Below are 72,089 nucleotides of genomic sequence, written 5' to 3'. Positions count from 1 at the left end.
CCTCACTGTTGAATTATTCTTATCTAATTATGTGGAATCGAAAATTCAATTATGGAATTTCTCCGATTTTCGAAATTAGCCTCCGAAATCGAGATATGGGCCTTCGAAGTTCGAAATATGACCTTTGGTAAAAAATTATTTTTTTTTGTTATATGTAAATAACTAAAAATATAGATGTAGTCTGCCTTTTTCTCTTATTTAAACGGTACATAACTTTTTACTTATATTACAGGGGCTATAAGGGGTCAAAGGTAGTATCTTCGAAAAATTAAAAACCTTATATTTCAAACAATTTTGAACTGATTTTTAAAAAGTTGGTATCGTTGTAAACGTTATTTAACCCCTTTTCTTCTGATATGCATATTTGTATTATTTGTATACTTCATATGTAAAAATTTGAGAAAAAACATTAAACAAAATGTCTTTGTTTCATAAAAAAAAAATATTTTAAACAAAATAATTATTAACAGATTTTTAAAAATTTGGTATCGTTGTAAACGTGCTTAAACCCCCTTTGTTCTGATATGCATATTTGTATATTTCGTATGTAAAAATTTGAGAAAAACATTAAACAAAATATCTTAAAAAAAAAATTTTTTAACGAAATAATTACAAACCGATTTTTAAAAAATTGGTATCGTTGTAAACGCGATTAAACCCCCTTCCTTCGGGTATACATATTTGTATACTTCGTTTATAAAAATTTGAGAAAAAACACTTAAAAGCAAAAAATACCTTTTTTATAAAAAAAAATTTCAACAAAAAAAACCAAATTTTTAAAAAATGTGTGTCATTGTAAAGGATACCAGAAAACTTATACTTTCTTAAACTCAAAAATTTCTATTTATATACACAAAAAAAAATATTTAAATTGAAAACATTTGTCCCTCTATATAAACTCATGCCCCCTAGGTGAAAGGCTGGCTACGCCCTTGTATACAAAACAATTAAAGTATTTAAGCCGTACATCATACAGTCAGTTTGTTCTTTTAGAGCGCATACATGGTTTCATAATAATGATTCCAGTATCTTCATTTATGTATATTATAACTATCAATATCGTATAAAGAGAAGTGTAATTTTTTTTTATCTAAAACTACTAAAGCTAGAAGCACGAAATGTGGTAGTTAACATATTAGTCCTTCACATATATTTTTTTCAAAAATCAATTTTGGAAATTTCCAAAGATATTCAAGCATAAAGTTTTAAAAGGACATTTTCAATACTTATTCATCCTGGTGAACCCAAAAGTTAAATTTTTTTTTTCTATTCTACAGAATTTTTTCACTTAATTGATACCAATATTGTTATTCGACAATGCACCGAATCTTTTGAATAATTTTTGTATTCAATCAGATTCTAAAAATTTCAAAGTCCTTTTAAAAAAAATCATGACGCCAGAGAGAGAAACTAAAGACGCAGTTTTACAAGACCGCGTTGCTATATTGGCATTAGTGAGTTCTTTCTCCACGCATGTTTCCCTCGGGACGAGTGGACGGGAAGTATAAGTTGGACGGAGGCATCAGCGAACATCTATGTGGATAAGTCGAAGCTGGTCGGAAGGGTTGGTTGAAGGGTGTTATTTTTTTGCAGTAATCTCTATATTAGCTTATAATTTCGGCTCCTAAATCATTTCATATTTTCCGTACAGTGGTAACTACCGTAGGTGAGTTGTTAGAGGTATGTACTTCTCTAAGTAGAACATAAATACATACAGCAACGTCGCAAAACAATTGTTTTTTTTTTTTTAACAGTGTTCGCTCCTCGCCAGGCAATGGCAAACATCAGACTGCACTTCTGCCATGAAAAAAAAAACTTCACATAAACTCCATTTGCTATTCGGGATCGGCGTAAAACTGAAGGGCACTCCATTTATCTTTCAATTATTTTATGTTTATTATTTTTTTTATGAAAGTATAACTCGTTATCTAACAGAAACCATGTAAGTCAAATTTCAAACTTTTTACAAAAAAAAATAGCAAAATTCGACAAATCGTCAGTAAAATGTTGAGCTTTTTAATTCGATTTTCTAGAAACATTCTGAGTATGCTGTTTTGTAGCCCATTCACTTGGAGTCCGACAAATTGCAAAATTTACCGTTGATTTTTGGCATTTTTTTTTTTTTGTGGAAGGTGTTGCTAATTTTCTCCTTTTCCAACATACTTTGCATGGAAAAAATGGGCGAACAAAAGGTTGCCAAAAATCAACGGTAAGTCCTAGCTACTTCAAACTGCAACTTTACTAAGATTTAATGTTCTATAAAGCTGCATAATTAAAAATATTCTAAGAAACCTGATTTAAAATTTCAGATTTTGATCAGCATTCGCTAAAATTCGTCGAATTTTTATAATGTTCTACAAAATTTCTGAGTTGTAAAATATTTGTGCAAGCCAATTTCAAAAAAAAAAAAAGTTTTTGCTCCAAAGTTCATTGAACCCAACCCTATAAACACGCGCACTCATTTTAGAGTCAGGAAAGTCTCAAAATTCTGAGTTGTAACCCTCATTATGAGCACAAAAAAGGTCAGCATATTTACGGCGAAGGAAATACTCATTTTAGACTCATAAATTCGGAGCATTCAGACATTTTTTTAAAGGGAAGTACCCTAACGTACCACCCTAATGTGAGTAAATTAAAGCTCAAAAAAAATCATTTAATTTTTGTTACGAAAATATTTTGATTATTCCAGTAGATATATTTAATTTTTGTTTGCCGAATGTAGATACTTGTACATACCTATGTAGGTGTCTACGAAAAATGTATAAATATTTGGCCAAGAAAAAATTTAAAATGTGCTTGCAAAAATACTTTTTTTTTGTATGTAAGGTCAATATACATAATAGCACCTCAATATTTTTACAAGTTTTGACTATTTTTCTCTGTTTGTTTAATGTTCATTAATTTATTAGGGAAGAATAGCTCATTATAAAATACAAATAATTTTTAACCAAAAAAAAACGACTTCAATTCTCATATATATATATATTTCATGATCCAAAATTTTAATGTAACATACTATGCTTCTGAAGTACCTGCGCCATATGTTTGTATGCCCACCTAAAAAGTTATGATGGGCACTTATTTTCAGCTACCGCAAATTATTCAATTTCAGTACAACATTTTTCGTGGATGGTTGCTTTTCAATTTAAATTTGTTTGCATTTTGAAAGTAGTTGCCTTTTTTTCTTTTTGCAATACTTTTATTAACCATTCCATTTTTTACTGCTCTTGCCATTCGAATTGCCCGCGATATGCTATTCCGAGTATTTTCTGTTGTATTGTTGTGGTTTTTAGACACACTAATAAGCGCATTTACGGTGGTCATAAACTAGTACATAATACCGAATGAGCAACAACAAATAAACATTTATTCATACATATGTTCATTTACAAGTATATTCTCATCTATGAAGAACCATCGGTTTGCTATAAAAAAACTGGCTGAACAGCTGACTATGTGCGGGAGGCGCGTCGCTGGTGGTGAGCTTTGAGCCTCACATATATACACCCACATATGCCAGCACATATTATGTTGAAATGTCAGTCTGTCTATTGATTACCGCTTCGTTGCCTTTGCGGCTTCGTTGCCTCATTGAATGGTGACCTAAATTTCTGGAAGCCACACTCCGACAGGCAGGCACGCAGCTAAATTTATATAGAAACAGCTATTGACGAGATGAATTGGGTGCTGCCATTTTTTGTGGGCTGCCTTTGCTAGGCACAATCAGCTGCTCTGGCTGCTTTGGTGCAGCAAACTGATCTCAAAGCTTTACATACAATAGAGAGCGATAGAGAGAGAGAGCAATGCGTGCCTGTGGGGATGTAGGACAAACACAGGTACTTTTAGGGTACTTAAAAATTAGATGAAAATATGTTTTGAATTCTCCCAAAAAAATTTTTTTCAGATAATATTTCTTTGCAAAAATTGTATGCAATTTCGCTAAAAACTTTGCAAGTTATTAGCGTTCACTTTCTTACCACCGCCCTCATTCCAACTCGCCGGCGCCCATCCTACAATTATTATTTTTTGTTGCATTTGCCTCCCCGCAGTTAAATTATTTTTCGCTAACTTGTCTAATTTGTCGAATTTTGCCAACTTTCTATTTTATTTTACGTATTCCCCACAAGCTTAAACCAATTAATTCGATTCCGCTTACAGCTCAGAATTTATTAACAAATCGCATGTTTACAAGCTTAAGCAGACTACCCACTGCTATTTAAATCGCTTTTGGTTTGTTTATTATCACTTTTTAACTCTTTAAATTTTTTTATTTTTGTTTTTGATTTTTTCTTTAAAGAAATCGAAAGCTTGTGCGCTCATTCGCTTTGACAGCTCATCAATAATAATTTTTTTGTAATGATTTCGCCTTCTCCACCGGCGCATTTGTATTTTTTATTTTTTTTTAATTTCCTCCATTTTCTTCATACCTTTGTGACTCAGCTTATTTCTTTCCTTAAATTAGCATATTTTTGTTTAAGATTATTTCGAACTCTATTTTGGTTTTGTGGTATGTCTTGTGAACTAATTTTCAAAGATGATTTTTTTTTATTGTATAATATTGATGTTAATAACCTCAAAAAGGTATTAAAAAAACTGTTTAAAAATGCAAAAAGCAAAAAGTAGGAGTGGCACCTAAGTAACAATTTGAAGTTATTAAAAAATAGTTGAAAAATAGTTAGGCAGGAACGTTGAAGAGCTTTCCGACAAGCAAATATTTTTCATCAGGGTTGCCGCCAAACCAAAAAATAAAAAATACTCCTTCAAATAACTCAAAAAAGCGGCACAAAAATTTAAAGAAAATAAAAAAAAAGTAAATTATTGTATATTTGATAATTTTGAAACAAAAAAAAATTTGTACTCTTCTGACAAAACTATTTTTTTAAAAATATTTTATCTAAAATATTACCACTAACTTTAAATTATAAATTATTGGAGAAGTGAGATACCAGATAAGACGATAAGAGCTTCGAGCTTAATGAAAAATTTCAAAAATATATATACTTTAATTTAAAAACTGTAAAAAATTTCGAAAACCGTCTCTAATAGTAGGTGCATGAGAAAACTTATGTTCCAAAATATTTTTGAATAGAATTGACACTATTTTAAATTTTAAATATTTTTATAAGTACAGTTTTTTACTAGATAGTCAAATAAGCACATCAAGCAGTATGAAAAATTTCCAACAAATAATTTTTTTTTAGAAGAGTTACCATGTTTTGAAAATATAGGTTTTGGTAGGTTTGCCTTGTTTAAATACATATTTGCTAAATATATGAGTAATATCTATTAATATGTGTTGTATTAAGCATTAGAGAGACGAAAATACTACAATTTCGGCATTGTTTTGTGTGGGGTTGCCACTACTACAAAATTTTTGTGAAATATTTATTTAAGACATTGACTGAAACCTATTTACAAAATTTTAACACAAAATGACTTTAGTTAACAATTTTAGTCGAGAGATCTACTAAGGGCTAATATCTATGCATGTACATTCATGTTTCTTCTACCTACACAAAAAAGCAGTCGAAAATCGAAACTAAATGGTTTCACATTTCTTTTCAGCAATGTAATAATTGCCACATGCCCAAAAACTTACTTTCACTTATTATGCGTACGAAAAAAAAAGTGAAGCATGCAACCCATTGACCTAATTCAAAAAATAAAAGCAGCCGAAATTTTCCTTCACGCCAAGCTCTGCTTATTTTCTTAAGATAATTACATTTTTATAGCGCTTTTGAAAATAAATCTCTTTTCCTACACTCACTTGCTGAAAAATAGGAAGGTGCTGTATATTTTTCTGGGTCACATTTACGTACGTAAGTAGATAATTGTGGGTATCATCTACACAGGCTAGCTGCGCTTAGCAAGAAAAAAAAAACACAAAAACCAAAAAAAAAGGGAAAGAGCAATAACAAACCGCCACACTTTAGTTGCGTTTCAGTGCGCAAGCGCATGCGCCACCCCACTTTGGTCACGTGCTGGCATTTCCTCAGCCTATGCAGGAGGGAACGAGTGCATGTCGGTGTGCATATGTCAGTGTGCGGCATCTATGTTCTGTGAGGCCCTGGTGCGCTTGACGTTTCAAGTGTCATAGAAGTACGTCTGCGCGCGAACATACATACATACAGAGTACATAGAGTCATTTGTGGCACTTTTTAAGTAATTAGCGCCCTTTTTATATAGAAAAATATTACATATAATTTTAAGCTGTTAAATTACATAACTAAATTTTTTATTGGTAACAGCTCTACTCAACATATTTCTATGTTTTTTTTACTGAGACTTTCAAACGAACTATAAAACTCATTATACATTATTTTATTGATCTAAATTGCTTTGAACAGGCGGCCATCTGAAAGATGTATTATTGCATTCAAATGTTTAAAAAGATTCTTAATTTGTTGTACCATTTTAATATTTTGTAAAAACAACGCTATTTAATTATTTTGAATATTTATGTATAAATAATTGAATAGTTTGCACAAAAACATACCCAAAAAAATTTATATTTCAGTCAGGTGGCAGCCTTAAGCAAAGAAATAGCGCAGTTTGATTTTTTTTTCAAAAGTTGCAAACATGTTTTTAGATCAAAACATTTCATTAAGACTTTATTTGTATTTTTCCCAGATACTAATTTTTTGCAAGTGGCCAAAATATTCTTAAATATTATTAGCATAAAATATTGTTTTTGTGTTTTTTAGAGTTTGAATTTTTTGAATTAATGTATTATAATTATATATATTTTTTATTTAAATACTTTGAACTATGCATCTGTCGTTTGGTACTATAGTCGAATATTTTTCACAAAAACGTATCCAAATAATTTTATATTTCAGTCAGATGGCATCCGTAAGCAAACAACTAGAAGATTTTTTTTATTTTTTCACGAGTGGAAAATATTTTATTAGAACAAAAAAGGATCTTCCGTTTAATATCCATGTTTTTATTTATTTGATTCAATAAAACCTGGTGGCAACCCCAACAATTTTTTTCATTACAACGACTTATGACAGATAGATAAGGTATATTCATACACAGGAATAAACACACTTTTTTGTATTTTTGTTAGTTTTTTATTTGAGCACAGAAACTTATCAAATTCCTTTTTTAGTTAGTTGGCAACCTAATGAAAAAATATGTCGGAACTCTTTCATAGGTGTTGCTATTGTAATTGTGATTAGTTAAGTAATTTTATTGACTTATTTTAGTTTTTTTTCTACGTGGCAACTCAGATTTTTTATTTATTTTTTTATTTTTAGGAATACACATGCGATTTTTACGCATAAAACTATTTAATTTATTTTACATTTTTTCAGGTGGCAGCCCCATTGAAAAAAATATATCAAAATTCCGGCTTGCTCGAAAGGTTTTTTCTTATTATTGTAAAATTTAATTTACACATTTTTGTTTTTATTAAATTTTTTCAATTTAGTGGCAACGCTATTTAAAATATTTCATTCTAAAACGACTGAAACATTTATCTTGCGCTGTCCATAATACACAATTTTTATTAGTTATTATTTTGATATTTGTTGTTTTTTTCCTGCTTGACCTGCAGCGTAACTCTAATCACCTTCTGCCAACAAATTATTGTTATTAATTTTTAATTGATGATATTTTTCCACCGCATGTAAAAATTATTTCACTACATTCATGTTTCGCCTAATTAATTAATCATACAGTTTTTTATGTTTTATTACCATTTATTTTCACTTATTTGGTCGCCACCTTCCACCTTTCCATTGCGTCGCTCTACCATTTTCGTTGCATTTCTTACACACTCACACAGATGCCGCCATATATTTGGTGAGTGAAAGAGCATAACCACACAAGTATTAGTATTAACCACAAAACGATGACCCACAATGCCCCAAAGTATACAATGATTAATGGATTTCTAACAATGCATTTTCCCAAAGCAATTTCGTTGTACCTAAAATTATTTTTTCTACTTAGTTATTGGCCGTTTTTTTATTTTTCTCTTCACTATGTTGATGTTAGTATATACGCCAAACTTCTTTTCTAAGCTCGAAACTTTTTTCTTGTAAATTCATGTTGTTCTTCGTTCGATTTTTGTTTTCCTCCAAACTTGCAAGTTGCAGCTTTAACCAGCAATTACTTATTTGTTCTTCCTCCCCATTTTATTTTTTGTTTACTGCTGCTTAGCTGCATTGCTATGCGAATGAAAGCCAACACGCCTCCAAAAACATCAAAGCAACGAAATTGCCCATGACCCTTGGGGGGGGTCTGCGCAAGAATAAACGCGTTGAAGAGGCTACTTTGTGGGTAACAAGTGCTATTGGCCCGACTGCTTAGAGACATTCACTCTATCTGGTTCCCTTCGGTGTTACGTTATTGTTTTTTTTTTTGTATTATTTTTTTATTAATATAAGAAGAATTCGTTCTAAATGCCAAATTTTGTTTCCATTTTACCCGAAAATGCCCTTCTTCGCTATACCGGCGTACAACTACTTAGAGCACTCAGGTGATTAGGGCCATAAATTGTGCGAATTAGCGGTCAAAGCTCAGCAAAGGAATATTGAAATGGAAGCCTAACTATAATATTTGAATGCTCCGTCAGTGTTGCCGTTGAGAATTTTCAGAAAGTCGCAAAAAAGGGGTAATTGACAAAAAAAAGGGTCACCATCGCAAGGGTTACACAGAAATCGAGTTGTTGCAAAGAGAAAAGTTGTGTTTCTTTTAAAAGTTTTAAGTGATTCAATTTTCGTCCTTGCAGGAGGAAATATTTTCTAGTAGCATGGTCCTTTTAACACTTCCTAAGATATCCCTGAAAAATTCCTTTAAAATGGCTAAAGTCGCACATAATTTTGGGAAAGGATCAAAAAATCAAAATTTTCAAAAAGTCGTAAAAGGGCAAATTGCCCCTTTAGTCGCACAACGGCAACACTGTGCTCCGTTGTCTGAACTTTTGGAAATTGGGACGTCTGCTAAATGAAAAATTCTTATAAGAAAGTGGGATTGTAAACAGACAGACAGACCCACAGAGGCCAAATTATAGGCATGTTTCCAGGATATTATAAAATATGCTAGTGAAATCAGTCAACAGCAGTGCTCTTTACCTACTCCTAGAGCTACAGCTAAACTTGGAGTCCTTAGGGTATCAGATGAACGATGTGCTTCTTTGGAAATGAAAACTTGAGAAATTTAGGCTGCAGTGCGTTGAAATTTAGATTCCAAAAGTTTACAGATTATGTGGTTCCTTGTAAGCCGAAACTACTGAAACTATGTATGTTCATGAGTGGAATGCTCCTTTTTCCCGATTCGTATATCTCGACTTGGTATTTTGAGAAATATGGCTTGAACTATCACTAACTTCGTAATTAAGATAGTTCTATTACCTCCTAAGCTGACGAGTTCCTTAATTCTGGGGTAGAAGCTCATTTCATATACATAGCAGGGAGGCTATAGCTTCGATTAGTAGAGCTGAACCCAACTTATGGAAAAGGATGGTCGCGGGCGCAGGAGTAAGGTTTACTATATCTACCTATTTATCATTCAAACCACCGGGCCTGTTTGGCGCCTATATGAAAGTCATAAAATGGAATATTATTGTGGCACTACCGAAACTCGTGGGCTCTTGTAAAGCACATGCATTTATGTACAGAGGTAGCACTAGTGGAATCCTAAAGAACTACATATATGGCCTTTCGATAGCAAGTAAAGGAAAGGCAAGACCTCCTGGCAATAGAAATTTGGCAAACCCATAATAAAGGAAGCCCCTGCAGACAACCGCCGTGGGTGTGTGAGCAGCCAAGTGAGTTCTTTGTGCTACATAGAGTAGTTTTCATCAGTTTTATTCAATTTATAAATCTAAAGCACTTATTCTAAACCTTCTTCAGCCGGAATAACTAAAAGAAGCGCAAGTCCACGATGTCAGCGCTGACGGAGCTTATTTAATCAGGCCAATTGGCTTCACACCGTAGGATAATTTCGCTCGGTTTTCTTGGGCCTTTTGCAGCCTTTCCTATAGCTTTAGTTTCGGCGGAATCTTGCGCCAAAGTATTTGGCTCATACGAGTCGTGCCGATCTGGTTGATCCTTGCAGACAGAATACCCACACTTGCCGTAAGCAATATCATAATCGATGTCTGATCGCGCATGAGGGTTAAAGCAGAGAAAGTAGTCCACAATTTGCTTTTATAGCTCTGAATAACTCATGCTTTAACGATGCTCTTTAGGGCAAAAATCTGATTTCAATAAACCACAGCTAATAACTGATGATGAGCCAATAACTGAGAAGAACATCGGAAACTACTATATTTTTAATACATCAAATCATTTTGTTTTATTTTCTGCTAGTTATTGATAACTAGTTAAAGTTATAATTCCAAATTTATTTTGGGTAATCGATAGGTTACAAGGAGCCCAAAATTCTTTACGAATTGGTCTACGAGGGAGCTTCTTCGAAGCACCAAGCATAAGCTTTAAAAAATACCAGTATCTGTATTGCAAAATACGTCCACTTCATCCGAACAATAAATGCAACCGCGGAATTTGACAAGAGGTGACAGAAATTGAGTAGTTGCATAATCTTCTCACCTCGTCGAATGAATGAAATAACACCAAGAAATCGACATAAGGACCGAAAATGAAAGAACCCTTATTGCAACACTCCAAGAATCAATCTTTAAGGATAAAACTCATTCGAGACTCATCTGAGCTCATTGAAAGGCTTAAATTTTCCCTAGTTTTGAAGTACTACACAGAGTAACGTACCTCTCTAGTGAAGAAAAATTATGCTCAGTTTTGGATGGCGAGACTCAAGAGCATAAAGACGGAGGAGACAGATGATTTTTCCGAAGTGGCAACGAAAACGATAAGGACTAAACCACACTATCCTATAAGACAACTAGTTTAAATGAAGATCTCAGAAAAGGGTAAAAGAACCTATGTGATGGCCGATGGGACAACTCTTCATAAAAGAATAAGTCCGTAAATAATGAAAGAGAACTTCTTTCTTTCTCACATATCTCGTACTCCCTTCAAACGGAAGCCTATAAGAGGAAATGGTAAAAAATAAACTATTGGTCCGAACCAATTAAACTGTGGTTAGAAAAAAAGTTGTACCTAACTAATGCGACCCTCCACAAACTCACTGCAAATGTGAAGTCATTGTAACTAATTGTTCAGATTGCTTGCCAGAAACGGCGCAAACAAATAAGAGTTTGAGAGACTTGAACTCAAACGTCTAAAGAAACTGGTGGTCAATTTGTTGCATAAGGGACCAGAATGCTTGCAGCGGAAAGGCAGCCACACAGAACGACAAATCGACAATTCAAAAGCAAACGAATCAAACGCCGCTGCCAGCGCCTAATCACAAACTAAGCAAGCAATATTCAATGCTCTTATGATGCCATTTGATTTAATTCAATCTGGCACACGAAGCGAGCTGTTGGGCACGTCCCACAGGACGCATCTAACACGCTGGCTTAAGGTCTTTTATGGGCACAAAAAAAAAACAAAAAAAAAAAATTAAATCATAAACAATGGTAATAGCGGACGATGCCACATAGAGAGAATAGGCAAATTAAAATAATTACTACTTACGTAATGAGCGAGTACACCGATGACGGAGACGCTGACGCTAACGCTGACGACGATGATCATGATGATGGGGATGGTGATGGGGTTCCCAGTACATTGATTTTGATAGGCTGCGCGCATACATATGTAATTAGAAGTAAAAATTCCAGAACTTCAAGTGCTAATTAAATCGCGAGTGCCACTCACTTCGAGGGAGCGTAAGACATTCTAGTACAACATAGTTGGAACTGTGTGTGCACGATCAGCGCACGACGGCCGGGCGAGCGACCCACTCATTAGCGTACCAGAGGAGGCAGGCAGCTAAGCGAGCAAGTACCGCAGCGTGTACACCTTTACAAACAAATGTGAATAAATACATATGCAAATAGCGCGCAAGTGTAAATACACACAGGCTGTAGGGTTTGCGGCATGTAAGCACTGTTGCTTTTATTTATTTTATATATTTTTTTGCTTTGAAAGTGTTTGTTATGCCACTAATTGTACGAAGTAGCTCTCCAGCAGCAGCTAAAGTCGATGGATTTAATGATTTGTTTGTGGTAATAATCTAATCAGGCATGGCAGTGCCTACAGGATCGCTGTGGCAATGTACGAACTCTGTCATAGAATAGAATGGCTCGTAAATAATATCAGCATCGTCAGCGGCACGATTTAAATTTGCATAAACGCAGCAAATGGTGTGGAAAAAAATCTTCTTACTTAGGGCACTAAGTATGAAAAAGTGGGGAAAAAGTTTTCAGTTAATGTCGTGGCTTAGAACGTGCAGCGCAATGCAAGATGTTACAGCACAAAGTTTATAGAAATGCAGCGAAATTTGTGTGGCTTTGTGAGTGTAGAGGCGTTGCTGCGCAGTTGGTCACGATGGACGGTGTGTCGGTAGGGAAATGAAATGAAATTAATACCTGTTCCAGAGGACCTCTCTCACCATCCCATGGACTATCTTATTGGAGATTGATGACTGGAAATATTATCTACTTGTGCCTTCAAAATAAATCTATTGCCGCTTGGAATTCTGAACATACAAGACCACAGTCCTTCTTAGGAATGTACGCCAGATGATAAAAAAAAATCTTCTCATTTGAAGGAATGCTCCGGAAGAAGGGCGCCATCTCGCCTGGCATTGGCTTGGTAGACCTTAAGAACCATCTTCTCAAAACCCATAAGGTAGGACTCCCTCAGACTCAGCAAAAAGTCCAAGAGATTATCCATAGAACAGGTAAGGATTAGGCGATATGGTTTCTTAAATTACTTCAGCCAGACAACCTGTTAGGTTTGTGTTTTGCTTTAATCAAGGATTCCTCTACCATTGTCGGCGCGTAGGATTCCGTATGCGAGCCAATTATGTTCCCGCGACCATAAAAGAAGGTCCTTGGCTCCCCTCTTCAATCTGATGCGCTAGTATCCCACAACTGAGAGCCACTGCAGCTGATGTACATCAGAGAATTAGCGCTTGTCTGCACACATCACTCCCTTTTAAAATCTATAGTGCCATCTCGCATTTCCAACATAGACGTGGAACTGACCAACCACCGCCAAGATAGCGGAAGCTACGCCACATTCAAGTTTTGTTTAGAGATGTAACTTCGATAATCGACCATACCCAACATTATGGAGCCTGGCTGCCCCTCCATTTCGCTAAACTTCTTCTAGAGATACCTTTCTCTTGCGGTCAGGACGAGATGTGAACGATTGCGCTCGAACATTTCCTAGCATTACCGTTTCGCTAAACGATTTTGGGCGGCTCCTAATCTGGTCTATTAAATCCATAGAAGTCTCTTTTTATAGGCTCGTATCTCTTAGGTGCCTACTTAAAAGCAGACGCGCTTAGCCCATTAGTTCTCTCGAGACTCCGGCTTTGCCTATCATATAGGTGGGAATATTCTATCCAGTATTACGATGAAGGTTTCTTCACAGCGGTCGTCCCTCGGCAGGCAATGGCAAACCTCCGCGTGTATTTCTGCCATGAAAAACGGCTTCTCATAAAAATACAATCGCCGTTCGGAGTCGGCGTAAAACTGTAGGTCCCTCCGCTTTGTGTGACAACATCAAGGCGCACTCCACAAATCGGAGGAGAAGCTCGGCCAAACACTAACATATGTGTAAGCGCCAATCTATTATATTATTATTATTATTTAAGATGTCATCGTCAATTCAAATAGCTTACGAGCTAGTGCTGGCCACCCGATTGGGCACCCGCCTAAGTCGATAAATAGACGATCTCGCGATATACTACGCTTCTATCCCAGTATTAGGCGGCAGTACTTCACTACTCGGGTCCAGACGTTAGTTTGAGCACCGATTTTGTCCCCTCAAACGTGTTTGTGTGGCACCAATCCGGGAGTTTTTGATCAGGGAGGCTTCATCTTCCCGAGACCTTTGTCTCTTTGGTATAACGAAATTACTTACATAACTTTACGAAATTTCGATTTCGGAAACATTTAATAAAATCGCTTGTTGATTTAGGCTTCGATCGCTAGTCATCAATGTGGAATCACACCCGATCCAGATGACAATGCCTACTAAAGTAAATTTTAAACAAATGATCCACTGTGCGTCGGCGACTCCAAACGAATCGAACGTGCAACATTTTCTACTTTAGACCGACAGTCGCTGAAGGGCGCACGTTCTGCAACTGATGAAATGCACTAGATGGGGGGAAATGCTAAGCAACCAACCAACCAGCTAACGAATGGATGGACAAACGAACGGACATTAGCTTTTAAATAAGTTAAGTAATCGCGCTGAGAAGCAAATATGTATACCAGCACAGCGTCTGAAAATTATACACTTCGTTTATCATTAGTTTGAAAATTCATCAGAGTTGAACTTTGAAAAGTATGGAAGCTTGTGTGCGTGAGCGAATGCCTAGTACGAGTACGCAATGAACTATATAGGCGTAGCACGTAATTATGACGCCTGTAAAGCTTTCAAATTCAAAGCTGCCGGCAGTTTAGGCAGTCAGCCAAAGAAGATGAGCCTCAGTACGGTTTCAACTCTTCAAACTAAACTTTTGATTGATTTACTAAGCAGTTAGCGGAGCACGCGACTGGCAAACTTGATGCTGTAGCCATTCTACATACGGGAATTTATTGCACTCTTTCAATAGTCCTGAACGTCAAGCGCGTTGCACGTGCAACATACTCGTAGGTACTTAGTTGTAATAAAATTGTTAGCCTTGATTGAAGTTGCCAGATACCCATTTCGTACAATTCGCATCCTCAGCTTCTTGCTCGTCTAGCGCCGCCAGCTCGCCATTCGGCGCACTGCCCAGCTTAGTTAAATTTTACTAAAAATTTAAGTGCTCCAATTTATTGAGCCTCACTAGAAGACCACGCTCGCTGCATGAAGATGTTGCTTAGATGGCGCACATCCGCCTGTTGAGTGTTGCTGAAACGGATGCTTTCAATTTAACAATCAAGTGCGAAAATCTGGCCACTTCATTAGTGTTGCCGCTAATGTGCCAACGGCGCTCAATTGTTGGGCTAGCAGTTCCTCTTAACTACGAAGTGTGTTGACTGACAGTTTAAGTATAGTGAGGGCGAGTATCGCATGAGAATTGGCGCTAGCAAATACCAACTGACTTTAACTGCATCGTTTTTGGCTTTATCGCTTGACAACCGGCAATTTTGAAAAGCTTCTTATTTTCGTTAAGGATGTGAAAGCGGACGCTGGTGCAGCTGAGGTTGAGGGGCTGGCGCTGGGGTTAATAGGTTCGTAGTGAGACGGTAGAGCAGAGTATTTAGGTTGAACGTATTTTACTTAAATTACTAAATAGTTAGTGAAATTTCATGAATTTTATGCACAATTAGATGAGATTGGAATGTAATTGAGTCAACTTTGTTGGGCGAAATAGCCCACTAGCGAGTCAAACGACTTGGAAAAGAATGGTATGGAACGGAACAACATGGAATGGCGTGAAACAGATTTATAAAAGTTGAAAAACAACACGCAATTCTATGCGAAACGAAATGAAACTCAAAGGAAAGGAACTCGCTCAAAGGGAAATTATTATGAGAAATTTAATTCACAGAAGTAAATCAGCATATTTCTCAGCCCATATAAAGTGGAGTAAAATGGAATTGAATAAAAATGGTTTTAAGCGTTTGATTAAAATTAAAAAAATAAGTTATAGAAGGAGTATATCTAAAAATAAAGCGGACATTATCAAGTTGCATGAAAACAGAAACGAATGGAACGAATGAAACGAAACAGATTAAAATAAAACATTTCAAAAGAGAAAAGCCAGGTTATAAAAAGGGAAAATACTAGATATTAAGCAAAATACTTCGTAATTATGTGTAGCGAGGCTGCAAGGAACAAAATAAAATGAAACGAAATGGAATGAAACATTTCATACAAAAAAAATAAAAATAGTAAAAAATTAAAATACTAGAAATGAACTAAAATATTCGCAGTTATGTATAGCGAGGCTGCAAGGAACGAAATAAAATGAAACAAAACGGAATGGAACACTTCATAAAATTAAAAGAGTAAAAAGTGTAAATAATAGAAATAATAGACTGTAATAGACTGTAAATGGGGAACGAAACATACGCCATAGAGATATGCACGGACTTTAATATCAAGCGAACCTACCGGAATAAGAACATCTCTATATTGATTGACAGCCAGTCGGCTATCAAGGCCCTCAGATCTCACCAGGTAGCATCTAAACTGGTCATGGAGTGCCTCGACAAGTGACACAAGACTCTTGGTCTGACCAATCGATTTTGTGTTCTCTGGATTCCGGGACATATTGGTATTCAAGGAAACGAACCCTATTAGGAAAAGGGACGCTCTCTACCCTTGTCCGGTTAGAGGAAGACGCTCAAAGATATCGCTACTGGGATAATCTATTAGGTCTAGTGCAGTCCAAAGCACTTTTAGGAACATATACCCTAAAATTCTTTAAGGAATGTATGAGCTTATCCCAGAATAACTTAATAATTGTTACAGGAATCCTGACAGGACATTACAAGCTGAACTATCACCTGACTAAACTGGGAATTTATTCGCATAGGCGATGCAGATTTTGCAGGACGAAAATACCGAGACTGCACCGCACATATTAGAAGAGCGTCTTGCACTGATACCCAAACGCAAAAGACACCTGGGTGAACGTCTAATAACCAAGGGCAAAGTGAAATCTATAGATTTAGGTTCCTTACTAAAATTTCTCTCGAACACTGGATTAATAGACACACTATAAATCCATCAAGGGGGCACAATAGATCTTAAGGTCGCAGTGCTTTATCCCCAACAATAATAATAATAAGTGCAGTGGAATGGTACGGAATGGAATGAAACAAATGTATTGGAGTAATTCTGGTAAAATTCATAAAATAAGCGAGAGAAATACTGCGAAAAAGAACGTTCTGGAAGAAGTGAGATCAAGTAAAAGGTATTGAAATAATTCTGTTAAAATTTCCCTAAAAATTTTAATAACCATAATATGAAATAAAAAGTGCATGGAGGGGAACAAAATCGAGAGAAGCGAAAGTTAATAGGACGACTTGTATAGGAATAATTCTAACAAGGGTTTGCAAAAAAGGGAAATATGTGTTTGCAAAAAACTTGGAAAAGGCATCTTCCGGAATGGAACATGTTGAAGGGGAACCAAATGAAATGAGCCGAAGTAGAATGAACGGAACTGGAATGCTATAAAGTGCACTAGAACATGTTTATGTGTCTGATAAATATCAAAAAAAATGCGATGCGTGAAGGTTACTATGAAATTAAAATTATTGAAAGGAAACAAAACGGAATGGAATAGAAAGGAAAGAATAGCTTAAAACTAAAAACCTATATGAAGAGTTGTTTCGTATGAAATGTGATGAATTGCAGCTTAGTGGAACGAAAAAAAAATGGAATGGAACAAAATGAAATGGAATGAAACATAACATATATTATATTATATGTGTAGCTTAATAATTTATCCACAACCACCGGATGTTCAATAAATATTGTATGATGCAACAAAATTTAAACAGATACATGCATACATGCATACATATTTAGATACCCTGCAAACCATTTTCTCAGATTATTCTGAATTGTAGAGAAGTTATAAAAAATTCGTAATGCTGCTTTGTGAAGAATCTCGTGCAGATTTTTTTCGGAATTTTCTTCATTTTTCGTACAGAAAAATTTCTCTACGAGTTCATGTCAACCACGTCATATAATTTTCTTTGAAGATTCGTAAAAAAAATCATTACAGAAATGAGATACTCCTAAAGATTTCGGGAACTTTGGTTTGCAGGGTATGTAAATGGAGACATTTCTATGTAAATATGTAGATTCCTTAGTTGCAGATTTGGTAGCAGATCGTTTGCGCTCACATAAAAATCCATCTACATTCATACAAACAAAATTGTATGTTGCAAGTGTAGCCAATTAGAAATGATGGTGACAACAGCAATTATCCACTAGCACTTGTCACGCTGCGGCTACCAAGGTTGCCACTGAATGGGGCAAGCAGATACAAGTTAATATACCATAACACCATTTCTGTTGGCAAAACTGGCTCAAAAGCCAAATAAACTTTAGCTTTTAACATTTCAAAGACCTACAGTGACGAACAAAAGTATTGGCACAGTGAATTTTTCGCCATATATGCAAAGTTTTTTACTGTAATTTATTTTCGATAATTTTTTATAAAAATATAGTTCATTTTACACCAGAAAACGTAATAATAAAATCTCTAAACTTTGTGCAAAACTCAGGAAAATTCTTTAAATTTGCACACTAATTTGCAACTTTTTATTCAGATTTAAAAAAAAATTCAAGGTACGCAGTTTTATAGCCCATTCAAATTTAGTATAACAAAGTGCAAGTTTAAAGTTGCTAGAAAATCGCGTTGATTTTTGGCAATTTTTTTAGTGGAAGGTGTTGCTCATTTTCTCCATACAAAAAATAATTATTTAATTATTTAATTATAATATTTAATTATTATAATTGTCGAATTACTTTGTATGGAAGAACTTGCGTGAAAAAAAATTACCAAAAATCAATGCGATTTTCTAGCGACTTCAAACTTGCACTTTGTTATTCTAAATTTGAATGGGCTATAAAACTGCATGCTTAGAATTTTTCTAAACAATCTGAATAAAAAGTTGCAAATAAGTGTGCAAATTTAATGAATTTTCCTGAGTTTTGCACAAAGTTTAGAGATTTTATTATTATGTTTTCTGGTGTAGAATGAAAAATATTTTTACAAAAAATTATCGAAAATAAATTAGAATAAAGAACTTTGCATATGTTGCGAAAAATTCACTGTGCCAATACTTCTGTTCGGCACTGTATATGCCTCACTCCACCAATCCCTTGTGTACAAATTTATACACATCGGTACTTCACAGCTGACTTGCGCCGCGAACCAAAAGTAGCAGTCGAGCGTAAAAGTGGCAAGAACTTCTACCCTTTTAAAACTACAAACAACAAATAAAAAATAAACTTTTGAGCAAGTGGTAAAAAAGTCAATAAATTGACGTCGCCAGCAAAAAAAGCGAAATCCAAGCGAATGAAAAAAGTGCTTATAAAAAGCCAATGACACTAAGCGTTTGTAAGAACATACGCTTACACATACATACATATGTATTTAAGTTAGTACAAGTACACTTGTTCATCGTACATAGTAGTAGTAGCATGACATGTAGCATGTTGCAACATCCTGCAACAACAAGTGTGTTTTATGTACTTATATTTATAGCTGGTAGTAGCCGCTACTAGTTTACGACTCATTATCTTTCACGATTAGGAAGAGTGCGATTTTCTTTTGCATTTGGAGCGAGGAGTTGGACAGCAGTTAAATACATATAAGAAAAGAAAAAAATCGTCACTTGGGTGGATAGAGGCCTGGGTAGAAGAGTGCGAGGCTAATTCAGAGACATCAAATATGCCGCCAATACCAAATGAATGCGGCTATTATTATTTATGTACGTATATTCTGTGTAGAATTGTGGCGCTTCACAGCAATGAAAATAAGCCATTTCGAAAAGCAATTAAGCCAAATGGAGAGTGTTTTTGATGATGAAAAGCCAATATCCATGCTGGGTATGCATTTCTCTTTTCCTGTATTTTATTCTTTTGCTTTATCGCCATCGTAAAAAATGCAATCAATAAATAATAATCCTCATTACTTCACTCCAAGAAATTTCTTTTCTCATCATTCAAAGAGTGACGCCAATTTCTGCTATATAGTAGATATAAACTATAAATAAAATAATTTATGGCAGGCTATTTCAGTCGTGTGGCTACAATGCTGTCAACGTCTTGCTGGCGTCTACTGTTTCAAACCCATTTTTGACACCGGTCATTTTTCGTTTTCAGAAGAAGCCTCAATAACTATGGGGAAATTGTGGACTTAAAACCCGTTACTTCTTATTTGGGAAGGTAACAGTCCTGCTGAAAGTACAGATGTGTAAAGCCGATAAAAAAGTGAGGCTTTCATTGCCGTCGTATAGATAGATAGCGACTCCATGAAACAACTTTATAAGTGACTTGAGAAGTACATAAATGCGAAAAAACTGGGAATCATAAAAAACAGAAATCAAGCAATTTGCACTGCATACTTTGAGGCGCAGTACATGCATAACACCTTACGATGTAGTTAAGAATAGTTTGGTGTCAAAACAAATGATGTCAAACAAAAAGTAAACAACAAAATTTAAAAAATTGTTTTTTTTTTTAGTTTTTGATAAAAACATTTTTTTGTTGTTGAATTTTCTTTGATAAGTCCACAGATAAAAAAAAATGGTTTGAATCTTATATGGTAATCAGAAGAAGGAAATTAAAACAAAAAACAAAATACAGAAAATCATTTAAGAAAAAAAATTATTTTATTTGAATTTTTTTTTAATTTTAACATTTTTTTAATATTGTTTAATATTTAAGAACCATTTTTTTTTGCCATTTGTAGAGCATTTTTTATAACTTCTAAAATAGTATTAAATAAAAATTTTTATAAATTTCTATTATTTAAAAATATAGAAAAACAAAATATAAGGTAAAAAATCCTTAAAAAATCACAACAGTTTTCTGTTTGGATTAAAAAACATCGAAAAGAAAAAATATAATTTTTTTCCTTGATCTCAAAAATTTAATTATTTTTATTTCGAAATGTTTATGTTGAAGAATATTTTTGATTCTGATAACCAGTTTTTCGCATTTTTTTGTGAAAAAAAACTTTTTTCAAATAAAGGGAAACGAAATCCTTCAAAGATCACACAATATTCTCCAGATTAGTTTAAAAAAATGAAGCTTAAATATTTTTTGGCTTAAACTTTTTCATTTAAAAATATTTGCAATTTTTGGTAAACTCTTTGGAATTTTAAGCTTCGGACCAGAAAAAAACCTCAACATCGCAAGAATATTTTAAAGCAGGTGAAAAAAATAAATGAACAACAACATCCGCTTAATCGGGCATGCGAAATAGCACAATTATATATTTGTTTAATTATCTGGAGATCCAATTAACCCGCGCAGCTTAAAATAAAAGTTCGTTTTTTGATGGAATTATTGACTTGAATAAGCAATAGGGGTTCAATTGCCGTGGGTAAACTATCTGGTAAGAACTCGACAATGAAGAATCTGATATATCTCCTGTGTTGTCTTTTAACAATCTCTGCAAAAGCACCTAAAAGTATGCAGCATAAAATGATGAGGTAGTTTATGCCCTTCATTTCATTTCCCTTCAAATTGGCAACCTGTTGTTGGAAAATTCTAGTCACTCGGATTTCCTGCCGTCCAATTGATGTAACTCTGCCTTTCTCTATAGATTTTCGAACCATGGGCGTCGTCTCTGTTTACAAGTGCTAGCTCAGGCATTCAAGTCACTATTTGTTGATACTTTTTTCAGTATTTGGTATGATCAGACTGTTCCCCCTTTAGAGTCTCAAGGCTCATAATTCCCTATCTCTGTTTTCTAAACCTAATTATTACCATGCAAATGATGATAATTTCAGGAGTTCAAAGTTCATCGTTGCCTAAGTAAATCGGACCTGGTTGAGCTAAGGATAAACCGTAAGTTTTCGAATAATGTCGGGGAGTCTTTGGTGAGGTCAGAGCTGATACTCTGCTGGTTTAGAGAGCCCTTAATTTAGTTATGCTGGGCGAACCAGGATATGTCTACCGTAATTTTTTAAATTTTGGTACGACGATAGGGGCTTCGGTCACATAAAGTAATTTATAAGTCCCTTTATTCTTGGCCCCAGATATGGCGCTGAACTAATCGCTGGAGCTTGTTTTAAAAGAAAGTATCTAGCTCAGATTTCCTTATATAGAAATAGTAGCGAAATATAGACATGAATGGCCACCATAGGAGGCAATTTATGGGTAAGGTATGGGACGCTCTTATGAATAAGACTATTTCCTGCAAAAAGACCACGCAGAACAGAGGGAAAATTGCTTCCTAAACAGACGGCGCACAATCCTAGGAAACAGCAAACAGGTCATTTTCTTTTTATCTGTCTGGCTTTTCGCTAGATCGATGCTGCCCATATTTTATACCTCTACTAACATTTCGTTTTGTTTGATTGATACTCAGGACATACAAAATTCTACTACTTATGACAATTTTTCTCAATGGAATAAATTTTTTTTCGCTCTTTACCCGTGAAACACAGCAGATAATTTTCTCACACTCGACTGAAAATCGCTTAAGAAAAATGAATTAAAATACCAGACGGTCGGCATGTGGGTAAAAGTATAGCGAAAGCAAATAAACCTTTACGAGCTACATATTTACATACAGGCATAAAATTTATAAATACATTTTTTCCATATCTTTCACCTGCAGTAATGAAGAGTGTGCATCGCAGCACCTTTATGAGATAAAAAGTGAAATTCATGCACTAAAGGCGTTTGAATTTAATATTTATATAGCAAAATTCATGGCCTTTGAACGAAAAGTCATAAAGTGTCCGACAAACTTTTATTAATAATTTTTTTATACACATTTACATACCTCCTTAGGTGATTTACAGCTCACTTTCCCTTTAAAACAACCAAGCCTCTAGGAGTCGGAGCTACAACAGTCAGCTCATCCGCTCATCCGTCAGTAACAGTTTAGTAGTAATCTATGGCAGCAGCCATGAACTTCAATGTCAACACGAGCGTCAAATAGCCGAAAAGGGTTTGGTTAGCTGAGTGCAAGTCGCCTGGTCAATTGCATATTTGTTAGTAATTTTCATTGACTTTTTTGCATTTTCCACACACACACACACACACACATATGTAGAAGAATTTTCCATGTTAAGGCAATTTCAATTTCTTACATTTCATTTTTAGCCTTTGGGATTAGGGTCAATCGACAAAATGCTTTAGAAAAAAGAAATCAATTTCTATTGATGTTGACTGCGCTGCCACAGAAGCCTGTCGGACTTTTTGAGGTTAGTGGGTAAGAATGCACGAATGCTGGCATGTTGCGAAATGGACACACACGCCATTGATATTGCCAGCCATTGCCATGGTCATCAGCGTTACTATCATCACCACCGCCATTATATTGGCATTTTAATATGCCAATATTTTTTGACACTTTGTCACCGTGTTGTGCTGGTGGCATCAGCAGTGCCGCCATGGCTACAAAATTTATTGTACTATTTGCCTAAAGTGGCGTGTATTTAGATGAAGATGAATGCTGCTGGCGTTGTAAGGAATTCTTACAAAATTGGTCGGCTAGCGGTTTCTTGTATCCAGAGAAATTAAATTAAAAAAATTAATGGAAATTGAAGTTTCTTGCAGTAAACATTACAAAGGAATCGCAAACTTTTTTTGTGCGTTGTGGTTCGTTTTTATTCTGAATACATACCTGTCCGTCTTTGTCTATGAACTTTTCTTCAACAAATTTATTCTTATTCATCTTTCATTTTCTCATAATTATTTCTATTTCTGTCTCTATCCCTTTCTCTATCTATCTGCATGTCTATTTCTATCTATGACTCTACCTATTGATCTTTGTCTTTCTATCTACATATATATATTTTTATATCTCTTTCTCTAACTCAATCTCTATCACCTTCCTTATCTCTGTTTCCATCCCTGCCTCTACCACTATATTCATCTCCTTCTCTATATTTACACCTATCCCTTTCTCTATATTTGTACGTATTCCTTTCTCTACTTATATCTCTGTCCACATATGTATATAATTTTCTCTATAACCAAATATTCGCTTTGATTTTTCGAAAGCCAACTTTAAAAAACTGAATAAAGAATTGTCTAAATTGTCGTGGCCTATATACAAAGAAAAAGTTGAGAAAAGCGTTGCACATTTTAATTGTACTGTACATAGATTATTTGAAAAGTATGTGCCTCAACGCATGTGTGTTCCTGAAGAACAAACACAGTTATGGTTCACTAAAGAACTGAGAAACTTGAAAAACAGAAAGTCACGTTATTTTAGATTACACAAAAAAACCGGCTTACACTCATACTATGTAAAATACTCACTTTTGCGTCACAAGTTCTTTGAATTAAACAAAAAGTGTTATAAAGATTACTTGTGTAAAATCAAACGACGTATAATATATAACCCCAAATCATTTTATGATTTCGTAAACTCCAAGCGAAATGTACGGGGGTTTCCTTCCGCCATGAAGTATCAAAATACCGTCTCTGGTGATAATCAAACAATTTCTAACATGTTCGCTCAGTTTTTTAAACCCAATTATTCCACTAACTCCCAAGCATACTTTGACTATCCTTTTAAACTAAGTCCAATTAACTCAATACATAACCCTATAATATCTCCCGATGATGTTTTAGTTTACCTGAAGTCCTTAAAGCAGTCTTTTAGTTATGGTCCTGACCTGATCCCCACTTGTTTTCTTAGAAATTGTGCTGATTATCTCTATGAGCCGTTAACAGCCTTATTTAATTTGTCTCTTAAAGAGGGCGTTTTTCCAGCTTTATGGAAGGAATCGTTCATAACCCCCTTACATAAAAGCGGTAGCAGGTCTTCAGTGGAGAACTACCGGGGCATAGCTAAGCTTTCTGCAATTCCTAAATTATTTGAAGCAATTATAACAAATCGGTTGACGCATTCTATCACTTCAAGCATTTCATACAGTCAACATGGATTTTGCAAGGGCAAATCAACTTCTACAAATTTACTTGAATTAACATCCTATATCTCAAAAGCATTTAGTGAGAGAAAAACTGTTGATGTTATATATACTGATTTCAGTAAAGCATTTGACAAAGTGTGCCACTCGTTGCTCATCTATAAACTTGATCTTCTTGGTCTTCCACCTAATTTTCTACGTTGGATCTCTTCATACCTCTATGATAGATCACAAAGGGTATTGTTTAAAAATACTATCTCTGACGTCATTGATGTTACTTCAGGAGTCCCTCAGGGTAGCCACCTAGGCCCGATTCTGTTCTTGCTTTTTATAAACGATATTTCTACAGATATAAAATTCTCCAAAATTTTAATGTATGCAGATGATGTAAAACTTTATAAATCGTACGTTTCAATTGAAGAAAGGTCTTTGCTACAATCAGACTTAAACAGCATGGCTTACTGGTGTAAAGTAAATCTTATGCCTCTAAATCTTAAGAAATGTAAAGTAATGTGCTTCTCGCGAAGAGCTGTTCTGCCAGCTTCTTATATAAGAGGTAACCATAACCTGGAACAATTTTGTGGACCTTGGTATCACAGTGGATCCTAAGCTTAATTTTAATCTTCACATTAATGTGACAGTCAACAAGGCTAAAGGTGTACTTGCATTTGTGAAACGATGGTCAAAAGAATTTAGTGACCCTTATATCACTAAAACCCTGTTTACAACATTAGTTAGGCCGATTCTGGAATACGGCTCGGTGGTTTGGAATCCAAGGTATCAAATTTACTCAGACAAGATAGAATCAATTCAAAAACAATTCCTACTTTTTGCTTTAAGAAATTTCCGATGGGATTCTCAATATAGTCTTCCACCTTATACGAGTCGCTTAAAACTTATTAACCTTCCTACACTTGCCAGTCGCAGGGAAATGCTTGGTATAATTTTTATGGTTAAATTACTGACAGGCTCAATTTCAAGTCCGTCTCTTCTGGCTGATGTAAGCTTTAATGTTCCCTCACGCGTATCAAGACACTTTTGTCCCATATTTCTGAAAGCTTGTAAAACCAATTTTGAATTGCACGACCCACTCCGTTGCTTATGCCAGGATTTTAACTCTCATTCCAGCACGTTTGATATATCAGATCCGCTTTTCAGCATTAAGAAAGCGATACTCTCCTCTCTCAATAAGTGAATTGTTGACATAAATACATAAAATCAGCTGATGAATTTAGTTCTGTAGCTGAACAGTTTTAGATCTCGACACTTAACAAACTCCTGCCTATCGTGACTCGGCACAAAAAATTTAAAATATTGGTTCCGTACGTCATGCGGACTGCGCCCCTCGTGCGGATGGGCGGGAATGGAGGGTAAAAACCGTTGGGATATTATTATAATGTCCGTTTCCCTTACTCTGTTATTTTATCTGTTTTTGTCTCTATTTCTATCTGTCTCTATTTCCATTTCTTTATTCCAAAGAACACAATACGTATGTAGTTAAAGTTGCCACACCCTGCGCCTTTTTTTTCAAAAACCTATTTTTCTCAATGAGGTTTAACTTTTTAACCTTTACCCTTTGGACAGGACCAGTTCGTTCTTTGGCGTCACTGGCATATGGTAATCAGTGCCAAAACCTTTTTTTTAGAATACACCGCCCTTTGAATGTCCCTGAATTCTTCTTGCTCTAATCAGGCGAATTCGGAGATCGATACTACGGCATTTTTTCGAGAAAAAGTCGCTAGCGGACAAGAGTGTTATGTTTACCGTTTGAGAAAAAAAAATCCATCTTCACTTTCATTGACTTATACATGGAAGTCTTCTAATGGGGCATCTCCTACAACAGCCGTATAAGAGACATTGACGATGTTCTTCCCAAGATAAAAAAGCGTGTATTTAACTAAAAAGACCCAGGCAGGCTGCAAATTTAGATGCAGAAAAACTTGCCAACAGGAGTCCTTGTACTTTCTAGGACTAAATACATTCCAGTTTCATGCCGGAAGGAAGAGATTCCGGCTGTAAAAGACCCTTTCTACCGACTCAGCTGCGAACGGCTGAGAAGGAAGCTATACCTCGGTTCGCGGACGTAGGATTACAACCGAAGGAGACGGAAAAGTGACTTTATAAACCTTGATGACTACTTTAACCCCCTTGACCTCCGACGATACAGGCGAAAGAAAGTCCAACAAGTCAGAGACGAGCTCGCGATTGCCGAAGTAGGTTAGGGTTAGGCAAGGAAAATCGATATTTTCTAGCCAAATAACTAGTTACTTCCTCAATGTGGACGGAATACTTAAATTGTAGCAACGAAAGACCACCGTCGTCGTTAAAAAAACGCTCGTTTCGAACTGTCAGACAGAGAGGTAGATAATTTTTACCTACCAGCAGGGATCTGTCTCGCCTCCAGACTTCTTATAGCTGTGCTACTTGAAACTCATCATCACAAGCAATGCGCCAAGAAACGCTTTGGCGCCATTCAGGTTTTCGCAACCAAATAGTGTCACAAATTTTACTTTAACAACCCAACAGAGACCGTAGTAAGTAGACGCTCCATCCACTTTTCAATTACTAATGCCTGAAAGTATGGCAGATTTTCAGTCCACGGTCCATAAATACAAGGGCAAAGTACAGAAAATCTTTAGGGTTTATTTGTCGATGTTCTTCCCATCTGCAATCTCTGCCTTTCCTGCTGAGTCTCGCCGTGGTGCATTCCAAATCTAAGCACCCCTTTCTTGGCAACCCTTTGAACTCCTAAAACCTATGTGAAACCTTCAGATTTCCAATCAAATCGATTTGCCAGTGACCTTTTCTTAGTCCAGGGACCTTTTAAGGACGTACTACTGACAGCTTTTGAGAGAGAATGGAATTGAAACGTAAGTAAACGGTCACCTCTCCGAACTATCTCGCTTCTTCACTGCAAGTAGCCTAACCCTCTCCACTACGAAATCTTCGGCAACCCTTTTCACAAACTGGACGAAAGAGGTCAGACTACAGCTGGGAATTCATCTCGACGGCGTACCAATTCCGTCTGTGAACGATCCAAAAATATTCGGAGTTACCTTCAATAGTCTGGTTTCAACCGCATTTGTCAATCGAGTACAGAAACAAGGTCCTCAGTTTCTAGCCGGCAGCGCCTGGGACAAATACAAAGAAACGCTTTTAGCAACATACAAGGAAATTAGCCGGCCAGTTCTAAACTATTCAGCGCCCGTGGGGTCGCCGAGCACTAGGAGAATGCAGTGGACGATGCTACGACAAAACACGGCATTCTGGAGGACCACCGAATGCCTTCTGATGTCGCCATAGCACCACCTAGATGACGAGACTCAAATTCTCCCTGCCTGCTTTACGTGACCACCCGAACAGACACCTGCTTGTGGAAGGTTCTTCGTTAGAAGGCATCTATACGAACTTACGAACGAAGTCCAGGGGTTCATAAAACAATCTCTGAACCCGACAGCGCACCGAAAGGCCCTAAACGGCGTTCACAAGGAGTCGGCCTCGACTCACACTAGCTCCCGACCTGTAAATGCCGTTTTGGGAGCACAACCAAAAGACGTGGGCGAGACGGAGCTTCGTCTGCCTCAGGGGATCGCACCACAATACTGAAACAAACACTGAAACAAATGCCTATTTCGAGGACCTTGAAACCCCTACAACATATTTCAAAGGAATTAGAAAACATGAAAAACGGTCCACTAAATGTATGGAGCTATAAGAACATCATGTTGAGAAATAAACGCTTTCTTTGTTGAAAAATATGTATATATTTTTTTCAAGAAGTGACTGAATTTCTTCACAAAATCTTTACAATAAATAGCTTTGAATTAAAAAATATTCCAAAAAGGTAAGTAGGTAAGTAAGTATAGATATATGTACATACATTTAGTTTACAAACCGATATATTTAAGACTCTAAAGTTACAACAGCTGCTGAGCACTAAATGCAGCAGGTCAGTAGTTGTAGAACATCCTTTTAAATATTTGTCTCCGATCCCAATAATCAGCCTAAGTACGAGTACGAGGCGACAAATGAACGTGTACACTTTTAGCTAATATAATATTCACAATTATTTTCATGAAAAATTTTTTGCATAATTTGTTTATGAAATTATAGTTCATTCTATGATATAAACCATATATGTACACAAATTATAGAGTCACATTCTATATAATGTTCACAAAAATTCAAAAAAATGTCATCCAAATTTTCAACTCTTCAACTCAAAATTTCAAGAAAATTTTCGTGTATGCAGTTTTGTAGCCCACTCAATTTTAGTCTAGTCAAGTGCAACTTTCAACCAGCTACAAAATCGCGTTGATTTTTTTTTTTTTTTTTTGAGACGGATTTTTGCACTTTTTCCATATAAGCATGAATTTCTTATGAAATAAAATGCGGGAGACTGTTAGCAATAGATTACACGCCGGTTTTTGCAAATTGCACATGTTTAGTAAAAAAAAACCCCAAAGCAGTCTCCAAAAAAAAAAAATCAAAAATCTACGCGATTTCGTAGCCGGTTAAAAATTACACTTCATTAGACTAAAATTGAACGGGTTACAAAACAGCATACCCGAAAACTCTAGAAATTCTGAACAAAAAATTTAAAATTTGGATGACCTTTTTTTGAATTTTTGTGAACTTTACACAAAGTGTGAAACCTTGAATAATATGGTTTATATTAAAGAATTTTTCATGCAAATAATTGTTAATATTATTATTAGAACATTGTGTACACTTTCATTTGTCGCCTAGTGTACCTATTTGCCTGTATATGTATGTATGTACGAAAATCTCTGTATCTACATTTATTTATGTGTATAGACATGTTTACTATTAACATGACAAGCTTTTTTAAATCCGCCAGGTATTCTTAACCATTTCTGGCGCTTGTATTATGTATGAACGACTTGCCACAAGCAACGGTGCATGCAACATTGCCAATACCGGTGAGACATAGTAGCTTTATTTTACATTAAAGGTAAAGATATACATACAAACATAAAGCAATGGCCAACATATAACATACACAGTTTAATATAAAACTCAGCAGATTTTTAGATAAACATGTACACATACATACATACATACATACTCGTGCTAGCTTTCCATGACACATCGTGTGTACCTTTTGCCTGTTAACTTGACTTTAAATGCCTATTTAAGCCTTTTTTAGGCGAACGAATCGCAAAAATTCTTTGTACCAGACAATGGTGTGTATGTGTGTGTGTGTGCATGTCTGTTCATCGCATTGCATTTCATTGCATGCAATATAACATGCTGTTGTCAATATATCTGCATGTGTCCATGCATTCGTATGTTAGTAACGGGTGATTTTTTAAGAGCTTGATAACTTTTTTTTTTTTTAAAAAAAACGCATAAAATTTGCAAAATCTCATCGGTTCTTTATTTGAAACGTTAGATTGGTCCATGACATTTACTTTTTGAAGATAATTTCATTTAAATGTTGACCGCGGCTGCGTCTTAGGTGGTCCATTCGGAAAGTCCAATTTTGGGCAACTTTTTCGAGCATTTCGGCCGGAATAGCCCGAATTTCTTCGGAAATGTTGTCTTCCAAAGCTGGAATAGTTGCTGGCTTATTTCTGTAGACTTTAGACTTGACGTAGCCCCACAAAAAATAGTCTAAAGGCGTCAAATCGCATGATCTTGGTGGCCAACTTACCGGTCCATTTCTTGAGATGAATTGTTCTCCGAAGTTTTCCCTCAAAATGGCCATAGAATCGCGAGCTGTGTGGCATGTAGCGCCATCTTGTTGAAACCACATGTCAACCAAGTTCAGTTCTTCCATTTTTGGCAACAAAAAGTTTGTTAGCATCGAACGATAGCGATCGCCATTCACCGTAACGTTGCGTCCAACAGCATCTTTGAAAAAATACGGTCCAATGATTCCACCAGCGTACAAACCACACCAAACAGTGCATTTTTCGGGATGCATGGGCAGTTCTTGAACGGCTTCTGGTTGCTCTTCACTCCAAATGCGGCAATTTTGCTTATTTACGAAGCCATTCAACCAGAAATGAGCCTCATCGCTGAACAAAATTTGTCGATAAAAAAGCGCGAAACACATTTCGAACCGAACACTGATTTTGGTAATAAAATTCAATGATTTGCAAGCGTTGCTCGTTAGTAAGTCTATTCATGATGAAATGTCAAAGCATACTGAGCATCTTTCTCTTTGACACCATGTCTGAAATCCCACGTGATCTGTCAAATACTAATGCATGAAAATCCTAACCTCAAAAAAATCACCCTTTAGCTACAATTTCTAACCAAATTGCCTTCTAACTAACGGTTTCGCATTTTAGAGAAATTTGCGCTTGATTGCCTCTAATAAATACATTTGCATGTGGCAGCCACATTTTTGTACTTTATTTAGAGCTTTTTTGAATTGTGGAGTTTTTCTGGAAAAAAAAATTGATGCTAATTTTCCGTGTAAAGCTTTTGCCGCCTTTAAGGCATTTATGTAAGTGTGAAAGATTTTAGGGAAATGAATTTTCTTAACTTATTCTGCCGCTTTATCCACTAAGGCTACTTGAAATGCTGAATGGAATATTTTTTTCGAATAATTCATTTTACATAGAAATAACAATACATAAGCTCAGAGTTTTGCTTTCGCTGGTATTTTATGCGGATACAGTTTTGTAAAAGGTACTGACGCACAGATAACACCACTGCCGCCTATATGAAAATAGCTTTCAATTAAAAATTCTGAAAACTCTATTGAATTTGGAATTTTGAGACCAAAAAGTAATATTGGAATTTGAATGCGCTCATCCCCTAGGATTGCTCCATACCAAAAAAAAAATTCCCCAGTTTTTTTTTTTTATATTGAAATTAAAAAATATTTAGAGGTCGCTCAAAGCGCTCAAAGTTTTCCATGTAGTTCTATATGAAAAAGAAAACATTTTTCGTTGAAATGGTACAGAATCCTTGAAAATCAATGTTTTCGGAAAACTCTGTTTCTCTCCAGGTGACTTCCAGTAATAATATCTAATTTTTTATTTTGCCAATTTTTAATACTCGAGAATTTTTATAAATAGGTCTCCCAATTGCGTTTTTTGGGATTTTTAGGGGACCTATAAAAAAGTTAATATTAAAAAACGGTTAAATAAACCATTGGGTATTATTCAGGGACGGAAAGTAATCATTATTTTTTTTTAATTTTAACAAAAAAAAATTTAATAAATAATTTTTTTTTTCGTACGTCCTACTGTAATCTATGTACATACACTTTTATTTTTCCAGTTTAACCAATAAAAATTAAAAATAATAGTTAATATTTTATTTTTATTTTTTCTGATCAAAGTAAATAATTAAAGCTGATTTTTATTTTTTCACTTAAAAATAATAACTACTTAAAAATTTCAAAAGCTATTACCGTCATAACCGCTTGCGCTCCCATACGAAACCCATGGGACTCTCCACCGAGGCGAATTTTCATCCTTGTCTTGAAGAGAAGAAGACATCGTAGCAAATACCTAAGCTCTTTCACAGTCGAACCCCTTAGTTTCAGGAATTCGTCTAACAAGCCATTGTCAGCAATTATTAGGTAGGCTGATGGTATTTTGGGTCGTCGACGTTAGGAACTTAAAGGTGCACAAAAGAGCTACTAGTACGCGATGTCATTTGTTTCTGTTGTACTCAAATAATTAAAAAAAACTAATTTAATAACGAAGAGGCTCTCTGAGAAAATACCCAAATTATAAAAGCTCTTAACATCTGTACTACTTGTGTGATATTCAAGTAAACTTACAAAAGCTTAATTTAAGCACTGGATTTTAAGGCTCAATGGAGAGTTCTTCGTAGTTCCTAAGGTAAGAAAACAATAAGTATAGCTTTGGCTCAAAAACTCTTCTTTAGTAGAGGAAAAAATCGGAATTTTACAAAAGATTCAGTAAACTTAATTCTTTGTAACGAAATTCACTATGCCCGTGGCTTTTAAAGGTTCATACTGTTTTATTTGCTATTCTAATTCCAACAGCGCCAAAATCAGCAGCTACATCAAAGCGCAATTTACCTACCAACTGCGGCGTCTATATAGATATTTTATTGTAATAAGGAAATCCCGTAAAAGCAAGCTTATCTGAACTGCAAGTGACGATCAACGTTTTTTTTATTCACATCTTTACTTTTTTTGTCCACATAAAATTTTTTTTTAGTAAGCAAATTATTGCACATGAAAGCTTTGCAATCGCTACTAATGAAGGCAATCAGCGTTGATTTCTTTTTCGTTGAGAACTAAAAAGGAAATTAAATTGAGGTTAGTGCCTAATAGCAGCGCCCTTTGCGGCAAACCGCAGGTATTTACTACTTTTTTCCATTTCTTGATCACTCAATTGGTGTGAGATGTGATTTCTTTCTTCGTTTTTGTTTTGCTATTTTCGCCATTTTATATTTTTGCAATTGATTACTAAAGCGGCTTGAGAGAATTTTCACTCGCTCACTAGCGAAAGAGAATTTGCGGCAGAAAAAGACGGGAAGGAAAAAGAGGTGGTTGAGCAAAGGTGAGGATATGTCTGCCGCAGTTGAGGAACTGAGGACGGCAGGAAGGAAGAAATGTAAGACAGAGGAGGCAGTAAGAGAATGAGTCAGAGTTCTTTAGGCGAACTCTGCCACCATTAATATGCTGGGAAAATGAAGACATCAAGCAAAGAAAGAAATAAAAAATCACATTACGAATAAGTCGAACGGATGGATGGAAATTCTAGACAAATTCTTGACTTTTTTTAGAATAGGCGCCAACCAATATAAAGACGTATGAGCTCAAGGGAATATACCTCAAGGCTTCCCTGGCTTTAGCTAAAATCCCTGCACGTTGATTAATACAAGTATACAAGAAAGGGGACTGGCGTCCTCGTCTACAGTTCCGATCATTTATGAGTTCCGAACCTGTGGTCTTTAGGAATAAAAGTTTTTCGAAGCCGAGAAGTTTATACTCGTAACAAAATAGATTTATCAGCGTTCCTAAAAGATGTGAAGATGTTGCGAAGCCAATGAACTCAAACAAAATTCAGTCTTCAGGTTTATAGGTTTAGAAATCTCGCTTTTCCAACGGGTCATCTGGAACGATAAAGATATGAAAGTCTTTCAGGATGCTTATTATGCAATAAAAATTGCTCTGTAGATTGGAATAAGCCGGAGGATAGGTGTTCTCTGAGCTCTTGAAGCGTGAATACAATACCGTTAGATGCCGATTTGAAGCAATTGGGGCTCGAAGCAGCATTTATACCGCCTCCGGTACAGGCGGATCAAAAGCTTGCTGAGCTTGTGTTTGCAATAGTAGATCTTAAAGAGTCCGAACGTCGGTCTAAAAACCCTTTATGACTTTATGACTATTTTTCAACACCTCAATATCCTTTGGGGTAGACGAAAGTAAGTAATTTCCGAGCTCGCGGACGCCCGAAGTGCTCAGGACATCTACCTGTTGTACGCAGAAGCTTTTCAACAGCTGCAGACAGGTTTGAAGAAGGCCGGAAATTAGTTCTCGGCCGAGAGTTTACGGCCAAATGCAACCGAAACGGCGCGCGGTTTGATAAACTTTGACCATCACTTCTGTTTCCTCCAGTGCACTTGAAAAAATGCAGCTTTGAACAATTAGATAAACTCAGACCACACGGAACATCGATTTCTTATTCAGAGAAGCTGATTTACCGCTTTTAGTATGCACCGATCAGAAAGAAGCGGGAACGTAGTTTTGGAAAGCTAGAAAAGACCCAAACGAGCCCGAACTGCGAACTGATTGATCTTATCGCCTATTTTTTACTCTTTAAATTTCCTACAGTACAATTGGGAGGAAGCTATGTCGATTTGAGCTCAGCGGCACCTGGGTAGATTCGGATTTCCTTTGACGCCGAGTTTAAAAACCAAGGATCCTACCACCTGATACAAGGTAAGATACTGTCTACGGCTCAGAGTGATATGCACTTTCCCAAGGCGTCTCCTTTAGAAAGTATTAGTTTACAGGCAAGGTTGGAGACAACAGCTCTCGGTCCTCAATTTCCAGACATTTAGAACTCTTAATACCTTAACTAAAAAATAGACTTGAAGCGTTTTGAAGTTAACTTCAAGCAAATAACCTAACACAGAAACCTAACCACTCAAAATGCAAAATTTATCAACTCGCACTCACGAAATGTTCAATTCCTCCTTTCCATATCGATCAAGGGAAAGAGGAATGCTAGCCCGTTTTGCCAACGTATCCTAATAACAACAACTAATACATCTTTCACATCAACCCAGTCAATTGATTTGTTCCCATCGCTGGTATGTAATCTGCGCACCGAGAGCCTGCCATTCCTCACGTCTAAGTGCTGATTATAATGCTAAAAGCTCATCAACGTCACAGAAAATTAGCATCCAATACGTTCTGAGCTCAACACCAGTTGCAAGGGCTAACAACAAGTAGCCTAAGGGTGGGAAAGTTGCTTGCCACAGCGCCGAAGGTGCAGCTACCGGTGGTAAGTATGGCTTACTTCCCCGCTGCTTATTAGTCGCCTTAATGAAGCTTTAAATGGACGCGGCTGCTGAGTGACTACCGTCGCGACGCCATAAATAGCTTCGCTTGGAGCCCGACGATTCAGGCGCGCTGCAACTGCTAGTGGCTCCTTGGCTCTTTTTGCGTCCTAGCCTACGAAGCTGCACCGCAGCGTACTGAGCTACTTTGCATTGTTTTCGTTGTTAATTTAGTTTGATGCTTTGATTGGCGGAACCGAAAAACCGCAAGTCGGCAGACGACCCCGCGCGGCCTTTGACTACCTAAAGTACTGCTTATTGTATGAGTATGGCTATGTAAATTGAACGCTAGCAGGCGTAGCTAATTGTTTAACATTCGGCGGCCGAGAATGGACAATTTAGAATTCTCATGGACACCCCCACTTATCATGGCACTGGAATGTGGAAGAGAACAGGGATAAGAATATGAAAAGTAATAATGATATGCGGCGCAGAGGAAAATATGGAAACAAGTTGGGAAAAAATCAGCACGCCGCGAAAAGTAGGCAAGAAAACAATAAAACCGCAAAACTGGCAAATTCATAGTAGTCAAACAACTGCCATGCCGCCTGCGACATCAACACCAACCGACCGCCGTTGCTCATTGCTAGCTATGGTTGGCTTTCTTTGCCCATTCGGCATAATCGTGCGGCGGCTTTGCTTAGCGACCCATAAAATTATGAATTGCCGACAATTTGTATGATTGATGAAGGCTAGCAGCAGCAGCGGCAACAGCAGGCAGTCAGCCGCGTCGGCAGCAAAGCGCATCAAGGTAGTGGGAACGCCTTGTGGCACGATTGCATGTGGCTGTCGAGGGACTCAATCATACAGCCGATGGTCACTTTGTTTTCAACACTCTACCAACTCATCCCATAGCGCTGGTAGGGCGCTTGCTTCGGCACTCGCACATTCACGTTGATAATTTACGCTGCCAGCGCGCACGATCGCCGCAAAACAAAGTCACAAACTCGTCCATACAACAATAGCAAATCACGAGCTATCATCGAAGGCCAGCTAGGCGCGAAAAGGGAAAACAAAGTTGGCGGACGATTTAATGGTAGAACGCCAGCGCTAACAACATCATCATCAACCATGAAAGCTAGATGTCAGCGCGTTGGCTTGCGAACATACGAAGTTTCCTCGACTTAATTCTGCAAATCAACTTAAGGCAAGCCAATCAGCGGGACATCAATGTCCGTCAATGTTTTCGCTAGCTTCCCTGCTATGCGCTGTGTTGTGTAGTTTAGTCCCTTACCTGGTCGTCGCTTGCCTCGGAAGATCTTATCCAGCGGTGTTCGCTTGGATTCAGTGGTGTCTCTTTTGTCGTGGGCGATATTGTTGACTTGGTCTGTCAATTAATCAACATTCACACCATTTCGGACATTGCAGAATTGAATGCGGAAAATCGAAATGAGCACGTCTAAAGTTAGTTTGGAAGGGATAAAGCAACTAGCCGCGCTGACTGGTTATTTACGATATTGGAAGCAGTGAATAGTAAAGACAAAAGAAGATGCTAACAGTAAGAGATGATGGGAGGAAGAACTTGTCTAAATTAAGGGTATTGATGTAGACAATTAATGAGGTGGTGGGGAGTCCAGCAGGTAATAGTTCAATATTATTTTTAGATCTCTAGAGGACGAATGGAAGACTTAATGTCATAAATCCGCTTCGCGTAAGTTGAAATGGGTATACATACATTTTTATGTGTTAAGCGCTATTGATCTCGGATCCTCTATTAATCCTTGATGACTAGGTCGCTAGCTTTGAAATTGTTAACGTACACGGCGTTGACCAACTGACCATGGTGTCAAGCATCAGATAATTTAGATAAAGTTTCAAGATCATAGCTTGTAAATCGGACAAGCCGGTTGGCCTCGTTTCAGTTGAGAACAGTTGAAAGATAGTTTGCAAAACCTTATACTCTTCTCTCTCTTAGAGCTTTCTTAAACTCCGCGCCCATTTTTTCGAATGAGTTTAGTAGTTCCGTTTTGCTAACTTTATTCTGCTCCTGAGTTCCGATGAATCGGAAGAAGTGTAAGCGAAATGACCCAGATCTAACAGGGCTTTGATTGAACTCAATGACAATAGTTTACGATAAAATTCAAGCCGCTAGTTTTGTCGATAACTTGACAGTCGTGTGTTTTTCTAAACTACCCACTGGTCTTGGGTCGATGTTTCTTGAGAGATCATTGAAGTTCCAAAAGTTAACACTTGAAAAGCGGAAAGGCTCATCTTCTAGTCCATCTGATAAAATATTACGAGCCCACTTACCAGAAAAATTGTGGTAAATCTGGGTGGCATCTTCCAGATATTAAGCTACTTAACTACAGGTCCCTCTCAACCCCCCGGTCTTACCATCACAGAGGAGACCTTATAGGACTCGTAGAGCTCTATTACCCCGTTTCCGGTAGTCGCCGTCAAAAGTCCGTAAAAGGCCGCAAATCTCGAAAATAATCTTTCTATTGAAGATGGTGTTTCTGTGTTAGACATTGGGACGGACAAAATCCGTGGCTTATTAAATGTGATTTCAGTTTGTCGAGAGTGATATTTACTGCTGCTGAAGCTGCCAATTAGCGACGTGGGAAGTCCTACACCCATTTGTCGGTTGTATGAATTTCAACGAAGGCGAGTCGAGACAAATTGTAGGTATGTGAAAAGACTTCTGTGTCAGGATTACTCCAGCCAAGTAATCAACAAAACTTTAACAAAACTGCCGCTGTTAATATCGCACTGAAAAACTAGAAGAGAAGCTCCTTATTAGGAAGACCGAAAGACCAGCAGGAATGTTGGTTGTGAGACTGCCCATTTACGCGGGTCCGGAGAACGATAAGTAATAGAGCCGCGGACAACCGTTGGTCCGCGTGGACTACCACCCACACAGATTTCGTTACTCTAAGCTATTTCAATACACGCTAAACATTATCTCTTTGAATATATTAAACTTTCTAGTGGAACCCGCGCATTTACGACACATTTGTGGACAGTTTTTGAACTCTTTTCTGCCAGACCGACTTGTATGTGCGTGAGTTCGACTGTGAAACAGATCATTGAAAAAAAATTATCTGGAGCCTTCTTCTTCTAGTGCCAATCTCAACGAATGAGCTAGTATGTGTGTCTTGCAATTATAAGCCACAGATAACATTACCTGACGGAGCTTCCTTCCGGCACTGTAAAGGAAAGCATATCACTCGGGCACTGCAAGGATAGCATAGGAGAGGATTAGACAAAATTGAGTAGGATAGTATAGAGTAGGAAAGGATGAGATAAATTAGATAGGGTAGAACTCGGATTACGATTTTTGAAAAAGACTTTTCTTAATGCCAGTTTATACTAGCTAAACTGACAGCGTTTCATAGCACTTCGACTTGCCTTCACTGCTCCCGTGGAGCTTATTTGTTACGCACATTTCTTCTAAGCGTGTCATTTCTCCTAAGCGTGTTGCAGCCACATACTTTTCTAATTTCTTGCATGCTGTGCAAATTTCCTTATTTTCCAAACAGCTTGCATGCCATCGCACTTAATTTCAGCCTCCAAGGCCGAAGCGTTCGATCAATAACCGCACCATTGGAGATAGATAATTACACTACCAAATAATTGCCACCAGCAACTAATTGCCCCGCCACCACGATCAGTTGCGATCATCACGCTGGAATGCAAACAGCTAAGCCAAACGATGCTACTGATCCACTGCTTATAACAACTCGCATTCATTTTTGGAAAGTTGTTGTTTGTGCTGTTGCCTGTGGCTGCGACTTTTCCCTCATTGCCGCTTGTCGCAATCGCGATCGTCATCGCTGTTCCGTTGCAACGCTGTTGGTGGCTGCCACTGCCACTCACTGCATTGTTTTGCCATGCGATGCGCACTCTCTCTCCGTGTGTTCTAAGCCGCAAAAGCTTAAAATACAATTATCTTACATTTGCTATCGATAACGATCGACGTGGATCGACAATGATGATGGTAGGGGAGTTTGTGATGGCAAACGCGATTGCTGTGTTGGTATCCAGCGGCGACCGCAATGACGATCCAACGTTGGTAGCGGACGGTGGCTTCAAACAGTAGCGCTTTTCTGTTTTTCATCTTTGATGAAACTTGTAGTCTACCACTTCACTCTATGTACTCTATGGCTATGCGGGCTGTATTTCGCCTTCGTCATTCTTTGTTTACCAACGCGCTGCAGAGCTGCTGTGCTGAGTTAGATTTTAATCGGTTAGTTTAAATACGCCATTACCCTCATTTCTGCGCTTGATTTTAATTGTTTTTCCCCCACAAACTAAAAATTAGAGCGAGAAAAAAAGCCATTTTGAAAAAAGCAGACAGTAACACAGTTTGTCTTGTATTGGTAATCAGTGTGCGGTATGGTGAAGATTAAAAGTGTCGATACAGGTGATGCCACTGTGGGGCCTTCACCACCGCCACAACCACCTCGCCGGCAATTTCAATGCTCCATTAATTGATTTGCGGATTCGCTATGCTCTAGAACCCCATATGTGGTTGCAGGTTAGCTAATCACTTTTTCATTTTTTTTTTCAGTAAAAGTGTTTCGGTGTAGTCTTTGTGGGTCTTTGTGCCATGTCGTGGCTGCCGAGTGTAATGGGCGGTGATGAAGGTAGTGGCGCAGAGTGTGTGATGAAACGTGGAACGTTAGCGATTATACAAATTTTATAAGCAAGCGATGAGAGAAGGAGTAAAGAAGCAGTAATGGAAATTGGGATAGAGGAAGCTCGCGCTCGTTGAAGATGGAGACAGAAAGACAATAAAGGGTCTGGAAGCAAAAAAAGTATCGTATATATAGACTTGAGGAGCGAAGGGAGGGGCTTTCGGTAAATACTTCAGATATTTACTGAGCGGAAAAGAGGTCGGTATCTCCAAGTATTTAAAGAAAAAAATTGACGCTATGTAGCTCTTGACAGCAAAACTTCAGTTTACACTGTGCTCGTGGCCTGGTCGCAGAATAAAAGCCAATAAAGTCGCCGACAAGTTCGCACAAGAAAGATCATCAATTGATTGCATGATACTGAAACGATTTTGTAGTTCTGGATCGCTAAACTTAGGGCGCATTGAGCGCTGGAGAGCTGTATTAGGTCAATTACTGATCATCAAATGAATCACAACCGACTGCGTTCTCCGACCACCAAGGGAGAGTAATGGCTGTTGCTTAAGGATGATAAAGGGTCAGACACTCAACTTGAACTCGTCCGGCAGCATTTTTAAGCACTAATTATGTAGGTAATCAGAAGCTATCTTGGTAGCCATTTGTGTCACAAAGCCTTGATTTCGTCAAACAACTGGAGGCTTTTTAAACTTCTATAGCTTCCCTCCTGATAGGGTCCATATAATTATATATTCTTGAGAGTCATAAGCGAAACCAACAAGGATAGGTCTTCAAACTAAGAAGTAGGTGTTCGAACCTTTAAGGGCCTAATGATCCACCTTCGGAAGTGATTATCAATACCCCTAAGCGTAGACTTCCCAGCTATGAATTAGGTCTTGCGTGTCGACTTGATGATCCAGTTTGGGAAGTCATAAGTGAGGCAACCAAGCGTTTATCTTTGGACGAAAGACTAACGATCCTATCGATCGAGAGTCGCAGACAAACTGACATAGCTCTCTAGCAGGATGACGAGTAGAAGAAAAAGGATGCCACCGATCTATTAGATAATGCGGGTTCCTCACATTTTCTTGGCATCACTCTTTCACTGATGTTCATCGCTATTTAAAAAATCTCTAATTTCAACTCGCAGATGACCTCCAAATCAGAAAATCACCTAACAAATCAAATCACAAATCCCAAGAAATAGAAAATAGTCAGACAACGCAGCCCCGCAGCCACAAATTATCCACACACTCACACTCAAACTGAAGAAATTCGGGCCAGCTTGCACGCTTTCCACAATTTCCACGCAGATCGCTTACGGTATGCTGCGCGACGATCGAGCAGTTCTGCGTTCACATCGTCTTTGCAGTGATCAATTGTCGCCGCAATTTCATCGCATTTGTGGTGGCAATTGAATTTCTGAATTTCCTACAATACTCAAAGAAATAGATTCCCACATACCGTACAGTGATCACCCCAACGTCAATTGAGTATACCTAACTCGCGCTACAAGCGTTCGCAATGCGCGAGTGCGCACAGCAATCAGCACATCGCTGATCAAGCAAACAAGCGATCGACGATTGGCGCTGCGACGCATTTGTTGCTTCCGCTGCTGCTATAGCAATTGCCGAGTGTTAGGCGCTGATCGTCGCGATGCGCGCAGATAAATCGATGATATCTGTGGCAAGAAAAGCAAAACCGGCTACGACCATTGCTGGCGCGTTCTAGTTGTTTGTCTGTCGAGCGCGCTTGTCACCGATTTGCTACCGTACAGAATTCAATTGATGCTCGTATTTTTTCTTTTCATTGCATTCATTTTAGATGAATGTATTTTCAATGGCAATTCAGGCGTCACAGCAGTCACAGTGCGCGGTTTTGGCGTACGAAATTAAGCCAAGTCACATTTGCCCGCATTACCCAAATATGTAAGCCAAAATCGTTGGCCGATTGTGTATATGTTTTTGCCTTAATTTTCTTTTTTCAAAGCAGTGCTGGAAAATTGCAGTGAAGCGAAACGGGAAACTGGTTGTGGTGGTGGAGATCGCTGCTGCTGGCGCGGCAGCTGCTGCGCGTTTGTGGTTTCGGTGGATTCGCCAAATTGCTGTTGTTGTCTTTTTGTTGTTGTTGTTGTCTGATATTGCTAGCTGGCTGCCTGATTTGTGGCCATGCCACACAATTTTTATTGCCGCTTCTTGCTCCTGGTGCTGGTGCTGCTGCTGCGCCCACTTACCTTCTGCCCTGCCGCCTTGGCGTTGTGAATTATGGTTTTGTTAGCAATTTGTGGCAGCATTATTATTGAAGAATGAAAATCGCTTTTTAAAGTATTGAGGTGATAGTATGTATAAAAACAAAAAGAAGACAGTATGGTGAAACGATTATAAAAAAAAATTGCCAAATAGCTGCCGAGTTACTTAGCAGTTTTTCAGTGGCGCGCAATGCAACAGGCGATGCCTATGTATGCTTATATATATGTATGTGTGTATGTATCAGCTGTGTATTACATGTATGTTAACATATTAATGCCAACATAAGCTTATACTTTTACAGGCATCTACAAAATGCGGTTAAATTTAGCTCAGTGGGTTTTTAAATTTTATTTTATGTATTTATTTGTGTTTTCTCTTTTTTTAACACGAATTGGTACGACATGGAGAACAAATGAAAATGAATTGAGACAAATTGTATGAAATAAAACATCAAATAATCGATGGCAACTCCTAAAGCAACATAATATTGATTGCGATTAGGATATCGATAACTTTTATTATGAAAATATCGATAACTAAAAACTTCTATGCAGGTAACATATGGAAATTATCGCAAATCAAGAACACATGAATGGCGTTTAAGTTATCGATAACATCTGCGATATTATTACAACAATCGTGATGTTGCTATTGGAAAAACTAATATTATTAACCAAGCAAATGAAAAATATTACAAAAACTTTAACATATCGATAATTACTAATACATATATCGATAATCATAAATTGAAAATAGCAATAAAGTAGCCGACAGTGATACAGATTTGATGCAAAGATGTTTATATCGTCGATAACTTACCGATCACGATTTTTAAACATAAAAATTCAACTTTAATTTACATTTGCGCTGATAGTATCGATTGAAAAATTATAGCGATAGTGAAACTGTATGGAAAATAACCAAAAAATCAACAACAAAAAATACTTAAAATGCCAACAACAATTCCTTACGATAAAAATTTATCATAGCAACATCGATAACAAGTAATTTTTAGCAAAAAAAACTGACTTCAATTCTCATATAAAAAATATATATGTATATATATCTCATGATGTAATGATCGGATCTAAACCAGATTAGTATGGGACCACCTCTGATACACTAACTTTCCGATGCAAATTATTATCGAATTATCGAAATCGTAAAAATATTCCGACGAACTGATAACCTCCTCCTTTTTTGGAAGTCGGTTAAAAAAACGATAATATAAAAGTAAAGAAAAAACAGTGCCATGAGATAACAAATCCAAATACAGCTACATATAGATAGAAATTTAAATATTGCTAAAAATCATGATAAATTGTCGATAACACAATCATAAAAGGATGAAAAATGAAGTATATCCAAGAGACATTACGATTTCGACAGCAACTAATATACCAGTAACAATAACGATAATAAATATCAATAAAAAGATGCACGTAAAAATATTATTTATTATTAATATATCGATAATGGTTTATCGATAAATATCTATAATGAGTTATCGATAAAATAATCACAAAAATATAGATAAAAGATACGGGAACTTAATAAAGTTTTGTAAGAACCGAAACAATGCTAAGTAGATAATGATAAGTAAATAAATATGTTTATCGATGTATTGTCGATTAAAAAATGTGACAAATTTGTCAATAAAGGCAGAATTTTTTTTAAAACAAAAACATTTGCATTTAGTAGTAATAAAAAAGTGATATACATACATATATCGCTTTACTATCGATGAAGAATTTCATAAAATTATCGATAAAGAATTTGATAACGTAATAAAATTGTGCAAAACTCATTACGATATGAATTTGTTTGGAGATAACGGGTATTATTGTTTAAAAAACGATAACGATAAAAATGTGATAAGAAGAATATCAGAAACTCGAAAATTTAACGATAAATGTAATGACGATGTATCGAAAAAGTCTCAGCTCTTTTCCAAAACCCAAGTCACTATCAAAGAATCTGATTCAATTTCGGCGAGAAGCGAATTTGTTCATGACACCTCTTCGGAAAAATTTTCAGGTTTTCCTAATCAACCGACCTATTTGCAGAATTATGGAATGGACATTCGCTGGTTGACCTTAGACAATATGACTTCATATGACGAACGATTTAAAAGGCTACAGGTGAAAGCGGAAAAGAAAGAAACAAAGAAGCTCTTATCAATCAATACAAAAATTTTAATCCTAACAGCTCTTGCAGCTGGCTGGCCGGTGCCACGCGAGCCTCAGTGACCGCGTAATATTCGAGAAATTCCACAAAAATTTGGTTATTTCAGCATTCCAGAAATTCTTCACACTTTCGCCACAGTAGCTACTCCGATCCGCAAATCAAAGCTTAAATGACCACATCGCGTGTGCCAAGTCTCATAAATGCCGAAACACACACACACACTCACATTTAGATACAAGCGGACATGGACAAATAGCTGAACATTTTTCAACTGCCGTGGCTGCAGCAACAGAATTAGCACAGCTAACTAAATTGTAATTGCCATAGCAAACGTATGCATTTGTTTAATAAATTACCAATTTTTCCACACATTCTTTTCCTTCACAAATGTAGAATAGCAAATTAGCAGCAGCCGCCTTAACAGTGGATTGTTAACAATTAAAGCGTCAAAAATGAAATGAATGCCATTTCACAGACACACAGCCAACACTCCAACTCACTACGAACGACTGCGACTAACACAACAAAGTGCTGACCCCCATAAGTCACCAAAACAGCTGGTTGTTGTTGGCTAAAAATAGCTGCGAGCTGCTGATGAGTTGCGAGAAGTGATTAAAATGAAGAAGCTGAAAAAAGCCGGTTAGTTGGTTGGCCAGCCGGCCGTTGGTCTGTCTGTCTCTCTGTCTGGCGAGGCATTTATCAAAACTATAATCATAAATATGGCATAAATGTGACAACAATGGCTTAACTGGGCTTACAAGTGTGCGCTGAAGCGAAGAGTTAAGTTGTAGCGAGCTTAAATAAATGTCCATGATGGAATGTAGGTAAGCAAAGAATAATTCAAGGCAGAGTTTGCTGCCTGTTAGGCACGCAATTTCTTGAACAAGTCTTAAAGCTTATATTTTTGTAGCAAAAGCTGAAAGCTTTAGGGGATTCTAAAACTTTCAAAGTTAAAAACAGGGTCAAATGAAAAAGATTCAATAGAAACATTTAATTTTTTGGCTTTCGTATGCCATTTTGTCATGGGAGCTTTAAAGCTCATCTATTTCAAGTTTATAAATGCAGTTGTGTGTTTTGCCACATTTTGGTGTTATTAAATAAAATGCTTTCTTTGATATCGTCGCTGGAATAATGAAATAGTGTAACATGAAAAGTATAGTTTTGAGAAAAATGAATTGTAATTTTTATAAACCACTTCAAACCATACAAATACAATTTAGTTTTTCGGGAATAAATTAGTGAGGCAAAGAGATATTTAAGAAAACTAAAGATTTATCTAATAGATTAAAGGATTGTCTATACAATGGTGCAATTATCGAATAATAGTGTATGTGGCATTTACACTGTTTCTTTATTCGAGCGACGATATACACATTAATGGCATTTTATGCTTAAAGCTTTAAGATGAGATTTTTAAAATTGTTTATGTACAAAGAACCTTTGGTCAATTTGAATAAAAGTAATATTTTTGACAATGGGCGTCTTTTCAATCGATTTTTGGGCTAAAAACTTTAAACTGAGCTTTCAGAGCTTTTGAGTTTCAAAAGTAAATTTTTCAGTAGAATTTAATATTGAATCTTTGCTGCACGCTTAAAGAATGTAAGCTTTCCCTATTGAAATTTCTCTTTGAAGAGTTAAGAAAGACCGTTAAAAAAGGAGTTTAATAGCTTAAAGCTTTAAGCTTAAAAAGAGCTTTTAGAAATGGTTTTCATACAAAAATTTGGTTCAATTTAAATAAGAGCTAATTCTTTTTAAGTAAATCTACAGTACTTGGAGCCTAAAACTTTAAATGGAGCTTTAAGAAATTAATTGCATACATATTTACTTAGAGTTTTTTTTTTATTAGAAATCGATACAAAATTTTTGTCGGAAGCTTTAAACGTTTAAGCTTTTATTATAGAAGTTTTTATTTGAAAATTAAACTTTAGCGTCAAGCTTTATGCACTAGTCTCAGCGAAAAAAGCTGTTTATACATCTAAGTGAAAAGCATTTACCATTGAGCAACGTACAACCGTAATAAAAACCAGTTATTTAGCTACCTAAAGGTAAAAGATTTTCGTCTCATTCTAAAAATGGACTTGGCACTTTTTCACCTTTAGGTAACGAAGTCCTCAAAACAAGCTTTTATAGCAACAATCTTAAATCTTCACGATCTAGATGATTGTTTTGCCATCTATATAATTTTAGCGAGCTTTTTCAAAGTCTTTGAGTTAAATTTTAACGAGTTACAGGGAAATTTTAAAAATTGTCTAAAGAATTTCTACAATACAGTTCCCAGTCATAACTTTTCCAGCATACTTAAAAGTAACCTTTGATCATAAAGGACTGTTTTTGGGCAGAGTTGGTCAGTTGAACGTTGCAACTGTTCAAAATAAATCTACAGAAAGCTGAAAAAAGCTTGCATCATAAAGCAAAGCTTGATTTCGTAAGCTTTTCCGGTAGTCATAGAACGAAATGGTGAACCAGTTTTGAACCAGGGATTAGGTATATAAAGCTTATTGTCTATTACAAATGAAGACAGCTTTCGTATGAACCAAAGATAAAACTTTAAAGCCGCCTTGGTTCTCTGAGCTTTCCGAAGTTCTAGGATATCGGCCTGCTGAAGATTTTATTTCTCTACTGACCTTCACTTAATCTCCCTCACAATTTTTTCGGCATATAACGCGAATTTTTAGCGCATAATTTTCCTTCCGGGTCTCTTTGCGCGAAATAGAAACGTCCTAAGCGCTTGTGTACCAAATAGTTACCTGCTAGATATGGAGCAGCTTAGTCACATACTAGTGCTAGTACTAAGTAGCTCGTGTCAGTTGTTGTTGCTTTGATCATAAATACAACGCTGTCAAAAGCTCACGCTACATGTGCCTATCTGTGTGTGTGTTAGTATTGGGCTATGAGTAGTAAAGAGGGAACGTATCAAGAAGCTCCAAACTTGAGGCATAACTGATATGGCACCTGCTTTGAGCTGTAGTCTTTTTTGTTTTTTTTTGTGTATTTCCTCTTCTTTGCCTTCTTTCTCCATTCAAAAAGCATTCTATATGCTGTCTTTCTCTTCCGCTTCGTAGCTAACTTCTTTGCTGGCTGCTACACTTGTTGCAGTCCAATTAGCACCGACAGCGGCATAATGACCACTTTTGTTAAGAATCAGTTGAAAAATCTATTTTACTCATACGCTTGCTCTAAACGCTCGTAAAAAATCGCTGGCCATCCATATCTGCCTCAAACACCAGCACACTACTTAATTGCTGGTTTCCTTTCACGTCTGTCCCATTCATTTGTGTAAGTAATTTGTTTCGTTTTATGTTTCCTTTCATTTTTTGCGCTTATGAAAATATGCGTTTTTTTTGTTGTTGTTGCTTTGATATTTCTTTCATTTCTCACTCTGCTTAAAAACCGACCATTTGCAGATGCCTGAAATTTAGTATGAAATTATGATTAAGAAACGTTAGTTGTGCTGCTTACACCGCCTTTTGTTGTTTGGGCATCTAAATTTAATACTCGCATATGAGTGTGTGAGTGTGTTGGCGATCACTGCCCATTCGCGCGGTTTTTGGGTTAAATGAAAGTTACCTTGACGATTGACCTACATAGGCGCGCACAAATGCGGTGGGAAGAGCGGCAAAATCTGCTCATATGTACAGCGAATAGTTAGTAGCTATGATCTGGCTTCCCCATGGAGCTTTTCGGTGAGTGTATAATCCACCGACTGTGACAGATTGTTTGTCACCGTACCACAAAGCGCTGCTATGCGCGCATCCATTCTTTGCCATAATTCAATTCCACAGTCGCTGATTTAATCCCCTCTTCCTCTTTTTTTTCCATTTCTTTTGCAGCGATAAAAATTCAGAAAACCGCTTATGCCATAAAAAAGAACTTTTCTTTGTGCGCTGATAGAAATAACTTAGTTAGACAAAGAGATTTACTGAAATTCTTGTATAGATTTCAGGTTAGAGACACTTTCACATACATGTCCAACCCACCGACGAGAAGACGATGAAAGAAGCCATAAATGTGCTACGATTAAGCACAAGGGGATTAGGAGGCTCAGAGGGGGAATAGCAGTTGTACTAAAAAAAAAAGATTTATAATTCAAAGTTCATTTTATTTTAATTGCATTTGAACACATTTGAATCCCCACTGCTATCACTATTATTTTTTATTACTAAGTATTTACCACAAAAAAAAAACTAAAAAATATTTCATTTCAATAATACAAAAACATAAATTAGTTATCGATTTATGCAGGGACTTGTTGAAATTTTGCAAAATCGCACCACTTCATCTCAAGATCACCAAAGTCACAGCAGCATAACAAAAGACTTAAGCGACGAACTTGGTCACGAATAAATATTTGTTAGATGTTAGTTTAATGTAAGTGACAAAAAACTGATGTAAATTGTGTTAATGTAGTAAAAAAGGCATTAGTTGTTAAAGAAAAAACACTCATTAAATCTTTGGAATTCACAACAAACAACTAAAATAATAGCTAAACTGCGCTGTGCTGAGCTAAATAAAGCGAATGCATACGAGAAATTTAACATTCAAGGAGATTTTCCAATTGGTATGCAGGTTTTATTGGAAGAATATACATATAGTAAGTACAGATATAAGTATGTAAATATGTCGGATAACAGTTAGAGCTGCTTACTATGAAAATATATACACTACTAAGCATTTTCAATGCGCTTTATGTCAAGGGAGAAAACTACATTAAACTACATTTTGATTCAGCTGGAAAATGAACGCGATTGGAAAGCGGCAAAAATTGGTATCAAATGCCTGAAAAGAATCGATTTTATGTCATGAATATTTATCTATCGAAAAAAATAAATTAAATAAATTGAAAGAAAATAAAGAAAAAATTAAAGAATTTTTAAACAAATTTTTTTTTAAATGAAATAATTGAAACATTTGTAGAGAAAAAATAAATTGAAACAAAATAAAGAATAATGCCTGCAAAGAATCGATTTTATGTTATAAATATTTTGGCAAGGAAATTTATTAAAGTTATTGAAATATCTGCGAAAAAATGTAACTAAAGAAATTAAAAAAAAAATTTTGTTTTAATAAAATAATTAAAATATTTGTAGAGAAAAAATTAACTGAAACAAAATAAAAAAGAAATAATAATATAAAATAAAATATTGGGGCATATTCTGTTTTTCGTTTTTATAAAAAAATTTCATATTTTCGATTCGAACGAAAACAAGAATACGCCCCATTATAAAATTATTTAAATTTTTTTTTATAATGCCTATCATGAAATGCATACTCGTGTGAACTTTCAAACAACCACATCGTTTCAAACCAATCATAACAAAATTTAATTATTTGCAATACAAAATTTTTTAATAAAAAATTTTATTTAATTTTCGGTACAATTTTTATAACATTTTTATTATTCAATTGTCATAAATATTTCCAACAAAAAATATTTTTAAAAAATTTTAATAACTTGAAAAAATTTATTTCCACCCTTTAATTTTCAATATTTTACTAAAAAGTCAAAAACAAGAATTGATCACAAAAGAATAAAAAAAGAATTGAGATTGTTTGTTCCCTTTTCTACTTTTTTCTGTTAAATATGAAATCTTAGCTCCCGACACTTTTTTAAGTTTCACATTATTTTGTATTAAATCTATGGGGACACAATTACAAAAAAAAAAAATAACTAACAAAATCAAGCAAATGCTCTGAAGAAAATAGAGCTATTTACAGTTTTTTTTTGTTTGTAATCAGCGATATGAGCTTTGTAATTTAAATTGTTTTGTTTTAATTTTCAAACAAATAGTCTTACACAAAATTTTGAGAAAGTTAAACAGTTGTGAATGATTTTTGCAGCAAATTGTACTCCATTTTCTATTTGTGACAATATAAACATATATATTAAAAAAAATAAACACAAATTTGAATGTTTTTTTTTAATTTTTTCCAACATTTTCAGAAAAACTTAAAAAAATGCTATGTATTTGTTTTTATTATCAATGCTTTTAATTTGGGAAAAGTAAAAATCCGTAAATTTTTATGAAAATTTCTGTCAATCTTTTTAATTTTCAAAAGTATTTCAAAATAAAAAAATGCAATTTTTTTAGAAAAGAAATCAAATGAAATTTAACAATTACACTTTTTTAATTGGTAACCAATTTTCAAGCAAAAAATTTTTCACAACAATTTTGGAAAAAATGAATTTTTTTTGGCTAATAATTTTTACGAAAAATTAAGCAACTTTTTTAGTTTTCAAAAATATATCAAAATAAGAATTTGTATGCTTTGAAAAGAAAAATTCAAAACTTTTATTTCATTTATTTTTTCCAGACTTAAATAGTTAATATAACTATTTTAAAGGTCTTAAAAATTTAAGGAAAAGGAATAATTTATTTGTATTTTTAAAGGTAAAAAAACAAAGCTCAGGAATTAGTAAAAAATTGTAAAATGAAAATTTTTTAACAAAAATTATGTGAAAGATATAAAAATTGTTTGTCATTGATTCAAAAACCTTTACACATACATAGGAATTTTGAAGGTTTAATTAAATTTTGTTGATTTTTTTCAAATTTTTCAGAATAATAAAAAAAAAGATTTCTAAAATTATTAAGTTCAGCCACCTTGCAAGCAGCTCTGCAAATTCGAAAATGTAAAAGTTTTAGTAAAAAATTGTGAATGTATTGAGTTTTAGGACTCACCCATGGAGGTGTGGCCGGCCAGTTAGATGAAAATTGCTGTCCCTTTTCAAAACCAAAATTTCGTATTTTAAAAAATATGAACGTTTTATCTTATTTATTTTCGTTTTTTTTTAATTCTCAGAAGAAAGAAGAAAAAAAATTCACAAAAATATGTACAAAAAAAATATATTTTTAATTCCAAACTCTTTTTATGTTACAGAAAGTCAAAATTTTAATTTCACGAATTCTGTTTACAGAACAAAGATCGAAAATATTCTGCCTTCCAAATCACAACAAACTGCCAAGAGTTTATTGACCCAACGCCAGTTCAATGCAGCCGATGAGCAACTGCCGGCAACATTCTCTTACGCCACAACCCATTGACTACACACAAACACATATGTATATTTATATGTTGAAGCATAGGCATATGACTGCACAAGCTGCATCGTAATGTTATTCGAACACTTGACTCTTTGACCCAAATTGCAAGCCAATACAACGCCATTTGAACTCTACGCTACCGTGTACCGTAAAACGTAAAAAATCTAATGAAGCAACAACAGAAATACTATTTTAAAAGTCTTTTATTTCATTTTGCGGCCAGTATAATTATGTGCGAATGCATATGCTCAAAAACTTCCATTTGCCATAAAATTTTATTTTTTTCATATTTATTAATTTACAAATCCACGGCCGAATTGGTGAGTGGCGCGAATATCGAGTTGCCTGCGCAAGATCTCGAATGGCAACAAATTAATTGATTAATTACTAGAATGGCAATGCGGAACGACGGTTGCTATAAAATAAAAGAAGTAGGAGATTTTTGTTTATTGTCGAGCAGCAGCTGAAGCAACTTTTGCTGAAAACATAACTCAAGGAACTAAAGGAAAGGTCAACAGCAGTCAGTGTCCATTTATGTATATGTGCGCCTGCCTATGTATTACTTTGTATGCTTGCATTCAAAAGGATAATCGCAAAAAGAAAACAACAAAAAATTCCAATAAGTAAATTTTCTTTTAATTTCACTTGTAATAAAATACGGAAATTGCTGCCACAAAACGTATTTGTGCTACGGAGTCAATCCTAGCCATTGAAGAGTGTGTGGAATAATTGCTAAGGGGGAAAAGGCAAAGCGGCGCGCATCAAAGTATTTCAAATGGGCTAGAGTTGCCAGCGACCAAAGCCGAGGGAGCGAATTTTAGTTGATGAAATGAGAACTCAAGGACTCCATGTAAACAGTTCGCGGAAAGGCGGCACTGCACAGTGGTTAATAAATGGAATTTAATGTTCATAGTTCACTTGATCATTTTTTGAAATGAAAGCTTATAAAATTTTAAAGATTTTTTTATTAGTTTATATTAAATTGTTTAGTGTAAAGTGCAGAAAAAGTGGCAATTTTGAAGAAGATCGATTCTCCTGTTCCAGTTAATAAAAAAGTTACATAATAAAACCTAGTTGAAAACAATTGTAGGGTTCTCCCAAAACGAAAACATAAAAGAAAAACAAGTAAGAAAGTCTAAGTTCGGGCGGAGCCCAACATTAAATACCCGGCGCAGGTATTAAATGTATGACTTTCACCTTTCCGAAAGCTACCGCTACATGGTAAGCCGGGGCGTATTAATTTTGAATAAATTAGACTCCTTAAATTGCGAAATTTTGAAGTTTCAAGCATTTCTGAAATTTACCGTTATATGAAAAGCGGCCTCAATTTTAGTCCGATTTCAATAATTTTCTACGTTTTGCTTTTATGTGGCAAGCACAATAAAAATACCGAGTTTGGTACAAATTGGTGGAACGGTTACCGAGATACATATATGTGATCATAAGTGGGCGGTGACACGCCCATTTTCCAAAATTTTATCACAGACGTATTTCTTGGTTAAGAATTGTTGCAAGTATCAATTTTGAATAAATTAGCTTTAATATTTACTGATTTATCAAAGATTTTGTATTTCTTAAATTACCGTTATATGGGTTGTGGGCGTGGTTATTGTCCGATTCTAAAAATTTTCGGCCATTTGGTATTTTGTGCAAAGACCAACAACTGTGCCTAGTTTGGAAGAAATTGGTGCAGCGGTTACCAAGATATACACATGTAACCATAAGTGGGCGTGGCTACGCCCATTTTCCAAAAATTTATAATATTCTTATTTTTCGTCTGAAAATTATTGTAAATATCAATTTTGAGTGAATTATCTTCAGTAGTTACTAAAATATCGCAGTTTTCGTATTTCTGGAAATTACCGTTAAATGGGAAGTGGGCGTGGTTGCAGTCCGATTTCGCCCATTTTCAATACCAACCTACCTTGGATAAATGGAAACCTACATACCAAATTTCGTTGAGATATCTACATTTTTACTCGAGTTATCGTGTGCACAGACGGACGGACGGACGGACGGACAGACAGACATGGCTTAATCGACTTCTCTATTCATTCTGAGCATTTATGTATACATTTGTCTATATCTATCTTTATTCGTTTTGGCTGTTAGAAACAACCGTTATGTGAACAAAATTAATATACCCTTGTGCACAAGTGCGCTCGGGTATAATAATTTGAAATTTTATAAAAAAATTCACCAAAATAATTTTTGTTTGGTTTTTGGTTATTATAAAAATTTTGGGTATGTATTTTTATAGACCATTAAATTTTAGTATAATAAAGTTCAAGTTGATTTTTAGGTATCGATTCGATAAAACTGTCAAGAGGTTTGGCTAGTAAAGGAAATTGGCATCACTTTTCGAGAATGAAACTCAACTTAAACGAAACCGCAGCGACATGAGATTGTCCGCTTGAATCCGAAGTGGTAGAAATGGGGAGACTACTGGCTAGTTAAAAGACGAAATCCGATTTCACTGAGGTCACTACTGAGTGTAATAAGAATTAGGTATGAGGCATTTGGCCGCGATGTGTTGAGAGGCGAACACCTGAGCTCTTTGACACCCAACAATCTGCTTAGATTTATTAGTGAATCATGCAGATTTTAAACAGATTAAAAGGGACATGAAAACAGTACAATGGACGGCATGTAGCCTGAGAGCTTTTTCTGCACGCGTTGTTTTCTGCCTGGTTCTGACAAGAAGGGTAATAAATGGCAGTCCGGCTAGGTTGCCTATAGGCAGGGTTTAGACGGCATAAGGGCATGTTCGAAAGTCAACATAAAATCGACTGCTTCTTATCTTAAAAAAAAATTAGGTATAAAGGTATTTGGTTCTCCAAGTCAGATTACTCAACCAGTCAATGTTTCCTTCCCCAGTAAGTATAAAAAAACTATAAAGTTTCGCACTGGGTACGCCGCGGTTAGTCTAAATATGCTCTTATACTTGAATATCTTATGTAAGGTAAGGTTAGGTGGCCGTGTGTGGAATATTCCATACTTACACTCGGAAACAGAATTGTCCATTTGGAGTTCCCTCTTTTAGCGATTGTCAGGAGGAGACATTACTTATAATCGGAAGAGTAGCTTTAAGTCATTATTTTACTGAACCAATTACTATCCTTGATGAAGCCAAGGAGATCCAACAAGCTGGTATTGACATCGTTTTACAGGTCAGCGCAATTTTCAAAGTGTGGTTTAGCTCTGCTGCGAGCATGGTAGGGGTTTTAGAGGATACTCTTGCTGCTTTTGGTTGAATTTTGATGCTTGAGGCTAACTTCTTCTTAGGGTTCTCTTTCTTGGAAGTTCCATCCCCGTTGTTCAATTGCGTTCTCTTTTCATTACTCCTCTTTATGTTTTTGGCTCTCCTGGCAGCTCTACACTCTAATTTAAGTATGCACATATGTATGTACGCCTCTGCATTTTACATAGATTCCCCCATTTTGCGAGATTTATAATCGCTATGCGCGGCAATTTGCAAGCTCAATCGCGATTGTTGCAACTACCAACTTCTATCGTCGTTTGGCAATCTATGTGCAATCGTTGGCGCAGCCACAGCCACAACCGTAGCCGCAGCATGACGTGCGTAATTTCAATTGACGTTGATTACGTTGCTGATGATGATGGTTGATGGTTTGCCAGTTGCCGATTGCCGATTGCCCGTTGAAGGATGAAAGCTAAAAGCTTATGGCACCGATGGCTGCTGGTCTGTTGGGCCTGATGACTTTGTCTGTGTCGTATGTTAGCCGGCATTTGTGCCTTTCTGTTGAGTTGGTTTTTTTTAATTTTTTATTTTTTGAACGCTGGGCGAAATGCTTGATTGTTGATGATTTGATTTGATGTTGGTTTGATGTTGTTGATGATGCGGCTATTTTGTTGGGTGGCGGAGAGAAGTAGGGAGGCGAAAGGACGGTTTTAGCGTTTGTTGTTGTTAGTTCCTGCCTGTTTTTGTTGCTGCTGCCGTTAGTATCTGTATGCTGACTATATTTTATTGTGCCTAACTGCAGCGCATTATGCTCATTTTTGTTGGTATTTATGTGAGTAGTACCGTAGTTTGCGGCGCACTCCTTTCGTTTCTCCTCCATCTTTTTCTTGTTTATATGGCATTTTTCCGTTTTATTATTGTTGTTTACTACATTTATTAACGTTCTTCGGCTTGTTGTTGCTATTTATTGCAAACATTGTTGTTCTTATTCTTCTTGCTGTTGCTCAGCGATGTGCAGCAACTACTAAGCCCCGCGCCTGTGCGCGCTCTTACTCCCCAACTGGGCGCCGCCTCATTTGCCTCCAACTTGCTGGCTTGCCGCGCGCATGCGCATGCGCTTTTGTCTTCTTCTTCAGTATTTCTTATTCTTCTTCTTCTTCTTCTTTACAATGCGAACAATGCGTTGGCATGCAGTGCTGTTGAATTGTTATTGCTGCTGTCGTTATTGTTGTTGTTCTCGGTTGATTGCAATGATACGTAATTTATTTGCATAGATTTGCAGAAATTGTAATCATCAAGTGCAGCCGCAGCCGCAGCAGAACAAATTCTTTAGCGTCTTCGCTCATGCGCTGCGCTTCTTGCTGGTTGTTGTTCATAGAAAATCGCTTTGTTGTTGCACGTGGTGCCAGCTCTCGCTCGTTCCTTTGCTCGTTGCTTAGATGGAAAGGTTCAAGCGCATGTCAGTTGAATGGCCTGACAGCCGAGTCAGCGGAGCGCGCGGGCGCTGGTCGGTGCATGGCGCAACCAGCCGCAACAGTCAACAAACTTGCGCGCACACACACATAGACACACGCTGACTTGTATGCTGCCAAAGTGACTTGTAGCAGCTGTGGTGCTATTCTTTTTTGTATTTCTTTCATATTTTTTGCATTTTCCGCACCGCATTCTCTGGCCTCTCTCATGGCACAAATACTTACTGATATGCGCGCACCTCGCGCCACGCCTCCCCCTCTCATCCGAGCTGCTGCTGGCTCTTTGCCTTTGCCTCTGCAAACGGCGCGCTGTTGGTTCTACAAGCTTCTTCTAATGCATGAAAGTTCAATCAACTGCAAAGCTAAGCAAAAAATCTACCTGCACTTATAACTTTGTATGCGTAATACTTCACAATAACAACAACAACTTCATTACTAAGCAACAACAGTGTTTTTTCGTTTTCCAACTCAGAACATATTTTCCTCTTGCATCGTTTTTTACCAGTGCATTGTGCTTTGCGCAAGTTCGTCTGCCTGAAGTACTACCTCAGCTTTTTGCCAGCACTCTGGCCAGCAGCTGTCTATTATGGATGCTGATCTGTTTTTCCGCAGCCTACTGATGACTTTGTAAAGTATCTGAGAAAATTCTATGAAGCGCAACCTAAATGTGCTCATGCGCTGTGACCTTTGCTTTGATTTGTTTTGCCTTGCATATGTATGGAAAATGTAGAGTGCGCATTAAGTGTCTGGCGATGATAGGTAACTTAAGGTATGCTGTGTAGATTTTTGCGCTTCATAAATCACTGCACTGGAAGGCGCTTCAATAATCGCTTAGGGGATCCTCCCCTAACGAAGTTCTGTAGGAATTGTGGACAGCAGCGTGACTTTTTTTTAACAGTTGGAAACTCTAAGTAACAAAGGCTTTAACAGCAGCGAATGAGCTTATAAGAACGTTAAATGTGGGGTCTGGCATGTCCCCTTCGTGGTACGGAACCCCGAGCAGAATCACGCGAACTCTGGGGAAGCCTGAAGGACCTCTGAAACTTAGGCGTGAAGCTTTGAGAACTCTGACTAGTTTCATGACTGCTGCAGAGGATTTTTAGAATATCTCTGTTCTTAAAGTAAGAAAGAAATTATGTGTTCAGGATATTTCAAGTGTTTCCCGATAGAACGGTTTGCCATCATCGAAATCTGCGGACATTTTTTTTAATAAAAGCCGTCTTTAGGGCTAGCCCATTGCCATTTCTTGTCTCATTGCGGGTGCTATTACCTCTCCCACGTATTTTCCAATGCAATACTGCAGCTATGCTGGGCTGATTATTTCGTACGAATGGATATTAATGACCCAGCTCTGGAAGTATACAACGCGGATCACGATGCTGTTAGCAGAGGAAGAAAAAAGCTTACAAATACCAAGTGTTGTAGGAATTCTCCTTCCATGGCATTTCCGATTGGCGTTAGTTGGTTAATAAGAACAAGTAAGAAAGTCTAAGTTCGGGCGGAGCCGAACATTAAATACCCGGCGCAAGTATTAAATATATGTTTTCCACCTTTCCGAAAGCTACCGCTACATGATAAGCCGGGGTGTATACATTTTAAGTAAATTAGCGTCCTTAAATTTCGAAATATTGAAATTTCAAGCATTTCTGAAATTTACCGTTATATGAAAAGCGGCCTCAATTTTAGTCCGATTTCAACAATTTTCAACGGTTTGCTTTTATGTGGCAAGCACAATAACCATACCGAGCTTGGTACAAATTGCTAGAACGGTTAGCGAGATACATATATGTGATCACAAGTGGGCGGTGCTACGCCCATTTTCCAAAATTTTGTCATAAACGTATTTCTTGGTAAAGAATTGTTTCAACCATCAATTTTGAAGAAATTAGCTTCAATATTTACTGATTTATCGAAGATTTTGTATTTCTCGAAACTACCGTTATATGGGATGTGGGCGTGGTTATTGTCCGATTTTAGGAGTTTTCGGCCATTTGGTATGCTGTACCAGGACCAACAACTGTGCCAAGTTTGGAAGAAATTGGTGTAGCGGTTACCAAGATATACACATGTAACCATAAGTGGGCGTGGCTACGCCCATTTGCCAAAATTTTGTAATATTCTTATTTTTCGTCTGAAACTCATTGTAAGTATCAATTTTGAGTGAATTATCTTCAGTAGTTACTAAAATATCGCAGTTTTCGTATTTCTTAAAATTACCGTTATATGGGAGGTAGGCGTGGTTATTATCCGATTTCGCCCATTTTCAATGCCATCCGTCCCACGCCCAAAAGAAGTTCACGTACCAAGTTTCGTTAAGATATTTCAATTTTTACTCGAGTTATCGTGTGCACAGACGGACGGACGGACGGACGGACGGACAGACAGTCACCGCTTAATCGATTTCTCTTTTCATTCTGATCATTTATGTATACATTTGACTATATCTATCTCGATTCGTTTTGCCTGTTACAAACAACCGTTATGTGAACAAAGTTATAATACCCTTGTGCACAAGTGCGCTCGGGTATAAAAATCCTGTCGTGCTTTTTTGGCCGCCACCAAAAGCGTTTACGCAGGTAGAACGCCAAAAAAGAAGAATAAGAATCAATACTATTTAAGCGATGTTGAATTCTTCAGAATAAACTCTTCAAGCAGGTCTTTGTGAAACCAATTTTGACTCCTAAAGGCATCAATGGAGTTTTGGTTTGCGGTGCCAATAGGGTCGACAAATATAAATATTTCCCACCGGCATGTTCAACTATGGAACCATAGTTAGCGTGCCTTTACAAATAATAAAACTCGCCAGGCAATAAAACGACCAAAATAGCATACTTTTGTGAAGCTTCTGTAAGTGAATCTCAAACCTAACACTTTGGGACGGCAGCAGTCCTCAGCAGGCGTTTTTCTAACTATGCTCAAACCAGAAGGTGAGGTATTGCAGAATCTCCAGGATGAAGAAGCGCAAGAGAACCTCAGGAATTTTGCCGCTGAGTTCTCCCCACCGCGAAATACCCGAACTTATTTAGAAGTAGCGGCAGCTTTGACCATGAGAAAACACTGTGGATCGACATTCGTTTAAGGCGGTTGGGCTACTATCAAAACTCTAAGGACGGAAAAAGCTAACTCAAAAGGGATTTGAAAATGTTGGATCAGTAAAATCTCAAGCGAACTGTAGCGTATCTTGCTAGGTCCCAAGAGCCCCTGAACCGTCCGCGGTCTACAGGTGGCCAGAAGGATTTTGGCACCTTGTAGTTCAAGGTATTCGCCTAGCACCCGCTGAACTGGCCACCCACACTAGCTCTGCTCGGAAGCCGTTCCTCCAGGATTCCCGGCCATGCAGTTTCCAGTGATTTCACTGTGAGTGCTCTATGCACTCCTTCCAACTGCTTGATGATGAAGACCTTGTCCAGGGCGTTGCATTAGACGAGTACCCCATAAAATAAAATTTTCTTAACTACCGAGAAAAATTATACATCAACTAGAAAACAGCAGGCGACCTACAACCAAGATGGAAATTCCTAAATTTCTCCAAGGTGAGCATTCGGATCCAAAGTGAAATACTATCGTAAACTGTCAATTAGCTTTTCGGATAATAACGTTCTCATTTTTATGGCAGACGACTTCTTCGAAGACGTGGATGGTATGAGTTATTTTAATTGAAAGGACTGAGATTACCGTAAAAACTTTTAGCAAGGTCGGGTCAGCAGAACCATTATCTAATAAAGTGGTTGGTGAAATATACAAAAGCAACATTACGCAGGCTAAGTTAAACAACTATTTGTCTTCCTTCTGCTTCTAAGGTATTTACAATAAGAAGGAAACAGTCTCAGGGCGTCATCAAAAATATTGCCTTTTCACAGCAAACCTAAAGCGATTTAGGATAGGTTTTTTCGTCGTGAGTGCCGATTTCATCCTATGTTTTTGCTGTCGAAACATCGAGGCGAACTGGAACATAAAACACTAATTTATGAGATATCATGTTTTTTAAATTCCCCCCCCCCCCCCCCCAACAGTATTGAAAAGTATGGGCCTATAGGAAAAAATCCACTCGCTATTACAGTAACATGAAAGGAAGGTGTAGTTACAATGTTCGAGTCATCTCGTCGAGATCAGCGAGAACAGTTGACTCATCTATAGTATACATTTTGTAGTGAACCATTAGATATATCTTCGAAGTTAGCAATAGAAAGTACATACAGCGGAAATACCATGGCAAATCGGTAATGGAACCCAGATATTGGGTTAACAGGCATATGTGGAGTGGTATAATTACAGGTCACGCAGGCCTGGCGGGGACGCATGGTAAGCGAGAATGGGAATCCTTGGAGCACTATCTTTGCAACCAATAATTGTTTCAATGTTAAGCCGACTTGTAATCTACGGGAAATCCCCTCGTGAGCCTAACTGACCAAAGTTTATCGGTCTGCCTAGAAAGTTAAATTTGGTTTAACCGAAAAGGGAAAAAGACGTGCCGATAAGAGTGTATCAACTAATGAAATGCTTCGTTGTTTCGCTCATCTACGCAGGCTACCCATACTTGTTTGTCAATGATAGTTTACAGCAACAACGCTGGATTTATACGTTAACTCTTGAACTATTTTCATTTCACACATTATATTTGAACTAGCAGAGTTCCAAGCTTCCATCGTACTCCTTTTTTTGCGTTTCGTTGACCTCCTAACCCAGCTGGCGCTCTGCAGAGTTATTAGTTTTTCTTTAAAGATTTTCACAGCAAAGCAAGCTACCCACCTGTTCAGCTATCTAACTGATTGGCCTGCCTCTCAGCCGCCTTAGGCGCCTAACCTTATGCCAGATGAAGCTGTCAAGCAGCCGCAAAGCGACCGCGGCTGACATTTGTACAGGCTTGACAACCGCGCATCAACTACTGCAAATTGCAGTTAGAGGTTAGCAGTCGCTAGCTGAGATAAGCGAACTTCCACAAGGCGCAATTGTGATTTTCGGCTACTAGAAAATCCATACAATGCAAAAATTTCGCATGTCAATCGCGAAGAAGATTGCCTACAGCCGCTTGGCTTAACCCACTTTGCAGCTGATAATGCGACAAAGAAGCGGCAAGAAAGGGGGCGGGGGGTTGTCTTAATTCATATGTAAGATATGGAATTGGAATTTCTCAACTCAGGCCATCATTGACACATCTCACAAATGGACTGCGAAAAACAAACAGCAGCGCACACATTGTCGCTAACTAAGCCACAGGTGCTACTACATAGCTGTGAACACTATTGGAAAGTTGCTATTAAATTTCACAAGCTCCAGCGAGCTCCATGCGACTGGCGCATGCACCGATCACTCCAGCGGAAATGACACTTGCGCATAACTAATACACTGAAGACACTTAAACTCACTGCTGGCAGGCAAGTTCTTATTGCTAGGCAGCACTGGCTGCTAGTTGGTTCGCCATGGACGGCCGGTCGGCTGGTCGGCTGGTCGGCAGCCTTTTACCTTGCTAGGCCGCACTCGACACATCGACTGCAGTAATTTGCCATTTTTATTGAGTGAAAGATGTTCGTCATAAAATGCATTTGCAGTAATTTCATTTTTATTTTCCATTTTTTTCTTGTGCGTTTTTTTCTTTCTGGGCAGTGCAATGGCAATGGCCATGGCGATGGCAATCATTTATTGCTGATAGCATTTACTTTTCTGTGGCTTTAGATGCGCCTGTAATTACCGCTTCGGAATGACGTCAATCAAATGGCACTTTGTAGACACAGCTGTGTATCTATGATATGAATGGCAGGAATGTGTGTTTTAGATTAGCATTTGCATAGGTAAATGATTAGCTGATGAAAAAGATGGATGGGAGAAATTGAGTTTGAAGTTACTTAATGAATGGCATGCCAGTGGTAGAGCTGTCTTCAGTAGCTTGTAGCCAATATAAGCATTGCTGACGATTGGCAAAGGCTTTAAGCGACAAATTGGAGAGCTTCAACTGCTTTCGTTGTGGCTCAAAAGTCGGCGCGGTAAGAGACTTGCGGCGATATTTCAATCATCCAAAATCCTTTCTACACAAACTCTGTTTGATTTGATTCCTGTCCAAATTAATGCTATTTATTAATAAGATGCCTGCTCTGACTAAGCTGGTGAGATCCATTCGTCTGATGGTCGAATTCGGATTGTCACTTGCAAAAGCCTTCTCCAGCTAATCGCCTGAAAGCCCATATTTATGTCGATATTTTCTCCTGTCTACAGTGATCAATTGGTGTTTAGAAGATGGATGGTGAGGAATCGAAATACGGCAAGTAGGAAGAATAGAGAAAGAGACTAAAGTGAATCGAAAGCTCAGTGAAGTTTTACATTGAGGGCCTTGGCTGCTGTAGAAATCTCTCTATTAACCTCAAACTAAGCCCCGCACTGTCATTTCGGTCAGACGGAGCCGGCTTCTATCAAGGAAGTGGTAGATTTTTAGCTGAGCTGCGTCACGTCGATAAAGGAGGTAAGCAACTGCTCTGAAAGCCAAGTGGAAATGAGGTATTTTGTGCATTTGCGAAGAGCTCAAAGTCGGTCGAGGATAGCCTATCCTCATTTTCGATTCGTCAGAAATTTCCCACTTAGACTTGTATAAATACTAGGCCACAGGTTCCAATTGTATTGTAGGGAAATCAATGGTAGTAGGCTAGAAGTGTAGCTTCAAGGCGGTCTTACCAAGCTAACTACCGTCTTCTCTTCGAACCGTAATCTTGTTTTGATCTAAGATGGACCAGCATTTTTGAGAGAAGCTTTTTATGTTCCCACAGCTACATTACTCGTTGTTGAAGAGGATTTTAATAGCACACTTTCCGATTAGGATGCACGCGGATAGGCAAATATCCGACGTGGTAGAATCATCTCAAAACTTTCCTTTAATCTGGCCGACTTAGGATGTCGAGATCTAAGCTTCTCGGCTTGCACTTCTTGAAAAGTTCTGAACTGTCACTTAAGGAGCTTTCTGAGTGTGACAATCACTACACTACCTAATATCCCATTCCCTGAGTTGGATTAGGCAAAGGGTTTAGCAAATGGCGCTCTCTGGCGGAGCTGTTGTTTTCGTGGCGTTCGTCTTAACTATAATTTATGTTTTAGTCACTGATACCGAATCACCATGGCACCACACCGCGGACGACACTAAGCACATTCCGCATTGATGATTTGAACGTATGGTTATATCTCGTATAGGTTACGTCACCAAGATTGTGGGATTTGATCCCGCTATACTTTTTCTGGTGCTGCCGCAATCGACCGGTGCCCTAAAGGCCAACACCCGAGTGATTGAAAATTGAGCCACGCGAATGCGGGCCACCATAAAAACCGATGGCATTCTTGGGCCTTTGAAAAAAAAAAAACTTTCGTTGATACCACACTAGTTTTTTTCATTCCATACCAGTACCCTCTGTATTTCTTTTTGGTACTTTTTCCATTCTTGGCCGCAGATCATATAGCTAAACCTTGCCTAATGAATGCTTATTGAGGGTTGCAGTTTCTATATTTTCTTTCCTTCTTCCTAAAGTTCCAAAACTATTTCTAAAACTAAGAAGAAGGCGTCAACTCTCTTTTAAAACTTCTAAAATATGGCTTTCGATATGTAAATATCTAAGTACAGATTGTCTGTGGAGGTTATCCTAATTCAAGCATCCGATTTCACCACTAAACTTGGTTCGAGAATAATAAAGAGCCTTTTCGTATATCCAACTACGCCATGGGTAGAAAGGAGGCGGCGTCTCTGTCCGGTCCCAAGGTTTTTTGTCCCGTCAATTAATTTTCAACCCATGGATTCTTCGACAAACTCTCGCGGAATTTCACATGGAATACTACAATACCCTACTCGAGTAGTCAAACAAAATTTACCCTCCCTAATATGCATACTTATATTCTACTTTATTTTATTTTATTTTACTTTATTTTTTAAGTAACCGACGACGATTTCCTTTCGCAAATCAAACATTTGTCTAATGCATTTAACGAAGCAGCGGTAAAGCACTTCAATTGCAATTTCTTTAGCGGAAATGTCTGTAGTAAGTATACATTAGCGAAGCATAGGAAACTTTATTGATACATTAAGTGGAAGACACACAGTAAATAATGGATATAGGTAAGTGGGTAAGAAATAGAAAAAAAAATACTGAAATTTCCATCAAGTTTTTGACACATATCATTTTCTAAGAATTTCCATTTTATATTTTTGAGAAAGGATACTTATGATACGAGTATAAGACGAACTTAGCCAGTGTGGAGACCGTTAAGAGAGACCAAACTGTACGAAATTATCACCATTACATACGTTCATATTCATATGTATCTACGCATATTTTATTTAGTAGCGGAATTTACAGAAATAACTCTAGAATTGACCATTACTTGCTGCTTTTTTAATTAGTTTTTTTTTTCAATTCTATTCTGCGACACTTCTTTCTACCGTGATCGTTTCCGCTTAACATTTTCTTGCGCTCATTCATCACTTCCTGCAGCTGGTGCATAATTTTCTTGCATAATGAACTGTTTCACATGTCAATAATATTGACATATATGATTACTGGCACATGAACAAGTAGATCTGCGTAAATGTTGCGATTAAGCATACGGGGCTAGTGGTACGGTCACGTTGTCGATATTTATAGAGTCTACATAAGTGGAATAAACTCTACAAAGAGCTGTTAGACACTCCAATAAACAGCAATTAAGGATTTGCATTCTAAGCAGCTTGCTCTATAATCAATTCATTAAGCGTTTATGTGCGTGTGACTATTAAGAACTGGAACAGCTGGTAAGTAATCGAACGCGAATACAAACTTCATACGGATGGAAATTTCCTAGCAATCACAATAAGAGGATTCAAATATAAAAAGAGCGGGACATCGAAGTACCGTTTCGGCTGTGGAAGTATTCAGAAAGGGCTTCAAGACTGCCCATTGAAACGGGATCCCTTAAGATAACATATCAAAGCCTCAAACTGTGCCCAGGCACATGGAGTGGGCTTTTGCGTTATTTCCCGTATGGCCTTGGGTCGAGAACCGAACTAGTCAGACACAGAAACATACAACCTTGACTTATCCACCGCAAACTCTAAAATAGAACCTCCATAATAGAGTCCGGTTTAAATCAAACTTTCTGCGAATCCGAGTTGAAAATATGGCCACAGTAGCTACCAAGAATAGGTGGACTAAACTGCCTACTCAGGTCACTACTCAATGTAAAAAGAACACGAAGTGTGTTAAAACTCTCAAAACCGATCGTTCGGCATTTTACCGGAACGCTAATAGGACATAGGACCTAATGAATTCTGCAGAAGCTGTAGAGAACTCTTTGAGCAGAGCTGCCGGTCTTACCTAACCTCTATCCCGAAATCTCACTTCTAGACTGCGGTCATTACCAACCTGATAGAGACGAAAGGATTTAGGATGATTGCCTATAGAGATACTTATGTTGAAATCTAGGCTTATGGATAGTCCTTAAGACGGAAATTGCACTCGCCAAGTATTAGCTGTTAAAGTCCAGTGCTTGGGCTTAATTTTTGATAGAAAAAGGCAACGTGACCTACTACGAAGGAAATAGTTTCGTGTCCCTTTGATGTAAAGAAAAGAGTGTAGAATAAATCGGTTGCCTTGAGTAAAAGATTACGCTTTGCTTCTAAAGTAGTTTGTTGTCTCTTTGATGGCTATTTGGCGCCCGTCAACATTGCAAGTACAATTCCCCGTTCTGAGACCCAGACTTTAGAGCTAAGCTTTGAAACATCGAATTCGTCCCTAACAGCCCAGACCACTTTGTGACCAGACTGTTGCCAAGCTTATCTTTTCCCAATGACATCTCCTCAATGGATAGCTGCGTGGGATGCAGAAGCTGAGAGATAGAACCGGTGTTTAGGCGAACGATGCAAAGATTGCCGGAATGGTCCGTGGAGGTGCCCGCTATAGAGAACTCTCCGTCAACTTCAAAATTACTCTACCCGCACTCTGAAGTGTTTTCCATACAGTGGTAGCTCTCAATGATAAAGCATTCGATTGGTTGCTCAGCTTTTTAAGCTCGATGAGGGAGGTAAATATTTATATTAACTTCCGAAAGGCAAATGGACATTTGCGATCTCACACAAAATGTGTACCACCTCGCAACGTCGTAAGAATGGTCTCCACGAGGTGCTCATATCAGCCGAGGCAAAGGTGGAAGTACCTCTGACTACCTGTGGATATTTAAAGAGGAGCGGTTAGAGATGTTGAGAATTAATATCACACCTGATCAACACTGCCTTAGCTGCTTGGAAGTTGATGAGATTGAATCGCCTCAACACTTATTCCTGAGCTGTCCAGATTTTGCGAAGCTAAATAGAATGGTCTCCACGAGGTGCTCATATCAGCCGAGGCGAAGGTGGAAGTACCTCTGACTACCTGTGGATATGTAAAGAGGAGCGGTTAGAGATGTTGATAATTAATATCACACCTGATCAACACTGCCTTAGCTGCTTGGAAGTTGATGAGATTGAATCGCCTCAACACCTATTCCTGAGCTGTCCAGTTTTTGCGAAGCTAAATAGCCCCGGGAACTTATCTGGGACTCACGACTCATACCGTCAAGCCTTTGTAGAGCTAACTGCTTACGCTTTTTCTTTTTTAAACCATTCATTGTAACTTTCCTTTCAAGACTAGTAAAAATTAGTTGAAAAGAAACAAGTAGAAATGCAGAAAACTTCAAAAATTTAGGCGCACATGTTTAATGAGTCTATTTTCATGCATGAGCTTAACAAATAACTCCATTAATCACAATGTAAGCAAACTCTATTAAAATCAGAAAGTATGCAGCTTTCAAAAAAAAAAGACGTTAAGATAAAACACGCTTCACACAAATTCAAAAACACAACCGCAATAGTGCCAACAATGCCAAATATTCCCATTAACCAACACTTGACCCACATCAGCGAATAGAAGTGCAGAAGTGCAGAAGTTAATGAATGCAGACGTTCCCTTTCGAAACGAGTGCGTGGGTGCATACAAAAATAAACTCATAAATGATTAAAAATAGAAGAGGAGGAAGCCGCAAATGCATCGGTAGGCGCTTAATGCCCAACACACCTACACACTCACAGATGCAAGCACAGAACAATTGTGGCAACAATTTACAATGTTTTGTCTTTTTGGAAAGCGCGTGTGCAACAACAGCAATAGCCATAGCAATGCAACGCAATAGCAGGTACCTGAGAGAACTAGTTGAGGTGAGGAGAAAAAGACACCAGAAAAAATGCGAGCGCAAGAAGAGGAGGAAACAGTGAATGGGCAACAAAATTAAAGAAATAAAAATAAAAAATCGCAGTGGTGGCTATAAAAGGTTTGGAAAAATTATGAAGTTGTTAAAAGAAAAAACAAAAATAGCAAATAAAGGGTACCGCGGAACATGCACAAATCATGCGCCTGTATGTAGGCAACACAATTTACTCTAGTTGCTTATTTTTCCTCTGGCACTCAATTCTCAAATGACATAGGGCGTTTGTGGTTCAAGGCTCAGCCTGTTGGCACCCAATCGGGGTAAGGATCATTCGATTACGTCCGGTGGTAAGTTATTAAAATCTATTTCGGTATCGAGGAATACTACAGCTAAGAAGCCCCTACTTATAAAAGACTCAACAATCGTACGCAAAGCTGATTCTACCGATCCTCCCCCTAGATTTGGCGTCTTGAAAGATCGTCAACTTCGCTCGATAAATGATATTTCTTACGTGCAAGTCTACCAGTCATTCAAGTGTTTTTAACGGAGACGAGGGCTTTGCAACCAGCCGTACTAGTAAGGCTACCGCAGAAAATCCTCCAATATCTAGCAATATAGGCCCTTCCTAAACTGGTCACGAAGGTAGAGACCAGTCAACAGCAAGCCGTCCTCAGAGATTATTTAGCTGCGCGGATATGATTCCGACGCTTTTCTGTAAGCGAATTTAATGGCCAAGCAGTGGCTCCTTATCTCCACACCATACCACTTTGGAAAATGGGCATCAAGCAAATATTCAGAGACTCCTTGCTGCCCAGTGCTTATTCCAGTGACTTGTCTCTCAGGTGTCTCAGAGGTTTAGAGCTCCCAGAGATGATTCGTCTATTTCAGTGGCACTCATAGAAGCCTTCTACGTCTTTCAAAACTGCATTCATTTATCGCGGTTGCTTTTTCTACTCTTGGTTTTACACATTAGAGACGTAGTTTTATAAAATTTTCAGTCTTATGATTTTTTGATCCTCCGAGATGGATTAAAGAGGTTTTTACCGATATTCTAAGCTCATAATTTATTACTCGTCTGAAGCGGCTTTCCTTGACCAGTACTCGAGTGCGTTATAAACGAGCGATGTGTCTTTCCACCAGCTCCCCGAACGAACTTTTGGTAGAGATTTGAGCCCTCCTTAGGGGGCTAGTTATTGGATTAGCCCTCACGGAACTTCTTATTCCAAGAATTCTTTATGCAACCAGAGGCTTCAATATTAACTTTGGCAATTACTTCTTGATACGACTGGAAACTGCATCAAACTCTTGCACACGGAGCGAGGAGGACGATGACGAGCTAGGACATCAGTTTCATCAACATTTTGTAGTGCTTAAGCTGACTATTCCGTGGACACGGGTAAGTCGATTTCCTGACGCAAAAATTTTAGCCAAACTTTAACCAATCCCACTCTCAAGACCTGCGATACGGAGTAGCGTTCAAGATTTCGAATGAGAAATTAGCCAGAATAGCACTTGAATTTCGGATCACCCTGCAGCGTTTAAAGCGGGAAGCGAAAAACTATGAAATGAGTATAATTCCCAGGCGGATTTGTGGCAGAAATTAAACCATAAAAGTAGCATTATTTCTCTTCAGTCCCCTATCACTTCCAATGCAACGATGTGCGTTCACCGCTGTGTCTGCTGCGTAGCGCAGTGGCAGTAAGTTTACATACATTTGGGTTCGAGCAACAACCGAAACTGGGTTACAGGGGCGTGTGCCAAGGCATATTTAATATCAGAATGCGCCGCTAGTCCATTCTCATACACAAACGGACGGACTGCCATGAACGTGGTACACATGAGCTTGGCAAAAACAATGGAGTGGTACAGTGTCGTAGTAGGCAGTGGATATATAAAAGAGTAGACCAAAACAATAACACATTTGACATTGGCGTGCACACCCAACATATTCATATAGAGATATATACATATAGGCTTCACAAGAGTCATTTAAATTCAAAACTCGACCGTACGGCCCACACCGACCGTCCTACCGGCCAGGCATTGGCACTCACTGCCCACAAAGCCATAACTGCAAATTTCACTGCCACGCCGCAGGCCCAATAAGCAATAAGCATTTTTTTCTTTGCGTTTTTATTGGTGCATTGTTGTTGTCACAAGCAGCAGCAGCAGCTGTCGCAGAACAATCCGCAAGCTCCGCTAGCCATTCAGCTGTAACATCCGCAGTAGTCGTCGCCGTCGTTGCACAGTGTTGCATGCCACGCTGCCAGCTCGACGCATGGAAAGTACAATACTTGTCTGTTCAAGTTGTATTTGCTGCTGGCAAATCTCAGCGCGATAGCAAGTATGCCATATTGTGGCAACACAGCGCAAAAGGCAATGCACGCGCATTCGTTTGTCTCTGGCGGCCTGTAGTGGCGTTGCGCGCGCAGTGCGTTTCGAATTTTACGTTTTCTTGAGAAGTCTTTCTTTTTGCTCTGCGTTGTTCTTGGCGTTCTTTGGTTTTTATTTTTATTAATTTTTTTCTTTTTGTTTATTCAACTTCTAAGCACATCTTTTGTTTTCACTGCTCGTTGTGGTCCAAGTCAACTGTCACGTTTGATTTTAACCTCCGCCCTCGCCCGCGCATTCATGTTTTCGAACATTTTTCTGGCATTTTCAGCTGCCTGCTGCACTCTCACATAATTGTTGTTATTGTTTTTGTATGGCTAGCGCTATGTTTTCATGTTTGCAAATGTCCATCTGACATGACCCGCGCTGTGTACGCTGTGAATATTGAATTATTTCCTACTTTCGTTGTTAGATTTTTTAGTGTTCTCTTTGTTTGTTGGTTTCGTTTTTTTTTTTATTTTTCTAGCATTTTGGCATCATCTAACGGTGTCGCTTGTGCCATTTGTGGCGGCATACGCGAAAACTCCCCCACTCACACTGGACAACTAACCATCTACGGCGCCGTAATCTATCTGCCTATTCAACAAACTAAGCCACCATTCGTGCGACGTTTCCTCTGCCTAACTGTCCACCTACCCAAGCGTCTGTCCATTCACTTATTCGTCTAACATCTATTCGTCCATCTATCTATTCACCCAGTCACCGAGCCATCCTCCCAGCTATCGATCTTCTTCCCACCTATCCATCCATCTAACCGTTCAGTTAGATGCTTGTTTATCTACCATTTGGCTTGGGAAAGTTTTCACCTGGCTCTGTCAGAATGTTTGACGTAGATGTTATTTGCGAAGAGTCAGAAAACAATGCCTGCTTCTTTTCTTAACTCTTCCTACTCCAGTTCGTGCGCGCCCTTTGCTGAACTCTTGCCTCTTGACGTTTCGTTGAAATTGGTGCGTGTTGTCTGTTAGGCAATTAGCTGATGTAGTTCAGTTTCGTGAGTTGAGCTGTTCGTGAAAACTGTCGAAAGGGAAATTTAATTTTTATTGCATATAAATAATTGCTTATCAACTGCTTTTGGTTGCATTTTAGTTCAAAAGAGAAAAACGAAAAATTAGGTTAAGGTCAGGCGTGAAAATGTATTGGCTTGCGATTTGGGCTACTTTTTCTGTTCTCGAGCTACCCTACTAAGCAGATGGATTGGGTAACTTAGTTAAAAAATTCAACGTTTTGCCAAAATTTGCATCTGGATGAGTCAGAAATTTTTTAAATTCTAAAATATTACTTCGAATTGAAAGCGAGCGGCTCCACTTGGATTGTATATGCCAGAAGCAAGTGAATTAAGCTAACGGTGAGTTATTTAGACCAGTATGGACCAGTCACCTGACGTGGACGAGAGAGAACTTCATCTGCCTTGGCAGACTTGCACCATCATATCCCAACTTCGATCAGGACACTGCAGCAGACAGTACTCCTACCTGAGTACGATAAATACAGATGTGCCCAATGAGTGCGGGAGTCACCTGATGGTCACTCAACTAACGCCCAACCAGTTGGATTGACACATTTCATGTGATTCCCGAAGGTGACCTTTACGACAGCGATTGAGGGACATGCCGATCTAAGCAGGTCCAAGTAGCCGCTACAACAAAAACAACGAACGTCTTAAAAACGTACGTTTTTCAGGATCTCCAAGGAATCATTGCAGTTCATCTCGGCGAGCTGCGGACCTATGTACTTAGTTCGGAAATGGATGAAAGGAGAAGGTTTTGAATGGTCTAATTCTCATCCATATTTCGTCAAGTGTGTTTTAATCCGGGACACGAAACCTTTAGAACGTTACCTCCGGCATAGTAACTTAACCTTTTATTTTTTATTTGCTTCATTGCACATCCTTCTAAGTTTCGCTTGACCGCAAGGCAAGCTATTGATTATGAGTTCTTTATTTGTTGATTTTATTGTATATTTCCCAATTCACGGTCACCCAACTAACTTAAGTAAGTAATTCGAGTTTTAATGAACCCATCCGGGATCACTGTGACGAACTAGACACATAAATGTTGACGGATAATAAAAGGCAAGTGGCAAGGCTATTAGCAATGAAAGCGAAGTAAATTTTTTGGCGCTACAGTCAATGAATGGCGGAGAGAAGTGTTGGGTAACTGCTTAAAAGGCAGCTAAACGAAATGTACATAAATGGAAGGAAGAAACATATAAAGAATAAAGGTGAATTCAGCCAGCAAGAAAGGATGGAAAGATCGCGAAATCGTCATAACAAAATAAAATCGCAAACAGTCAATCATAGATGCCCTTCAAAATCTTTGGAAAGAAAGAGTAGCTAGTTGTCAATACACCCCATGCCAAAATGGTTATTTTCAGTTAAGCGAATACCAGGGAAAGTGCTTTGAACTATCATCCTCCAAAGGGGTGTCACAATTTGGTTGTCAGTACCCCTTGATGACCCCGTGGATAGTACACATAGCTATACACCAACCAACGATTCTAGCTTCTTCCTTTTCTGTATATTAAGGAATTCTGTAACTACCATTGTCCCATTCACCAAATGAAAGTTAACTTTCCTAGATCAACCTTGGCAGGGACAGAAATTTAGTTCTCAGAAGAGGCAGCATATCTAGTAGAG

This window comes from Rhagoletis pomonella, unplaced genomic scaffold (assembly GCF_013731165.1).
Source record: "Rhagoletis pomonella isolate Grant_MI unplaced genomic scaffold, Rhpom_1.0 Rhpom_scaffold_00013, whole genome shotgun sequence".
In the NCBI taxonomy this organism is placed as follows: Eukaryota; Metazoa; Arthropoda; class Insecta; order Diptera; family Tephritidae; genus Rhagoletis; species Rhagoletis pomonella.
The sequence above is the reverse complement of the archived record's forward strand: the minus strand, read 5'-3'. Positions refer to the sequence as shown.